General features: G+C 35.1%; 2 protein-coding genes across 5 annotated transcripts in view; both read left to right on the forward strand.

Moving 5' to 3' along the window:
- The first annotated feature begins 26065 nt into the window (after positions 1-26065).
- Positions 26066-45471, forward strand: LOC145671068 (regulator of G-protein signaling 4-like). 4 transcript variants are annotated; one of them, XM_081739789.1, is made up of 4 exons: positions 26309-26521; positions 33286-33391; positions 38154-38497; positions 39021-45471. In XM_081739789.1, exons 3-4 carry the CDS (start codon positions 38162-38164, stop codon positions 39075-39077), a joined length of 393 nt encoding a protein of 130 aa, XP_081595915.1. In that variant the 5' UTR covers positions 26309-26521; positions 33286-33391; positions 38154-38161; the 3' UTR covers positions 39078-45471. The 4 variants fall into 4 exon arrangements, with proteins under 4 accessions (XP_081595916.1, XP_081595915.1, XP_081595914.1 ...); XM_081739790.1 differs by lacking the exon at positions 26309-26521 and adding an exon at positions 26066-26301 and having other exon boundaries at positions 38154-45471; XM_081739787.1 differs by having other exon boundaries at positions 26311-26521; positions 38154-45471.
- Positions 45472-69470: 23999 nt separating this feature from the next.
- The window catches only part of LOC145671861 (regulator of G-protein signaling 5-like), a 7208-nt gene continuing 4589 nt past the window's right edge, over positions 69471-72089 (forward strand). Inside the window, exon 1 of the mRNA XM_081741087.1 lies at positions 69471-69525. The gene's annotated coding sequence lies outside the window, so the exon portion shown is untranslated. The remainder of the gene's footprint in view (positions 69526-72089) is intronic.

Raw genomic sequence — 72089 nt, forward strand, 5'->3', positions numbered from 1 at the left:
GTATAGCGTAAATCTTTTAACCAAATATTCATGCACTCTTTTTTATTTAAGCGGTTAGCGTACATGCTTCTAACGTGGAAGGTCCTGGTTCAATCCTCGGTGGGTTTGCTTTCCACGTCGGGGGCATGTCAAGCCTATTCTGTAATTTAATATTCTCACGCGTTATCATACATTCTTTTCAAAACTAAGCTAAATGGTTGACGTGCACCCCTCATAATACATAAACGTACATAAATCGTCTATAATGACGAGTGATTTCATTGCGAACAGTAAAACCCGATTGGACCATGATTAAAAATGAAAACAAACAAACAGGTACGGTAAAACAAATATGTAATGGGAAAAAAGGAATTGAGCAGCGTGAATTTGAGTTGATTTTTTTGATTTTTTAGTTTAGCGTCCCTTTCAGCAGCGAGGCTATATGAGACGTGGACCTACTGATTAACGTGGAATCCGAACCACATGAGCTCCCCGCCGGGAATCGAACCCTGGTCTCCCACGCCAAAGGTACGTATGCTAACCGCTTAGTTCGGGAAATCATAACATTCATGATAAATTCTTAACTAAGCAATTCATGTAAAGGTCCTGAGTTTGATTCCTGGCGGTGACGTTCAGAATCTCATTATGAAAGCACGCGTACTAAAAATCAAAGTTTTTTAAATAATTATGTTACTGAAATGAGTGTTTTATTGCTGTCAAACTCGAGAGCATTACATCAGCATGTAACTGACCTACCATTCTATAGTGATAAAAAGAATGCATGAATGAATGTTTCAACAGTACTGAGATGTGATAAAGCACTCGTAAGCATTTTTTTTTTCCACTCACAACGACCTTTAAATGATGCGTTTGCAAGTTGAAGAGACTCATCGAACATTAACGATACACATACGTAATTGTCGAAACAAAATCTGTATAGCGTATTTTTTTATTATTATTGTGACTAAGCGGTTAGCGTACATGGTTCGGACGTGGAAGGTCCTGGTTCAAGCCTCGGTGGGTTTGCTTTCCACATCGGAGCGCTGTCAAGTCTTTTCTGAAATTTAATATTCTCATGCGTTATCATACATTCTTTTCAAAACTAAGCTAAATGGTTGACGTACACGCCTCTGGCCTTGGTTCAATCCCGGGCGGTTGCTCGAATATCACGTTAAGCTGAAGGGGCCGCTAATGCTTTCAAAGGGAATCGAACCATATTATTCTCAGACATAGTTTCTGAAATTTTGTAATGCATTCTTTTCAAAACTAAGCGCACACATTTTTCTGGCCATGGTTCAATTCCCGACGGGTGCTCGCTGAAGGGACGCTAAACCATATCATTTATCGTGCTTAGTTTTAATGTGTGGGGATTCCTGATTCGTACTCCCACTTTCCCATTCCACTAATTTCTTCATAGTCTAAATATTTCGTACTAAAAGTAAAACAGTGTATTCGTGATCCGCCCACAAATATAAAATAAAAATGATTTTGGAATCTTGGGTGACAAATAAAATCTCACTGAACTTACCTCAAATTCAATGAACAAAAAGTCGGTGTAGTAAAGCTTCTTAAATGAAGACACTTTTCAAGAACAGATCTTCTTCACACGATAGTTGAGAGCGATGTAGGATTTGAAAAATGAAATTTAGATTTTTATTTAGGTCGCTGTGAAAACGACGTCACCGTCAGCCAATCAGAAACGAGGAAATTTATAAAATGACATCACAACGAACCAATCAAAACGCTCGCTGCTTTTCGTCATGAATCACGAACCAAAACGATGTGTAACAATCGATCGTGACGTCATTCAAGTTTCTCAATAGTTACAACATCTAGTATCACAGTTCTGATCCCAAAATGCTTTCTGTCAGGATCATGTCACTACTTGTCGTAACTGTGACGACATTTCATTTTCCTCATATTCCATACGAGAATGTCAATGTTTGCTTTTTTTTTCATGAATCATGCTGACACGTTCGTAGTAAAACAAAAAGTAATGCGATCCGCTGACGTTTGCATTTTTTCAATCATATGTGCTTCTATGTCGTCACACAAAGAAGTCTATCAGCATTTTATTTTAATCCACGTTACACTGTCAGATTTATTTTCTTAAAGTATATGTGTATCCTTTTCAAGAACCATGGTTCGAAACCCACCAAGCACGATTAAATCCGAATTCATTCATAGCTAAGCGGTTAGGATACACGTCTTTGGTTTGAAAGACCTGAGTTCGATTCCTGGAGAAACATTTCTTAGGATTTTTCAAAAACTTGGTTTCAATTTCTAGTTCGAAAATTTTAAAAGTTTAGTTCGATAAAAAGTTTGATTTGAGAAGCGTTACACTGTCAGATTTATTTTCTTAAAGTATATGTGTATCCTTTTCAAGAACCATGGTTCGAAACCCACCAAGCACGATTAAAACCGAATTCATTCATAGCTAAGCGGTTAGGATACACGTCTTTGGTTTGAAAGACCTGAGTTCGATTCCTGGAGAAACATTTCTTAGGATTTTTCTAAAACTTGGTTTAAATTTCTAGTTCGAAAATTTTAAAAGTTTAGTTCGATAAAAAGTTTGATTTGAGAAGTGTTACACTGTCAGATTTATTTTCTTAAAGTATATGTGTATCCTTTTCAAGGACCATGGTTCGAAACCCACCAAGATCGATTAAAACCGAATTCATTTAAGCGGTTAGCATACACATCTTTGGTTTGAAAGACCTGAGTTCGATTCCTGGAGAAACATTTCTTAGGATTTTTCTAAAACTTGGTTTCAATTTCTAGTTCGAAAATTTTAAAAGTTTAGTTCGATAAAAAGTTTGATTTGAGAAGCGTTACACTGTCAGATTTATTTTCTTAAAGTATATGTGTATCCTTTTCAAGGACCATGGTTCGAAACCCACCAAGATCGATTAAAACCGAATTCATTTAAGCGGTTAGCATACACATCTTTGGTTTGAAAGACCTGAGTTCGATTCCTGAAAAAAACATTTCTTAGGATTTTTTCTTAAACTTGGTTTAAATTTCTAGTTCGAAAATTTTAAAAGTTTAGTTCGATAAAAAGTTTGATTTGAAAATTTTTAGATGTGATTTACATCTTTAGTTCGAAACTTTTGTTTTTAAAAATGTTTTAGTTCGACAAAATTTTGTTTCAATTTTTTAGTTCGAAATTTTTTTTTGGGTTCGAAAATTTTTTGTTTGAAACTTTTTTTTGTTTCAAAATTTTTTTAGTTCGAAATTTTTTTTGGGTTCGAAAATTTTTTGTTTGAAAACTTTTTGTTTCAAAATTTTTTGTTTGAAAATTTTTGTTTAAAATTTTTTTTAGTTACAAAATTTTTTAGTTCGAAAAATTTTTTAGTTTAAAATTTCTTGTACTTTGCGGAACCGTTTCGAAAAGAATCGGAGCAGTTTAGGTTAAAAAAAAATCTGGCAACGCTGTTTCCATTAATGAAGCGCTTACTGAGCAATAAATCGCTTAAACTCACAACAATGTGTTATAAGAAATCTACAAGCGACACCTCTCTTTCACCATTGTTACTTCCAGAGACATAGGCTACTAATTCAAGGACAGGATCTCCATCAAGGTAAAAAAAAGCTGGTAATCATCTTATCTGTCAAAGAGAGAACGATAATATTTAATGTAAACTTCAGTACAATATCATACCATAAAAGGGTTATTTAAGGATGGGTTGAGCCCTCCATGGGAACTTTAAGGATAACCATAAAAGGGAACAAAATTCTAAAATCCAGGATCACCGACATATCGCTCTATATTTCACTCATGGGGTGTGTGGCGGGTCTAAGATCACGTGACCTCTGTCGGCCAATCAGCATCGAGGTACCAAAGGACTCATCTTACCCATAAAAAGGGAACGAATTTTAAAAATCCCAGGGCTTAAAATCACGTGACCTCTAGCATCGTGGTACCAAAGAATTCATCTTACCCGTAAAAGGGAACGAATTTTCAAATATCGCAGGGTCTAAGATCATGTGACATTTGTCAACCAATCAGAATCACACATCTTACCCGTAAAAGGGAACAAATTTCAAAAATCCCGGTCATAAAAGAGAATGAGGGATTTCCCCGCAGGGTGACTCATGACGTCATACCACGTGACCTGAAAATTTGAATTTCCCGCGTGGGCGGGGCCTAACGTCACGTGACCTCTCTCAGCCAATCAGAATCGAGGAATTTTTGCTGACTCGACTAGATATACGTCGACCAGTACTACTTGCTCTTAAACGCTTCATACTTAACACGTTATCTTTCACCCAGTGCTTCTTCCGGACAAGCTCTGACAGTGGACCCCGTAATACTGACAAGGAGAAGGCAGAGTTTGGTAAGTAAACTTCGGAGCCTTTTTTTTGTGGGGGGGAGGTTGTAGTGCACATTTAAAGAGTTAATATTACAAACTGAAGAGCGCCATGGCCAAAAATAACGAAGAAAAACCGTCTTAAAGTTTTCTACTCGCGAATTGACGGTGTGGCAGAGGAGTAAAATCTATAACTCTTGTGTAAAGTGTCCCGGGTTCGATTCCTGTTCGAATCACACATCTCTTTTTTTTCAACCAATAAAGTAGGCATTTGTAACTATAAGTAAAATATTAATTCATCGTATGTTTATAATGAATAAAACAATAGAAATTTTCAAATCACTTGTAAAATCTTTCAATGTTCCATGTTAACTGGCAAACAAAATTTAATCTGTTCCGTAAACATGCTGATATCATGAGCTATATTATGGTTACGACCAGGGTGTATTTGCGATTTTATTTCAGGGGGGGGGCTTTGCTAACTTTAGTCCTGGAAATGTGAAAATTCTCGAAGATATTTCATTTACTTTAATATAGTAAATAATATTTCGGGGGGGCTTAAGCCCGGAAGCGACCCCAATAAATACGCCACTGGTTACGACAGTCGTTGTGTATTAAATGTTGTTGACGCTTCGTGTCTACATCTGTTGACAATGTACGAATTACAAAGGAGTTGAGAGGGAAATCCCCTTTGCTAATACTGGATGTTGCTATAACCAAAGGAGATTTCCTCCTCATTTCCCTTGTAATTTGCACACTGTCTACAGATGTAAACACGAAGCGTCAAGAACATTTTTTACACAACGACTGCGGTAACAATAATATTTACGGAATAGATTCAATTTTGTTTCTACCGTAGTTAAAATGGAACATTGAAAGATTTTACAAGTGATTTGAAAATTTCTATTGTTTTATTCATTATAAACATATAATGAATTAATATTTTACTTATAGTTACAAATGGCTACTTTATTGGTTGAAGCAAAAAAAAAAAAAAGGTTTATGACTCGAATAGGAATTGAACCCGGAACCCTTTACGCATGAGTCAAAGATTTTTTTTCACTTTGCCACGCCGACACTTGGTAAATGTGTGTGTCGTACAATTCATGCAGCGAGTAAAAAACTTGAACACGGGTTTTCTCCGTTATTTTTGGCCATTGCGCTCTCCCAGTTTGCAATATTAATTCTTTAAATGTGCACTAACAACTCGCAAAAAGTAGCCCAAGGTTTACTTACCAAAGTCTGCCTTCTTCTTGTGAATTCGCACACTGTTTACAGATACGACACGAAGCGTCAAGAGCATGTTTTACACAACGACTCTGCTAAAAATAATATAACTCCGGGCCGCGGTGACTCAATGGTTGAGCGTTCAACTTTGGAGCATGGGGTTTCGGGTTCAAACCCTGCTCCCGCCAAGTGAACTTTGTGCTGGACAAACACCATATGCATGGGTTTCGTCGGAGTTCTCCCGTTTCCTACCACTTTCTTCATTCCACCATTTCATTAATTTCTCATCTTCACCATCTCCCTTAGCCTAGCCGGCATAAACGTGGGACGTAAAACTAAAAAATTGCATGTTTTTTTTTTATAATACAACCCGTGGCATCAATATACTACGCGGAATAGGTTACATTCTATTGCTAGTTAACATAGAATATTCAAAGATTTTGCAACTGATTTGAACAATTCTATTGTTTTATGTATTATAAACATATGATGAATTAATATTTTATTTGTAGTTAAAAAATGGATACTTTATTGGTTAAAGCAAAAAACAAAAAAAATCACTCGAGCAGGAATCGAACCCAAGACTCTTTGCACGGGAGCCGTGGATCATCCTAGCTCTGCCACGCCGTCACTTGAGAACTTTATACGTCGTGTCATACATGCGCTGAGTTAGAATCTTTAGGACGCCTTTTCTCCACTATTTCTGACTTTTGCGCTCCTCCAGTTTGTTATATTAACATTTAAAATGTGCACTACTGCCTCGCGAAGGATGGCCCCGACGTTCATTTATCAAACTCTGATTTTCCCATGTTAGTTAACTCTGGCCGGGCTTTTCTCATGTTACTTTCATACAATACATGTTCAAAGGAAGGAGAGCAAATATTAAAAATATACTTCAAAAAAACTTTCTGACGAATGACTCATCATAGGGAGATGAAACTCGGCATTTAAACTCCTCCTTACAAATCTGTGACCACGTGATCCATCGTTTTTGGAAATTCCAACTCTAGCAAAGAAAGTAAGCTAACTGCTACACTATTTTAATTTCCCATTTTGTGTCCATAAACTGACCAAAGTGAGTAAGCATTTTAAATGTTTAAATTAAATCTAGAAGATAGCAGTTGGATTCACTTGGATCTTTTTCATTTCACTTCGGTTGATATGCTATTCTATTGAGGAACAGGTTTGAATATTTCCATAAACATATTCTTTTCGTTCGATAAATGGCTATTTCACTAGTTGGTACCTGACCATTAAAGACTGCTCCAGCCTACATTTTTAAACGAATTGTGAATTATATTTTTGAGTTTTAGAATACACTAGCATCAATTATCTGCTTCGCTGGGGTAAATTAAGAAAACATAGTTCCGCTAGTCAGTCACTTTTTACTATTACTAAAGCGCTCTTTTATATTGGTCATTTTCGATGGTTTTTATATATCCCCCTTCTCTCCCCATGTTGCGGGGCACGGGATCGGAAGTAACACCGTTCATCTCACCAACCTGGAAATCTATAGATTCGCCACTAATATCGGTCATTTTCTATCGTATTTATATATCTCCCCCTCCTCCCTCTCTCAAACTGTGGGGCTGAATTTGGATTTAAACAGCATCGGAAGTGTCACTGTTAATCTCAGCTAGCTCAAAAGTTATAGATGACTAATATCGGTCATTTTCGATCATTTTAAATGTCTCCCCTCCTCCTCCCTGAAGTTACACCGTCAAAGTGATATGACAAAAACCATCTCAGGTTCGAACTTCATCTAGGTTGGAAACTTGATTGAGGTCGGTCCGGTGGTTCAAGTGTCATTAAGTTTTATTTACTTTAGGTATCCCCTCTCCTCCCATAAGTTCTACTGTCAAAGTGAAATGATAAAAAAATCTCTGACCCTAACTTCATCTATGTTTAAAAATTCGACCGAGATTGATCGTTTGGTTCAAGAGTTAAGTTTCACTTACTTTTTAACTCCTTCTTCCCTTCCCCTAATTTTTATCGTCAAAGTAAATAGATACCAGTAAATACCATCCCAGGCGCAAATCGCATCTATGTTGAAAATTTGATCGATATTGGTTGGGTGGTTCAAGAGTAATAAAGTCACAAAGACAGCCAGCTTTATTTTTATTTTTTTTACATATCTCCCCCCTCCCCACCTTGCACCGTCAAAATTAGATTATAAAAATTATCGAAGGACCGAACGTCATCTATATTGAAAATTTGATAGAGATCAGTTGGGTGGTTCAAGAGTTGTTTTATTCATTTTCATACATCTCTCCCCTCCCCTCCCCCTAACTCTTTGTTCTACCGTTAAATTGATATGATAAAACTATCCCAGGTCTGAACCTCATCTATGTTGAAAATTTGATTAAAATCGGTAGGGTGTTTAAGTGTGATGAAGTCACAAAGACAGTCACTTTTATTTTCATTTTTTAACATATATCTACCCCTGCCCATCCCTTACGTTGCATCGTAAACGTGAAATGGCAATAACATTCCAGGCCCGAACCTAATCTATGTTGAAAGTTTGATCGAGATCTCTCGGGTAGTTCAAGAGTTACTAAGTTTTATTCATTTCCATATATTTCCCCTCCTGCTCTCCCCCTTCCCTAAGATCTACCGTCAAAGCAAAATGATAAAAAAAAAACTACAGGGTGCAATTCTCAGATATGCTCTCAATAGAGTTTTCAGATAAACGCTGATTTCAAGGAGGGTCTAAAGTAGGCAGAATATAAGCCTTAACAATAATGGACATCCACTGCTTCGGAGGGAAGTCGGAAGTGTTAAGAACCGGCAGCTCCATTTTTTTTTTTTTTTTTTTTTTTTTTTTGTGTGTGTGTGTGTGTGTGTGTGTGTGTGTTCGCAATAATGTGTGATTCAATGGATTTCCTCACTGTATATTTCACGTTCTCTTCACTTATAAGCGTGAAAGAAAACATTACAACATGCGTTTTCCCGATACGAGAAACCGTGTTGCTGACGATCCTTAACACTTTCGACATCGCGCTAAAGGTTTCTGTGTTCACTGCTATTAGGGCTTATCTTTGCCTACGTTGGACCAATCATAAAGTCAGTCAAATCTCAAAATTCGGTTGATTGTATGTCTGGGAATTTTGCCCTGTATGGAATACTTTGTACACCCACTGAAAATTAATGAAATATGCATTTCTGGATTGCGTATGTGTGACTTCTTTTACCTGATAAGGACCACCATCCACAATTTCTGGAATTCGAAATAGGACATATTGAAGTTTTGCTTTTTCGCGATTTTGGACAGCCCTAGCTCTGAAACTATGCACTTTTCCCCACAGGTCCATATGAACTTTTTCTCTTATTTTGATGTAAGGAATCACCTCTTAGAGTTTGTTGGTATAGTTCATTAACACCCTATATAAAACTCTAATACTACAAGTAATGGCTGTTCCTTTGACGAAAAGAAAAAAAGTAAATATTACAAGTAATGGCTGTTTCTTCGGCGAGAAAAAACAAAACACACTTGACCACTGGCGTCTCTGGCATGTAAAATTTGGGGGAGACATCAAGGAAAGTGATTTAAATGGTACTACCAAGCCCAACCTGTTTATTATCTTCGATTCCATTTGTTAGCTTTCTGATTACCTTCACGGACCCCTGAGGTATATCAAGTCTGTTATAATCCTTTCATAGCCAGAACATTATATTCCAAATAGTGTAATTATTATTTATATGTTATTCTGTCGTTAGTAAATAAATTAGAATAAAATATTGAATATTTTGTACTTCAAAATATTGAGGTGGACGCGTCCCCCTCAACCCCCCGCCAAAGACGCCCATGCACTTGACGAAGACTCGAACATGGATCAACTGATTGGTAGATTAGAACGCCAATACGCCAACGTGTAGATTAGATCGGTGCGCCACATACTCAGGTGCTTTTTTTTTTTTTTTTTTATACACTTTAAATATCCAGTTTGTGATTTTTGTTTCTGTTGTCTTACCATATAACAGTTTCTCTGCTTTCCCTGCTTCTCACACTATTCGTGTTATTTGTTGTGTAAATTGCATCTGCAAACGTAATATATTTTGTTAATTTACCAGCATCCACAGCTTTTAAAAGTTTTAATGGTCAATTACATTAACTGAATCGATTTTCCCGTATTTTCCATCGCGTCAAGAAGCAACAGATACTATCCTGCGAAGAACATGCATTTTCTTATGTGACAGGCAATACCTATCCCGCCCTGAGTGCCATTACACCCTTTCCCTTGGTTCGGATCAACTTCGTGTCCCTTCATGTGCTACGAAGAAAACCGAAGGGTCGCGGCCGACAGTATCTCTCAAGCTATCGAGTAAGAGTGATTGAATTATATAATTGTATTTTATTTATTAATTTACTAAACACATTTCCGATAAAGCAAAAATACCATTATTTTTATAAAATGTTTATTATTTTCAGAAGCAGAGAGAATTTTCTACTTGGCTTTAGAACTATCCCTACTAATTTTTAATCGACATCTAATATTTTACGTTCATTATTTCTGTCTATTACCTGAATATTACTTGCAGAAACTATGTTTTATTTAATTACTGTTTTATGAAAGTTTAGTCATATGTTAATTGAAATTCCACTATTTGTAAGTTTCTCATTTCGGTTATGAAAATGATTACAAATGAAGCTTCCGCTTTTTAAAAAATTCTTGACAGTTTTAATGTTTTAAAGACATAATTCTAAATTATTTGGAAATATTCAAATAAACTAGAATGAAGAGAATAATACTAAAAAGCATTATTAGAAAAAAAAAACATTGTTCCTTAAGGAAGTCACAGAATCAAGTTTCTCTAAAAAAAAAAACTTACTATAGGGTATGGGATTCGAAGTGATGATCGTGGAAAAATAAAGTATGTAAAGAAGAAGCTTTAACCGACTACTCTACAAAGGCACGGTACGGATGGCACCTTGGTAGATGTATGTACCGAAACCACTAACACAAAATGCCTGATCGCTTCGCACATTTTGTAGCTTATTTCTATTTAGTCGTTTGTTTAAATGTAAAATGCTTAATAGCAATGATTGTTAGAGCTGTGCCACATGTATAGTAACTAACCTTATGACAGATTTACGTTGTATTTCTAACAAATCATAAAATTCCCTCCCTCATTGTAAATTTCACTGCGCGTTTGCCACGTTTACGAAAATGGAACTTAGAATTTTTCGATGAAAGTTTTGGAGATTTCTTTTTTTAATTATAACTTGCTTATTTCTTAATTTTTTATTGAAATATTTTTTGGAAATGTGTGTTTTGTTTTTCTGCTTATTTCAAAGAAGAAATGTGACATTTTCTATCACAAGAAAGAGAGTTATTTCAATTTATGTAATTTCTAAAGACATGCGACAACAATTTTGGACACAAGTGTACACCTTGTCTCAAAAAGGTTGAGCGCATTCTTTATTGGTGTTTTGAGGCAAAAATTTTCTAAGTCCAGCTTCGGGTATCTTCGGGAAAAAGTAAGCCAGGTTCGAACCTCCAAGCCAGCCTTTGCAATCGGGAAAAAGTTTGCAGATGTGTTTTTCTTCTTTTAAATATAATAAGACTTGTTACCAAGTGTTTAGAAAAGCAACATTAATTGAAATACTTAATGATACAATATTTCGAAACCTTGCACATGCTTGTTTGTCATTTAGCTTTCTATACGTAATGGAACATTTAAATACGTTAAAGAATCTTTCCATATGTAAAAGAATGCTCAAAGTTAAGAAATAGAACATAATTATCGCCTGAGTACTAAAATAAAAGTCAAAGTAGAACAGAAACAGCGTTTGTAATGGATATGAATGTCATAATTATCTTGAGATCTGTTATACATCGCTAGAAGCTTAGTTCTAGAAGTCCTTGTGTTAGCTCATTGGTAAGCTGTCGGATTTCAAATCATAAGGTTATGAGTTCGAATCCCATCTGTGTCAATATTTTTTTTTAAAATTATATTTTCCGCAATGCATGAGAAATTATATAAAATAATTACATTAAAATACATAAGTTGTTTATATATAACATAATAATTGCAGAGCATAGTAATTATTATGTTTAAAATATAACATCTGAGATAATTTTCGCAGTAGGTCGGTATTATATATGAGGATGTAAATACAAGTTAAGAAACTCGTTCAATAGCAATAAATAAATCATGTAGTGTATTTATTTGCAGCTGTTTGTCATATAGAGAGTAATTCTCAACATTCATAATATAGAATGTCATTTATGTTCTTGAAAAGTTATTCGATGCATAAACAGAGGGTATAAACAGAGAATCCAAAGTCGGAACGCTCGCAAAAAAATTCATGAACCCCAAAGGTCACGTGAGCAGACTGGAATTGTCCTTATGAAGCATGCCACAGCAGAAAGTTTTTACATAGATTTTCAATTCTATTCCTGATATATGCTTTTGCAATGTGGAAGTAGTGATGCCTTGAGTCGCCCTCTCTCGCTCGCTCGCTCGCTCACTCTCTCTCTATTTATACAGAATATAAAAGTGGATTTATGTGTGTGTTTCAACTTAATCCTGATATATCTAGAGCAATTTTAACTATATTTCTTACAGTCTGGAAAAAGAGTACTGTCGGGATACATATCAAAAATGCTAGAAACGGGTCGATATTATTATTGAATCCATAGTTTCGTGGTCGCTTAGGTGAATAACTCTACTTTCAATTCAAGTCCAATTAAGCTCCCATTAGCACCCAGGGTGGTTACGTAGCGACATAAAGATATCGAAATCAACCGATATTAGAATCGAATCATAAGTTTTCAGCGCCGCTAACAGTGCAGCATTTCCCATTAGTCCACATTAGTCCCATTGCCTAGAGGGCAACATATTTGCAGAGTGCAAATTTTAAAACTTGAATAATATTTTAATTTTTTCCGTATGAAAAGTTAAAAATCATGAGCAAATATACTATTTCACGAGCAATCCTCTTTTACTATTCTAATATGTTTAATAATAGCGTAAGAAATGTAATAGTAATTCAGAACATGTTTCACAGTTGTTATTTTTTCTTACATAGTTGTAGCTGTAGCATGTAGTGAGTGGAATTTAACTGTAATAAATTCACTAATTAACCATATTCGAATTAAGTTTTATTTTTAAGTTCGGAATGAAGGGGCGGAGAAATATGGAGTTATTGGGGGCACCGAGCTTTTCTACATTTTACTTTCAAGATCTCCATTTTTCTTTTGTCATTTGTTCCTAATAAAAAAAGTTCAGTCACTTTTGGATTGTCATAGGATAGTAGGAGTTGGATTTTGGGATGCAGCCTGTGAGATTCTAGAGGAGCTAACTGCTTGAAAAAATATTTTTGAATCATCTGTAACATATGAAATAAGGATATGTATCATAAAAAAATGAAAGTAACTATGTCTGCGTAATCATCACGGTCAAATTGCAAAGTCATATGAATTGACGTTTGGTATATAATCAGGCTCCAATCCCAACTGGGAAGTTATCATACGCGTGTCACTTTCATTATAATACATATCCTTAGGGGGAGTAGAAGTCCGAATTTTTGCGAAAAATTTAGTATCTCACAAGCCGTTCAACTGAGAGCTGAAATTCAGCATATAACTCTTTATTAAAAATAAAGAGAATATGCCCTGGTATTTTTTAAAATTGTCTTTTATGAGCGGGGGAACGGGGGTGCATTTTCTATATATTGGAAATTGGTAGTGGGTTGATTTGTAAAAATAATCGAAAACGATTGATATTAGTTGCGAAAAAAATTGAATAATGCAAACTAAAGTTCTTTTTGAATTTTATACCCACTGCTTTCTATTTGTAATTGCTGAAGCTGGTGTTTAATATATGGAGCGTTCCGAGCATAAGGCAATCAAGCCATAAAGTTAGAGAAAAATGGCCATAAAATTTGTATTCTAAACTTAATTACATGGGCATTTCCAATTAGTACGGCATGCTTAATTATATAGAAAATTAGTTTCTCTCTCTGTCTCTCTCTCTCTCTCTCTCTTTTTTAACGTTGGTCTACTTTTCCTTGATTCGAAACTTTTAAATTTCACCCTATTTTCTACTGAAATGTGTCTGTAAGGCAACAAAGAAATAATTACATATGATAAATTTAAATTCATTTTAATTCGGAAGATGAGAAACACTTTGCCATTATATATCGTAAAGGTCAGACCCACCAGTATTGTAACAAAGAGGTGCTTGAGCCAATGACGGTAGAAATTCAAACTCCGATAAGTGATAATTTCACAGTCTTGTTTTATTACAAGTGTAATCTCTTTAGTCAATGGAGAGGAGGACGTGGGTCATCGGTCAGAGTTGATGTCGATGGGTTTTGGTGGGTCGGAGTGGTTCATAGTTGGTGGTGGGTTAGAGTGGATCACGATGGTTGATGGGTCAGAGTGGGCCAATGGGTCATTTGGGTGGTGGGTCATAGTGGGTCATGGTGGGTCGTGGATCAAATTTTCATTGACCCACACCATCTCTGGTTAAAATTGTACTAAAGATAAGAGGCACCGAAGATGCATGTCGGCTATTATGCTCAAATTTTGCGCATGGATAGTACTCCACCAGAAAGCAATAAATCTGAAACGGTTCACGGTATGACCTCCTAGAACTCGAGATGTAGGGGTTTGTCTGATTGGTTAAATTAAGACGTCAATGATTTATCCTTCAACAACCAAGCTTTTTATGATCGTTTCCGTGGGGAAGTCAGAAGAACACGTGCCTAGTAATCGTAATATTGATAGTTCGCGTCCACCCCGGGGTATTTGTTTTGTTTCACCTAACTATAAACAAATCACACATATAGGCATTTTAACATATTTTGGGAGAGTAATTTTGTGGTTCGTTGGCGTTTCATCGCGTCTCTGCCGCTGGTAGTAAAGTTTTCAATATGGAATTTGGGCCATCACGGATCGTCGCTGCGGGGCCACCAATTTCTGGCGAGAGGTTAATAGTTGACAATCTGTAGTCCACCGACGCTTACAGCTTAGGGTAATGAACGATGTCCTTGCCTTGTAGACTTCATGACTACCGACGTCGGCAGTCAACTAGCTTTTAGTATTTCTTTACTAACCATCTATCGTTCATGTTTGTACACGGTGTAGTCATAATAATAATAATAATAATAATAATAATAATAATAATAATAATAATAATAATAATAATAATAATAATAATAATAATAATAATAATAATAATAATAATAATAATAATAATAATAATAATTATTATTATTATTATTATTATTATTATTATTATTATTATTATTATTATTATTATTATTATTATTATTATTATTATTATTTGTAGTAACAGTAGTATAATTGATGATAGAATAATTATTGTCTATGTATTGTCTAGGTAGGACTACACACAGGATTTGGCTCGTTTTGGTTCGACTTGACTCTAATTCGAGTCGAGTTGGAAGATATTTTTCGCGCCGAGTCCAAGAGTAGACCTCAAAGATGTCTGTTTCGAGTCGAGTCGAGTTTCAAAGAAAAGTCGTTCGTGCCCATCCCTACTAATGAGAGCTTAATCGGAGTTAAGCGAAATTGAAAGTCTCACTATTTATCTAAGCGACCCCGAAAACTATGAATCTAATATCGATCATTTTCTAGCAATCTTTTATATATATCCCCCTCCCATTCACCATAGGTAACCCGACAGCACTCTTTTTGAAACTATAAGAAATGTGGTTAAAATTACTCTAGGCCAGTGGTTCTCAATCTAATTCCTATCACGATCCCCTTTTATCACACGCTCTTGCCAGCGACCCTTTTATAATTTGTTTTATAATAAGCTTGTGTGGGATTTTTAACATACCTATTTCTATAATAATAGAATCCATTTTTTTGTTTATACTGAACAGTGCCATGGAAAATCATTGCCCGGGGCGAGAGTATAGTACGATGTCACCGTATATATGAGTGACGTCGACAGACTAGCTACGAAGCGCCACCATGGTTGGCACGAAGCTCAATAACATTTTCAAAATAAACCCTACCTTTCCTTAATTTTGAGCACATTTTATTACGTTTTTCCTTCTATTTTACACATGTGCACATGCACTTTCCTAACTTGAGTAACACACTTCCTCCGAAATGTGTGGCCCCTCTTTTCGGCGCCCGGCACTGACAGTGGATACAGTAACTGTAATATCTATATTCCCAACGACGAAGGTGCTGGTTCAAGATGGATGTTAAACTCCTTCATTGAAGAGGCCATTAACGTATCCGATCTAAGCCCACAACTTCTTGACCAAATAATAGAATGATCACGCGACAAGTCTTTGCAACTGGTTTTCTGTAACGAAGACTTGGACAAGTTCTGCCTGATGAGGAGAGAAGAATATCCTGGTCTGGTGATTGCTGCTTTAAAAGTAATAATTCCATTTGCTATATCGTACTTGTGCGAAAGTGTTTTTTTTTATGGTAAACATTAAAACAAAGATAAGAAATCGCTTATCAGTTGAAAACGGCTTGATAATATTCGTCATGAAGATTGAACCGGGCATTGCCGCACTAGTGAAATTACACCATGCTTAGGTATCTCATTAGGTTTTAATTTTAATTGTATTTCAATGTGCAGGTTTTGTTTCATGTGTATTTTTCTAGTATTTCTATATACAGTTCTCATTAGTTTTATATCATACCTCTTTGATTTAAATTCATTTTTAAACAACTCTACTAACTAACTAACTCTATGGCCTATGGAACCCGGAGGTTCAATGCCGCGTTCACAAAAGCTCTACACTGACTTCTATCCTTACCCAATTGGATCCAGTTTCTACTTTGTATTCTTATCTCAGCGAGATCCATCTTAATATTGTCCTCCCATCTGCCCCTAGGTCTTCCTAATGGTCGTCTTCCGTTTTGTCTTCCAGTCAAGACTTTCAAAGCGTTTCTACTTTCTTCCATTCTAGCTACCTGACCTGCCTACCTAAGCCTCCTAGACTTGACGACCCTAACAATGTTGGGTAACCGTATAAATTATGTAGTTCCTCGTTATGAAGTTTCCGCCATTCCCCATTCCCGTTCCTCTTGGGTCCGAATATTCGTCTAAAGATCTTGTTCTCAAATACTTTCAGTCTATGTTCTTCCCTCAGAGTAAGCGACCATGTTTCGCAACCATACAGAACAACAGGCATGATTATCGTTTTGTATATTTTAAGCTTCAAATTTCTCGACAGAATTCGCGACGACAAGAGACTTTGAACCGAATAGTAACACGAATTCTACACCCTTTGAAAATGTTCAGTAGACTTATTTTTTATTGTTCTTTACAGTGTGTATAAAAAATAAAAGTATGCCTATCAGAACAAAATTAAAAATAATATTTAAAAATAATTTCTGGTATAGATTCTAACTATATAGATTCTAGATTCTAACTATATTTATCTCTTCCGCCTATCTTCGCGATCCCCTAGGGGCCGCGACTCCCAGGTTGAGAAACCCTGCTCTAGGCATACATGAGTTATGATGGAACATACATACATACACTTTTATATGTATAAATGCAGATAAGAGAGAGTTGAGAGAGAGCGATTAAGGAATTACCGCTCTCAATCTCTTCACTTTACTTTTGCGATTCGTGAATTTCTTACGTGACAGTTTGGGGCTAGCTAGTTTTTTGTCTTGAACCACGATCCGATTTTCGATATGCTCTACCTAAATGCTGTAATGCGAATATTGAGAAGTTATCTGCGATGAAAGTAGCTGCAAATAAATATATTACATAACTTATTTATTGCTATTACACGATTTTTTAAAATTTGTATTCAATATTCACACATAACACACCGACGTTCTGTGAATACCTCAGATGTTATATTTTAAAGATTAGAATTAGGCCTACTTATGTCGTGAAATGATATGAATATATATATTCAACTGATATATACAACTGATGATATGAAAATATATATACAACTGATGAATTGTAATGTAACTATTTTACATAATTTTCATGCATTGAGGAAAGTAGAATATCATAAAGGAATCTCACCTGAACGGGTATCGAACTCACGATTTAAACGCTCGGTGGTGTACCACTGAGCTAACATGACCGCTTTTCGGAAGCTGCTTCTGAAATATAACTGAGCTCATACGTAAATGCTCTTTTCCGTATGGAAATCACAATGACGAAACGAGAGTGTGAATACACAGTCTCGAAATATTGTATCATTAAGTATTTCAATCAATGTTACTTTTTTCTACACTTAATACCATTTCAACATGTCTTATTATATTTAACAGAAGGAAAAACATATCTGTACATCTTTTCCCGATTACTAAGGTTGGCTGTGGAGGTTCGAACCAGCAGCTTTAGTTTACTGTTTTCCGAAGACACCCGAAGTTGGACTTCGAAAGTGTTCGTCTCAAAACAGCTATAATCATATCGCTCAATCTGTTTGGTATATGGTATATGTTTTTATACGTGTAAAGTCAGTATAACAATTCATTCTTTAAACAGCTTTTCGTATGTATTAATATTCCTTTATAAAAACTGTTTTTATTATTATTATTACGGCGCACCATTTTCAGATTTCTTTCGCGAGTCGTTGACCAAGTCGTTCGCCACCAGCGTTGCCAGACTCACAGCTCGGAATTATTCCAAAACCTGATCGAACTTATGCTAGATTCGGTCAAATTATGCTAGATCCTCATAATTACTAATTCAGGAGAAAAAAAAAAACAAAGTTGAGATACGATAACGTAACTTAAAATACACAGACAGCAAGAATGCATGGATAGAACTCAATACTTCACGCACCAAAATTTTAACTCAACTAAATTACTGCAGTCGTTGCCAAACTCAATGGCGTATATATCGTATAAATGAATGCAAAGTTTTTGTTTATATATTTTGAAAGAAAATTACTTCGCAGCATAAGCGGAGTTGGGAATCGTCTGCTGGGGGAGGGGGCAGATTTTTGGTCGGTCTCGGAGCTGTCATTTCAGGAATAAATATGATCATGAAGTCAGAAGTAAAGATGGTGAAGTTGTCAAAAAGTTGGGGGGAGAATGGCCCCCATAGCTCCGCCCATGCCTCGGAGTTAAAGGATTAGAAAACCCTGGGTGGAGCCACACAAAAAAAAGCCCAAAGCCGTTCCGAACTTACTTAGACTGCCTGTATGGTTTACCGAGTGTATGAATCAATGGAAGAGGATACATTTCTGCCGTTCTTTTTCTTCCCACGACCAACTTCTCCAGGTTTTACGGCTTTTTGATAACTTGCTGAAATTGTGCTAGATTTGGGCAGGATGCTAAAAGCAAGATGCTAGGTGCTAGAGACATGCAAATTATGCTAGATCTAGCATCATTATGCTAGATCTGGCAACGCTGTTCCCCACAATAGGCTTGTCGTGCAAGTACTACACGTCAGGTACTAGCTTTTACCTATTGCTTTCTTCTCACAGCTCAGAACATTGGTAACTATGGATAGACGTACAGCAGTAATTACTTTATGGGAGTTGGAAGGTTATTCTGCAACTGCAGCTAGCAGGCGAGTAGGTGTCCCGGCCTCTACAGGAAGGCAATGGATTCGGAAATATGGCGCTACAGGTCAGACTGGTAATTTACGATCTCCTGGTCGTCCGCATGTGTCAACCGAAGCCCGGTTAGACCCACTAAGGACGTCTAGACAGATAAGGGAAGCTTCTCTCTTTCCTGGTAGTAAGCATACAGCTCTGCGAAGGCTTCGTCATGCTGGGTTACGTGGCCGTGTTGCTGCCGTGAAGGAAAAACTCTCAGACGACCACAAAATTTACCGTCTCGCGTTTGCACAGGCGAATGTGGGTCTCAATTGGGAAAACGTAGTTTTCTCAGATGAATCCATATTCACAACATCAAAGGAGGGACGCCGTTTTGTGTATCGTCCGAGAGGCACCCGATATGACCATGGATATGTGGCTGCTTGCAATCGCAGTGGCCATGTATCTATTTTATGTTGGGGTTGGATTTCCAGTCGCGGAGCAGGACAGCTTCATAGAATTGAAGGACATCTGGACAATGCTCAGTACTTAGACATTATCAGTAATATCATGGTGCCATCTGTACGAGTATTTCAGCCTGATGGTGTAATTCAGTTCCAGCAATACCAGTCGCCAATACATAATTCCCGTGTGGTTCAGGAATGGTTCGCAGGGCACCCTGAGATTGATTTAATCGACTGGCCGCCTCATGGAGCAGACCTCAATCTCATGGAAAATATGCGAGCAGAAGTGAAGCGTACTCTAAGGGAAAGTTGGCCTGAGGCAGATCCACCAAGAACTCAGGATGACCTGTGGCATCTTGTTTCCGAAGCATGGCTGGAGGTAGGGGAAGGAGATAGATTTGTCACCCATGTAATAGATTCCATGCCCAGAAGAATGGAGCGTGTAATAAATTCAGAAGGGTCTTGGACACAATATTAATGACCCCGCCTTAACTCCCGAAAACAGCCCTTTTCAGGGCTACCTAAACGCTTCTGAAAATATTTCTAGAAGTAAACCACTCCTTGTATCCGATTTCTGTGCAATCCTACTAACAAAAGAATGATAATTAGCTGTAGGCTTTGAACTCAAGACCTCTTCAGTGGCAAGTCCGTACTATACGAGTGAGCTAACATGAACACGCAAACCTAACCTGAAGAAACACGACTTTCAATTTCTGGTATTCGATGACAATGATGCTCATATACTTTGCAAATGTTGTATTCAACTTGGGATATTCTGCAACACACACACACACATAAACAAAGCGAAAGAGAGAGAGAGAGAGAGAGATGAATACACAAAAGCATATTCAACGTATTCGAATGAGACTCTAAGTAACGACATTCCGTTCTAAAGAGAATTTGTGTTTCTTCCCGTGACGTTAAGGGGATCGGGAAAAGCTATGTGTCTTGAAGCAGGATACGACTTTGGATACTCTGTTTATACACTTTCTATATCCGTAGGAATATACTGTATTTCACGAATATAAATAACATACTGTAATGAGAATATTGAGAAGTTAAATCTGTATGACAAATAGCTGCAAATAAATACACTACATAACTTATTTATTGCTATTAAACGATTTTCCTAACTTGTATTTAACATTCTCATATAAAATAACGACCTACTGTGAAAATTATTTCAGTTGTTATATTTTAAACATAATAATTACTATGTTCTGCAATTATTATGTTATATATAAACAACTTATGTATTTTAATGTAATTATTTTATATAATTTTTCATGCATTGCGGAAAATATAATTTAAAAAAATGTATTGACACAGATGGGATTCGAACTCATAACCTTATGATTTGAAATCCGACAGCTTACCAATGAGCTAACACAAGGACTTCTAGAACTAAGCTTCTAGCGATGTATAACGGATCTCAAGATAATTATGACATTCATATCCATTACAAACGCTGTTTCTGTTCTACTTTGACTTTTATTTTAGTACTCAGGCGATAATTATGTTCTATTTCTTAACTTTGAGCATTCTTTTACATATGGAAAGATTCTTTAACGTATTTAAATGCTCCATTACGTATAGAGAGCTAAATGACAAACAAGCATGTGCAAGGTTTCGAAATATTGTATCATTAAGTATTTCCATCAATGTTACTTTTTTAAACACTTGGTAACAAGTCTTATTATATTTAAAAGAAGAAAAACACATCTGCAAACTTTTTCCCGATTGCAAAGGCTGGCTTGGAGGTTCGAACCTGGCTTACTTTTTCCCGAAGATACCCGAAGCTGGACTTAGAAAATTTTTGCCTCAAAACACCAATAAAGAATGCGCTCAACCTTTTTGAGACAAGGTGTACATAATTATTCTTCGGGTTATTAAAATTATATGTGTTAATTCCATTAATAACTGTATAATGTGGCAGATATTTTCTAGTTCATTTTGTTTTGATTTCTTCATACGACATTAAAATAAAATGTATGTACAAAAATTATTCTTAAAATTTGTGAGCACATAACAAATATAATACATTTTTGTGGTTAGAGTAAGTTTGATTAAAGTACTTAAAAGTCGATATAACTGGTTTCATTAAGAATGTTATTTACAGTTGCAATCCATAAGTAAGTGATACTTTTCGACCAAACCTGAAAGGGGGGTGGACATAATTGTGTGTTTGTCCCGGGTGGCAGAAACCCTATAGTTGCAGGCTTGAGAGGAAAAAGACTAGGAGGGAAAGATCGAGAGAGGGAGAATGGGAGAAAATGCTAGAAGTAGGAATGGAAAAAGGATAACAACTGAAGTAGAGGAAGAAAACTAACAGGAAGGGAGCAATTTATCTTCTTGAATGGAGTATTGAGCTGGAATTGTCGATAAATGAAATAAATAAAATCGCGGTTATGCCTGCTAGGCTAAAGGAGGCGGTGATGATGAGAAATTAATGAAATAGTGAAATGAAGAAAGTGGGGGAAGCGGAAGAACCCAGAGAAAAAACACTCACAAGGTGTTTGTCCACCACAAAGCGGAGCTGAGATCGAACCAAGGACCTCATGTACCAGAGGTGAACGCTCTACCACTGAGCCAATTGTCAATAAGTAAAGACGTTTGGCTTTTGTGTATGAAAGGTGTTTAGTGGCCATAAAATTATTAACTTGAATATGACGTAAGCGTTCCAGCCACTTAGCATACGTTGCTGCATGTGTATGGCACTTGGGAGGAGTAGAACAATAAAAAGGAAGAGTAAACCAGTTGACCGTAGGTAGCGCAAGATTGGTTCCCTTTACAGAGCTGTCTAAAATAATTATAATATAGGTAGTTCGTACATTAAGGCTCATGGTATAGGATAAGGAGAAGAAAATAGTAGGCCTACGAACAAAGTACAGTGTGAAGATAAGATGTTAACTCAAAAGTGGCGATAAGGATGCCGGTGGGTACATGAAGTAATAAGGAATGCGTAATAGAAGGGTTAGGATGAGTTTATGAAAAAGACTGAAATAGGGCCAACAGGAGACGCATCAGAAAATTCGTTTATGAGAAATGCGTCTAATATGCAAAACGTAAGCACTAATGCGCAAAGTAGTGAGTAGTTCGTCATCGGTAAAAGATGGATCAACACCAAGCATAATAGCCTAACATGATACGACATAGTTTGGAACGTAGGCACGCCAATTAATTTCTGCCGTAAGGGAGGGTAAGGAAGTAATTGTTCGTTTATTTATAGAAAAACTCCTTCAAAGCACTAATGCCGTGAAAGAGAATATCAGTAACATAGATTAGATTATTTGTATATAGAAGCCTTCCGAGTTTTATAGGGTGCTGTTTGTCTATAGAAAAAGCAGAGGCAATATGAACGACGTATATGCCTAAATGGTGGTCTTTATAGGAATTGGTATCAGTATGTACATTAGGCTCAGATTTAGGCGAAACAGTAAAAGCAGTTGAGAGCTTTGAAATGTCCATTGTTTCAAACCAAATCAAGTGTCCGTTAGAATTCGCTGCCATATTGGCAAGCGAAATGTACGGAAAAGATATATGTAGAAATCATGTAACAGTCACTGCATTAAGAAAAAATACATTATAAAAGCACCAAACAATTGAAACGTACAAAACGAATGCTACACAAACACTACACAGCATTTGAAAGACAAGTCCTAACTCTGTCGAATCTCGAACTAAAGATTTGACTGATTTAATTATCATATCTTTACCAGTCTCCAGCATATTTTTAATCACGCTCGAACCTATCCTAGGTGCTAAATATGTTGTTCTGATTGTTTGAAGTTATCCGTTTCTCGCTACGTAGCATACGTATAGCAGAAATCAAAGACTAGCTGCTGTCGGTTCTCGTATCCGAGCGTACTACCGCAACGGGATATCAATGGTAATCGCTTTTCGCATGGGTTCAAACCCAGCCCAAGGAAAGTTTTTTATTTTTTTAAAAAAAATTCATAATACTTTTTTCATTAAAATAAGGTGAAAATAATACTCAAAAAAGTAATTTATTTACGCGTGCAGTTTTGCTATACGATCCATAGTATAAGTAGTAGTAGTAGGAGGAGGAGGAGGAGCAGGAGTACGAGTAGTAGTAGTAGTAGTAGTATTTGTAGTAGTAGTAGTAAAAGTAGTAGCAGTAGGGGAGTAGTAGTATTAGTAGTCAGTGTTTCTTTCAGAAACAATGTTCCGGGGGGCACACTTAGTATTCTGGGGGGGCACTGCTAGTGCTATTCTATTCATTATTATATTATAGAAGTATCATTTTGATCTCCGGGGGTGCACTCTCAGAGCTCCGAAGAGGCAGTGCCCCCAAAAAGCATGTCTTGAAGGAACACTGGTAGTAGTAGTAGTAGGAGGAGGAGGAGGAGCAGGAGCAGGAGGAAAAGTAGTAGTAGTAGTAGTAGTAGTAGTAGGAACGGGTAAGAAGCCCCGTAGGGCTCGTTTTGTTCCATCTTGAACCCATGCAACCGATTATTGTGCTGTCAAAATGTCTTGAGCCGTGGCAAAAATGCGAACTAAAGCTCACACCCTCGTGTTGAGCCAATAAGGGTTCAGCTGTTGCTAAGCGAGAGAAAGTGAGTGGAGTTCCTTCAGCCGATAGCAGCGCTTGCAACGGAAGACTAGGGATCAAGTCAATGTGGTACAGTAGAGCGTCGATTATCCGAACGTCGGTCAACCGAACGACCGCTTAACCGAACTGTGTATTCGCTCGCACCTGTTACTCTCCCACCCTACCGTCCATCATCCCCCTCACTTCCAAACCAAGTTTCGCACAGTAGTCGCCGCACTGAGCCACCGCTGGCGGAACATTGCTTCTAATGGGGCCTTCATAAGGCGCTGCTGACCGGCCAAGCCGCCAGTCGCTGTGTTTCAACAACCACACTTCTGTCGGTTCATGCAAAATGCGTATGGAATATGTACATATTTTTGTTTAATAAACTGTACCACATACTATATATTCCTACTAAAGTTGCCTTTTTACGTTACTTTGTAATACTTAAAGAGATGCCTGTTTTTATGAATAAATTTACTGTACAATACTTCTTTTTGGCAAATAAACATGTAGGGCCTTATGCAGAGTTGTTTTGACGTCTGATTAACACCATACTACGGGGTTGACTAACGGATGGTTATCAAAATTGTATTCACAGTCTCTGATTTGAACGTAGTATTGGACGAAGTTAATCACATGTGACTAATTAATCTAGGGCAGAGACTAATCTTTTACCCACGGTTTAGTGTGCGATACAACATTTCGTATTTCGTAATTCATGCATTTTCATTTTTACAGACTACGCATGCGCTCATCTACTTTTCCGTAGTTGCCACATTTATTTTACTCGCCGATGCATTGGGGTTCTATAAGTTAATCATACCCAAATCATCATTTTAGTTGTACTCAAAGTAGACTCTGAATACCATAAGTGTACTTTCCTTAGTGAGAGTTAGTATTCCTACTAACTAGTCTGACACTAAACGTCGATTAACGAATTCTCTCTGAATACCGCCTCTACAGTTCGATTATCCGAACAAACCAGTTTTCCGAACACCCATGTCCCCCAATTACTTCGGATAATCGACACTCTACTGTATATGTATAGAAACGTGTATTTGGTTCCTATGGCTAGGGTCGAGCGTGATAAATGTGTCTTTGCAGGGATGCCAGACATTTACGTTTGACACATAAGACTTCTTTCATTAGAAAATACTTCAGTTGGGGGTGGAATTGGATTTTCGAGTGCAGATTCACTTTAGAAGAGCTTAACTGTTCTAAGAATAAATACAGCGTCACAAGATATGCCATAAATAATACAGTACAAAAAAAAAATCGGTACTAGGTGGCGGCTAAAAATACAAATGTTATTAAAGAAAGCCAGGGTAGAACGAGGATGGTGAGCTCAAGCGACCGGGGAGTAGGCGCATAAGCAAGTATAGTGTAAATACATGTTCCTCATACTATTAGATGCCAAACCTCTGAGACAGTGTTCTCGTTACGGAGTATGACTTTGCGTTAATACACTGCACTGACAGAAATTTAAAATTAAATCTTTGGGCCTTATACTTGTTCTCATTCGTGATTTGTGCCTTACTAAAGAGTTCTACTAATATGTTTCCTGTAGTAGTCAGGCCTTTAGTGTAACTCTAATCATACTTCAAAACGACTCTGCATAAGGGCCTATTAAGTTTTACGTCCTGCGGTTATGCTAGCTAGGCTAAAGAAGACGGTGACGAGGAATGAATGAAATGGTGGGATGTGAAATTGCAAAGAACGGGAGAACCCCGAGAAAACCCACACACGGTGTTCGTCCACCACAAAAATATAGAAATTTAGAACATTAAAGGCCTTATGCAAAGTTGTTTTAGGTATGACTAAAGCCATACTAAAAATCTGACTACTACAGGAAACATATATTAGTCGAATTCTATAGTATAACACTAATCACTTGTTAGAACGTCTCTGCTTAAGGCCCTATAACTTCCTATGGATTAATTGGTGCTTAGAAGTGTACATTTTGGATTACGTTTCTTAACATTATTATGGATACCAGAGATATTTTGATTACTTATATATACCCTTTTGAAATAACTTTAGATGTTTCTTTTATTAATTTTTAAATGTATGTTTTCGTAAACTGGGATAGCACCACAATTGATGAAATTTTAAGTGCTTGTGACTCCAAATTGAGATCTTTTAGTTGCTGAATTGTGTACTTAGTTAAATATGTAAGGAGTATAATAAGTACCTAAATAAATAAATAGCATAAAAAGCCACAATTCAGAGTAGAACGATTTGGATTGACAATCTACACCTCATGAAAATGCCTGGAAGGAGACAGCAGAAATTAGATACTTACTGGTAATAATCTGTGCTTCAGTTGGGTGTAAACATAAATTCTGCAGGTTGACGACACACCTCAAAATAGCTTACAGCCTGTCAGTTCTGAATGTGATTTTTGTGGTTCCGAGTAATATGTAAAATGAGCTGAAGTGTTTTCCTGGAACCTGATATGAATTGAATTTTTATTAAGACTATGCAGTTCTATAAAAACGTTTTTGGGCTTAGTGATGAGTTAGAAGTTAGTATTGATATCTATATATTTTATAATTAAATCTAAATGCATGGGATTTCTTGTATAATTTTTAGTTCTTATATCACAGGTGGAAACAGAGATTTTTGAAGTTGATTTCTTGTAAATCTCATTAAATTAGAAGACAAATGCTGAATTTGTCCGTACATATACGTACACGCATTGTTTTCAGATTGTTTTTATGGTTTTTCGCAGACGATAAGGTCGTATCTTCGGGAGGGAGTTTAATTTCAGTAATAAGTGGAATACATGTACGGGCTATGATGTTTTCCAACAACAGTAATAAAGAAGCTCACTTTATTTATACATACATATAGGTGAATTATTATTGTTGTTGTAATCATGGCAAGAGACATAAGGATAAATACACAGAGCCTGAGTAACACAGTTTCCAGAGAATATTAGTTAATTTATCAATTTGTATCGATCTGCATTTTGTTCTGATGATGATCACGGTTCCGGCAGAAGGATGGTTGTCTTCGAAACTTATGCACAAAATCAATGAAGAAAGCAAGAGACTGTTTATAAAGTATTTGGAATCAGTATCTAAGTTGCATTTAGGTGCGCGGTGGAAATCGGGGTATACGTGTTGGATATAGTATACGTAAGACCGTCTGAGTTCCAGAAGAAGCTGGACGCTCATACTTTTAGGGATTATTCATTGAGTATCTACGAACTTAGAAAGGGGGTAACAAACCCACTTTCATTTACTTATCCACTGATACGAAAATAAAAAAGAACGTACCTATTTGCCCTTGTACTTTATATGCTATAGCGCATTACATTATATGCAACAAGGATTTTGGTCTGCATCATGATATAAATTTTAAAATATTTAACATTTTTCGAATCGAAATCAACAAAATTTATTCTAGAAAGTAAAAATAGAATGTTAAGCACATATAATGAAGACAACGCAGTGATTTAATTTGGTAACGTATAAATATATATGAAGTATCCTCGCGCACGGAAGACAGGGGGTTCTCATGTATACTATTACCATAATGGTATCCAGATAAGTTATTTTCATTATCTACCATTGTCTTGGCGTTTAATCATGGGACGTTCAACTCAGATTTCATTTTTTCAAAGTTATTTTCATATAGCGTGAATAAAGATTGTGACTGAAGTTAACCATAGATTTAGTGTTTTTATTAAAAAGGGTTAAAATTATCAAAATGACAAAATTGAGAGAATTATACAAAATTTAAAGTATCAGCTAAACAAAAATAATGAGGGTCATCACTGTACCATGGCTAATTAAGGAGGAAAATGAAGTTTTAATCTTAAACCCTGTGGCCATATAGGTAAACTGATAATAGAGCATAAAGTGTCAGGGTTTCGAACTCATTGTCTTTCTAGTATCTGACCTAGGAAGTGTAAAATGCTCTAATGATAGTGACTAACATCGTATAATAACGTTTTTGGGGTTCCTCTACAGCGAACGGGTTGCATTCGTGCTTTCGACTTTTATTTCGTTAAGCCCTGCCAGCTTTCCAACATCGCAAGAATCGCTTATAAATAGGTTAGATTAGTTTGTTAGGTTATTTTAGGTTAAGTTAGATTTCGAGCCATTCCATGTCAAATCAACACACTTTAACTAAAAATTTTACCTCACCATTTTAGATTTTGTTAAAATTTGGTATAGTTATAGTGGGTGCTGAGACTATGGAAAATACCAAATTTCTTTTTTTTTAATACCTCAAACAATTTCTGAAATACGGGGATGTAAAATTTGCAAATACTAGCCAAAAAAGGGCTTAAGTTTAGAGTTGCCCCTCCAGTCTGAAGGTGCCCTTGGACTTTGCAACATACAAAAAACAGTGCTTAAAGTATTAAAAATTGTTATATTTCACTTAACTTCAGTACTTCGTGTGTTTCACAAAAATTTAAAAGGTTTACTTCATTATTTTTGCGCATCTGTTACACCTGTTCGCCATATTCGCCATATGTTACAACTACCATGCTGCTGAAACCTTCCGCATCCGGCAAATAGTACTAAATTCTACATATCTTTTCTCATATTAAACATAACTCTCCTGCCGAACTTACATTCCTAAACATCAAATAAAATCTTCAAATTATCATTTCTTACCTCATTTCTCCTGTAAATTTTCCTGATTTTTATAAAAAGCAGAGGGGTAACTCTAAACTTAACCCCAAAAAAGCGTTAACAGACTTTCTTTACTCTAGGAACTGCAATAGTTGAGCTAGAGAGCTGGAAAAGGTGTCGTTTTGCAGCATTTTGTATGCTTTTTCCAGTGATATACAAGGCACTAATAATTATTTTTTCAAAATACGAATTAAAATTTTGATTTAAGTTTTTTTTTTTTTTTTCAAAATGTACATAATTGAAAATTTTCAAAATATTTCCATAAATACTTGGTACTATTGTAAATCAAATGGCAAAGTATAAACATGGGATGATGATGGATTCACTGTTAAAAAAATATTTCTGACACTTGTTTCCACTAATAGCCTCATTTGGACCAAACATACCTTCAACAAATAAGAATTTAATTAAAACATACAGACAGGTAACTAAAAATATATCAAAATATAATCATCTTAAAATGAAAACAATCAGCACATGCTATAATTAAATTAAGTTGATCAAGTTTACTTTAATTTTATACTAATAGTCTATAAATTGCTAAAACAGAATATATTGAACATTGTACCTATAACTACAAATCGAAATAAGGTATGAAAAAAGTTTAAGTATTAAAAGTAAGGTTAAGTATTGATGTAATAGTTCTAGTCCAAACAGATTATTCGAAATGTACATTGCTATGTCAGCTCATTTGCGAAGTTAATCATTTTAGCATTTGGAAATTGATTGTTAAACCAAGTGCATTGACATTTCGCATAATGCTTATTGCTTAAACTTATGGCTGTCTTTTATTACTATATCAACCTTACTGGCTTTCTCATTTGAAATATTAAATGTTTATTCCCTTTCTTCAGTAACTTGAGCCAATGAGTGTCAGTTGACCGTTGTAACCTGGAAATCGTACAGAAAACGTCCGAAGAATTTATACATTTATCCTGGAGTCAAATGTCCTCTTTGATTCGACATGACTTCATTGCCAAAGAACAAAGAGCATTTCTAAACTCCACAAAAGAAAATCTTAATGGATCGGAATTTGTTGTTACATGTCATTTTTCAGAAAATTATAGTATAGTTCTACAGGACGAAGCTCAGAGTTACCACTGGACAAGCCAATAGGTTACTATACATCCCTTTGTTATATATTACAAAGAGGAAGACAAAATTGAACATGTGAGCTTTGTCATTGTTTCTGATTGCCTAGAGCACAATACTATTGCTGTGTACACCTTTTAAAAGAAGCTAATTTCATATCTAACAAATAAATTTCATACACTTCCAAAAAAGATTTACTATTTTTCAGACGGTTCTGCCGCTCAATACAAAAATAAATAAAAAAAAAAAAAAAAAACTTTCTGAACTTTTGCCTTCATGTGGCACTTTTCAGCCACAGCACATGGGAAGGGGCCTTGCGACGGAGTAAAGGGTTCCGTGAAGAGACTGGCAGCTCATGCTTGTCTGCAAAGACCATATCACAACCAGATCCAAAGTCTACGAGATCTATTTGAGTGGGCAGTAGATAACATAACAAACATAGATTTTGCCTATTCCACTCAAGAAAATTATGTTGCTTCAGAAATGTTCGTAAAATGCCGGCTTGAAGCAGCGTTAACAATCAAAGGAACAGCAATTTCATGCATTCATTCCCAAAACTACATCAAAATTATTAGTGAAACACTTTTCAGATGATGTGCAAGATTGAGAGAGGGACATCGCCGGACAAACTGAAGCTACAAGATATATCAGGCTACGTTACCACTGTGTATGACAACAACTGGTGGCTTGGGTACATTTCAGACAAAAATGAAGAACTTGATGAAGTGAGAATAATGTTTCTTCATCCGTGTGGACCAGCTATATCATTCTCCTATCCAACACATGCGGACGTCCTGTGAGTGTCAGTTTGTGGATATTCTCACAAATGCAAATCCGTTTACTCCGACTGGGAGAACATACACTCTTGTTGAAAGTGATGTAAGCCAAACCCAATTGGTTTTTTCAAAATATAATCTGTGAAGGTCCAAGATAATTTTTTTGAGAAACTGCTTGCAACTCAAAACTTCCTCAGGTTAGTTAGTGTTACTTTATATTTTATAGATAGTTGTTTAAAAATTAGCGTTAGTACCTATTGTGTTAAATTCTTATTTGTTGAAGGTATGTTTGGTCCATGTGAGGTTATTAGTGGAAAACAAGTGTCAGTTTTTTTTTTTTTTTTTTTTTTTTTTTTTTTTTAACAATGAACTCATCACCATCCCATATTTATACTTTGTCATTTGATTCACAACATTACCAAGTATTTATGGAAATATTTTGAAAATTTTCAATTGTGTACTTTTTGGAAAAAAAAAAATTAATTCGTATTTTGAAAAATTTTTATAATTAGAACCTATGTTGTGCTGTATATCACTGGAAAGAGCATATGAAATGCTGCAAAACGACACCTTTTCCAGCTCTCTAGCTCAACTATTGCAGTTTCTAGAGCGATTTAAAGAAAGTCTGTTAATGCTTTTTTGGCTAATATTTGCAAATTTTACATCTCCATATTTCAGAAACTGTTTGAGATAAAAAATTGAAATTTGGTATTTTCCTTAGTCCCAGCATCCACTATAACTATACCAAATTTTAACAAAATCTAAAATGGTGAGGTAAATTGGGTGTGTTGATATGACATGGAATGGCTCTTTCATTCATTTACCTAGTAGCTACATTGGTTTGGCACGGTGAAGCGTATCGAAATCTAACCCATGCTTTTTTAGTGGCAACCTAGCCAAATTGTTTTTTTTTTCACAGTAGTACGTTCGGAGTTTTCAACACTGAACAGCTGAAAGGTACCGTAGTAGTCCAATATAGGTACATATTTATTTCAAATGAAGAATAAAAAAAATAATCAATTAACTAATATTTTGGAATAATACAACTGACGTAAGAACTTGAAACAAAGAGAAATTGTGAGTCTTAAGATATATTAACAAAACCATAGGCAAGTAGGAAAATAACATTGCAAACAGGTTCATGTTCCGCTGATGAGATCAGGGGGAGCCATCAGCGGAACTTTAGACAAATTTATCATAATTCCTTTACAACTGGCATTGTATTAGCGACTTCACATTTGTACTCCAACTTACATCTTGGATCCCCAACAAAATGGAAGGGCCATAGATATTAATATATAGCAGGCATGTCAAACTTAACTATCTTAAATGGATAAATAATCGTCAGTGTACAAAGCGCGGGCCGCAGTTAGAAGAAATTCATTTTCATATTTAATGTTCTATTATAAAAGTAAGTAAAGGAGCCATTCCATGTCAAATCAAAATAAGGTTTCAGATCGACCCTTACAGATTGCAATGAGATTTTATATTCTAACCGCTATCACCAGTATGTAAAACAAATTGAAAGCTCAAATTGATTTGTAAACTAGTTTTGAAAATACAGGCCCGAAAAGTTCTCAAACTTTACCAAAAATTGTGTAAGTGACATTTTTTTGATTGGCATTTGTGGCTGACTTAAAGGACATATGAAATTGGGTAAGGTTTCATTTTAAAGCTTATGGAAAGAGCTTTCAGTTATATATAAGATCAAAAAATTAAAAAAAAAAAAAAAAAAAAAAATTTAAATTAAATTAATAACATACCACTATCAAAAACAGTTGACCAGATTTTTCTCTATGTTTGGAAGTCTTCTCTGAATACTGCTTACTACTTACTTTGGAGTGAACTTGAAACTCTTTACTTTTGGTTGTGACTACATCTTTTTCAAGCAAGGTATATAGTCAGCCTGTTGAGGTCAAAGAGTTCAGCTTACATAATACATCCAATGGCTAGTTCTGAAAACATCTGGCTTCCCAGACTATGCAAAAGATGGAAATGAACTAGCTAGTTAAAAAAAAAAAAGTCACTTTCACTTCATCTGTCCTCAAAATATATGTCAGCCAGCGGCCACCTGTTGTTATAGACTTAAGGTATGTATCCACTTATGTCTGTCATTGCCAGCTTGTTCAGTTTAGTGAATGTCTTCTTCCAGTGAATTTTGCAAAGCGATAATACATTGGGGGGGGGGGGGGGAAAGTATGCTGCTGCACGAATGAACACATGCAATTTGTGTCCTAGGAATTGTTTGGCCTTGTTGAAACTATCTTGTAGGAATGTTGCTGAACATTTAAAATGAGATAACTTGATAAATTGGTTGTTTATGTAGCATTTTTTAAAGGACGATTTCATTATGAACTGATATTTAGCTGTTTTTCTGTATATTCTAAAACTGTGAAAGTCGTGATGACACTAACGTGAGAGTCTAACGCGAAAATGAATTATAACTAATAGTACATATTAAGTTTGTAATCTTTATCATGTGCTAAAACTCAAATGCTTTGACATTTAATGTTAACACATTATCAGCGGCCACATACCACGTATTAACGTTAAATGTCAAAAAATCTTAGTTCTAGAACTTAAGACTCTGGAGCAGGCATCTTTCCCCATCCTGGCGGATGGTACTGAGTACTTCACTATAGGGGTAAATAGTACACATTTATTTGAAAATTACTCATGACTCATATCCATTCCATTCATGGCGAATTAGAGCTGTTCTGTAGTCCCACATTGTAATAATCAAGTAAGTTGGATCTTTTTATTTTTTTCAGTGTTCAAAGAGTTGCTCCGCAGTGCTTTATGGCAAAGAGATACATACGTAGAAACACATCAGAGCAATGCAAGCTGAAAATGGTTTATTTTAGCTGGAAAACACAGGTCAGTCCTATACATTTTTGCGAACACTCGGAAGTCAAAATTGGTGATCAATAAATTGTCTGTACACCTTATTCTAAAAAGGTTGAGGGCGTCTATTATGACTGTTTTGAGGGGGAAAAATCTAAGTCCAAGTTCGGGTATTTTCGAAAACAATAAACTAAGATGCCAGGTTCGAGTCCCCAAGCCAACCTTCTCAAAAGGGGAGGATTGTGCAGATGTGTTTTTTCTTCTTTTAAGTGTAATAAGACATGTTGAAATGTTATTAAGTGTAGAAAAAAAAAGTAACATTAAAATACTAATGATACAATGTTTCGAAATGATGTATAGGTGTGAGCTCATACTTTTTTCGTTTATGTTTTCATACGTAAAAGAACATTATCAATGAAAGGAAAGAAAGCGAACCTAGTTCTCGCATTCATATTACAATAAGAAAGACAAAGGAAAAAAAAAAACAGCATTTACAACACACGTGAGTGTCATTGCCTTGGAAATTCAGTTACATTCTTTCAGAAGGAGCTCAACAGAAGTGTTCATGTTAGCTTAGCGGTAAACCGTGATACTTCTGATAAGGTTGTGAGTTCGATTTCCGTTTAGTTCAAATTTTTAATATGTAATGCTATTTTCCTCAATGCATGAATATTTATATAAAATAAATCATTTGTATAACTAACTAACTAACTCTATGGAATCCAGAGGTTCAATGCCGCGTTCACAAAAGCTCTCCACTGACTTCTGTCCTTAGCTAACTGCATCCAGTTTCTACTTTGTATTCCAATCTCTGCGAGATCCATCTTAATATTGTCCTCCCATCTGCGCCTAGGTCTTCCTAATGGTCATTTTCCGATTGGTCTTCCAGTCAAGACTTTGAAAACGTTTCTACTTTCTTCCATTCTAGCTACATGACCTGCCCATCTAAGCCTCCTAGACTTGATGACCCTAACAGTGTTGGGTAAATCGTATAAATTATGTAGTTCCTCGTTATGAAGTTTCCGCCATTCCCCATTCCCGTTCCTCTTGGGTCCGAATATTCGTCTCAGGATCTTGTTCTCAAATACTTTCAGTCTATGTTCTTCCCGCAGAGTAAGCGACCATGTTTCGCAACCATACAGAACAACATGCATGATTATCGTTTTGTATATTTTAAGCTTCAAATTCTTCCACAGAATTTGCGAGGACAAGAGATTTTGAACCGAATAGTAACACGAATTCCCTGCTTTTATTCGACATTTAATTTCTTCGTGAATATGATTTTCGTCTGTTAATATTGATCCTAGATATTTGAAACTATCCACTTTATCAAAAGTATTATTTAATATTTTAAAACATTCATAATTTGCTGTATTACGGTCCCGACGCACTTCCATGTATTTAGTTTTCTCTGCATTTACTTCTAAACCCATGTCTCTGCAAGCGTTTAATAAGATCTCTTTATTTCTTTCTATTGTTCTCCTATCATCTCCTATTAGATTTACATCATCAGCATATGCCATAACCTGGTGAATACCGTTCAACTCTAGGCCCTGGTTGCTATCCTTGATTTTCCTTCAGAGTTGGCAAAAACCATGGTTTTTATTAAAAAAAACAAAAAAAAAAAAAACGGTTTTTTTGGTTTAAACTTTTTTTTTGTTTGTTTAAACCAGGTTTTTATGGTTTAAATAATTTGCTCTATATATTCATATCATATATGGACAGAAATAAGTTTGTTTCGCCTTAATGTTATTATGCAACAACCGGGTTATGCTGGTTATGCTGGAAGGGGTCACATAAGCTTAAAGCGGAATAAAAACCGCTTCTCGAGTTACATCCGAGAGAAATTGTCCTCCATTTGAACTCGGAACCAGGACTAATTGGCCACAAATGCGATACGTCTGCCGACTCACTCACGAAGGAATCCTGATTTAAAAAAAAAAAAAAAAAAAAAAAAAAAAAAAAAAAAAAAAAAAAAACGTTGTACTGATCTTTACATGCTTCTTAATATAACTGTCAAGAGTCATTTCAGAAGGACAAAAAGATAAACAGTTGCACAAGTGAAACCTTTACACAGAATTACATATGAACAATTTCAAAGTACTACGGAGTACAGAAGAACTAATTTAGTTCAAGTTAGTTAACAACGACTTTTATTGGTCCAAATTAAAGAAATACACACTTAATCTGCATATCAATAAGAAAAGTGAATAAAGATACGAATTATTTAAGTCCACTTTGGCTCAGACTCATTTTATATATAAATAGGTACCAAAGATACTTATTTCACTAAATGCCTCTCGTGGGGTCTGTATGACTTTCCCCCCCACACACACACACAAAAAGTACGGCATTTTCGATGTATTTTATCAATAGTAAACATTGAAACGAAACAATATTTAGAAATTTTCGATTGCAATTACATAACAATAATAACAACTACAAAAAATCACAAAATAAACATTTATAAACTTATTAAAAAAAGTGGCTTTTGTAGTATAATCTTTTTGAGTAATGAATGGGGAATTTAGGTCTGAATATAATACGAATAATATACGGGAGTGAAACGTGATAACCCACAAATGTTCCACTCCGCACTCCGCGTAGGTGTGCTAGGGGGTTCTATCCCGACAGCACTATTTTCCAGCTTGTAAGTAATATGAGTAGGAAGTTTGGTTATAAGAGAGAGAGAAAGGGGGGAGGGACTAAAGCCTCACCACTTCCATATACAAAAGCATTTCTGCTCGCACCAAGTGAACTTTGTGGTGGACAAGTGCGTGGATTTTCTCGGGGTTATTCCGTTTTCTCTCACCTTCTTCATTCCACCATTTAATTTATTCCTCATCTTCACAGCCTCCTTTAGCCTAGTCGGCATAATCGTGGGACGTAAAACTTAAAGCTTTTATTTCATTTCATTACAAAAGTATTTCAGATTATTGAAATGAAAACCTAAGGAAAGAAGTTGTGTTCTGCCTTTCTTACTAAAGCACAAAGCAATCTCTTAGAAGTGACTTGTGATGTTCGCGAACTTCTCATGAATAATTTTGAAAGTCGTGAGTTTTCTGTCTGGAACCACGATTCGATTTTGGATATTCTCGGTTTTTACCCATGTGTTATCTTTACACCTCTGACTATATTTCAAGAACGTAAATCACATGCTGGAATGAGAATATTGAGAAGGTAGCATCCGTGTGACAAATACCTGCACACAAAAACATTTCACACACTCATTTATTGTTATTACACGATTTTCTTAATTTATATTTATCATTTACATATTATATACTGACGTTCTGTTAACACCTACCGCATATCAGATGTTTATTTTAAATATAATAATTACTTATGTCCCGAAATGATTATATGAATATGTATACACAAATGATTTATTTTATATAAATATTCATGCAGTAAGGAAAATAGCATTACATATTTTAAAAAAAATGTAAACGATAATCGAACTCATAGCCTTACGATCAGAAGTCACAGCTGAGATGGCATGAATACTCCCGATGAGCTCCTTCTGAAGGAAAAAATGAAATGAAATCTTTAAGGTTTACGTCCCACGGTTATGCTGGCTAAGCTAAAGGAGACGGTGATGATGAGAAATAAATAACATGGTGAAATGAAGAAAGTGGGAGGAAACGGGAGAACCCCGAGGAAACCCACGCACACGGTGTTTGTCCACCACAAAGTTCACTTGGCGGGGGTTGATATTGAACCCGGGACCCCAAGCACCAGAGGTGAACGCTCTACCACTGAGCCACCGCGGCCTCTACCTTCTGAGGGAATATAACTGAATATCCAAGACAGTGACATTCATATCCGTTGCAAATGCTGCTATTTTTTTTCTCCTTTGTCTTTTTTTGTTGAACTGTGGATGCGAGAACTAGGTTCGCTTTCTTTCCTTGCATTGGAAATGTTTTTTTACGTATGAAAACATAAACGAAAAAAGTATAAGCTCACACCTATACAATTATTTGGAAATATTGTATCATTAAGTATTTCAATCAATGTTACTTGTTTTTTCTACTTGATAACATTTCAACATGTCTTATTACACTTAAAAGAAGAAGAAGAAAAAAACATATCTGCACAATCTTCTCCTTTTGCGAAGGTTGGCTTGGAGACTCGAACCTGGTATCTTTGATACCCGAAATTGGATTTAGAAAATTTCTGTTACAATCTTTCTGCCGCAAAACAGCCATAATTAATGCGCTACAACTTTTTGAAACATGGTGTGCCTTGTAAGTGATAGCGTCCTTCAGTAGTTTAATAGTTGTAGGGCGATCCTGATACTGTCCAACAACTAGTGTTGAACCATTTTTCATTGAATGTTTCATATGTTCACTATATTTGTCATCTACACGAAACATGTGTTTAACCAAATAAACTCGTTGCTCCATTGTTGACATTGTGACACACACCTGTATTACACGATCCTCAACAGAACTCTGACCGACCTTTAAGCACAACAAGTTACAATATAATCCGAAGAGTCTTTATTGTGCAGTATACATCTCTGTTTAGTTAAAAGTTAGTCTAGCTTCGTTTCTGTCTCCAGGATATTTGCATAACATAACATACACATACAGTAGGAGAAAAGTGATATATCAATCCTTTTCTCACAATCACAACTACATACATCTACAGCAGACACTTTTGGAACGCATTGTATAATATACATGAACATGCATTTTATTCCGAGACTTCTTAAGAAATTTGATGTAGGTTAAATGGTTATTTTGTACCTTATCATACGATTTACTGATGCTTATTATTATTTTTGCTTAAGGTTGTGCAATGGCCAGTGGATTATGCTCTACAAGAGCAGACATTAGAAGATGGACATCCAGTATATCAGAATTACTTGCAAGCGAGCAGGGCCAGAGAGAATATAAAGAATTTCTCGATATAGTTGGATTTGAACAAGACAGAATCCACTTGGATTTCTATAATGAGTGTCAGTTAGTGGTTAATTCTCCTGAACCTTTGCCTAAAGCGCAAGAAGTGAAGAGAGAGTATATTGATATGTTTTTGGTAAATTTAGATGTTGGAGTCCAGGAGACTATGAACAGAGCTATTCGTGAGAGGAAGATAAATGATGTGAGAGAAATATTCACAATAGCACAAAGTAAAGTAAGAGACCTTCTGTTGGATAGTTATAATTTATTCGTAAATCATCTGCTTCAGCGTCAGCAAACTTGTTAATCATTTGTTTTGAGAAAATGTAGCTGTGCTACGATATTTATTTTTTTGCTTTATTTTGTACTTTTATATGTTAGTTTCAAGACATCATGCTGTGGTAATGACTGGCATAATGCCTTTAAATATAGGGTTGAAGTAGTACGTGTAATGTCAATCATTTTTGTTATACATTATACATTAACTTATATAAGGACATCCTTTAGAAAATTAGTAAGTCATTATTGTTGTTTAATAACATAATACACAAAGGTTATTTTCTTTGTTCTGTGGTAGATATGCTTTATGTTGATGAGTGAGAATCTCTCTTGGAAGATCATTGTTAGTCATATTGTTGGTTGTGGTACTTATTTGAAGTTTCTTTCTCTTACTCTATACCGTATAAAATGTATTTCCTTTAGTCATTAATGAGTCACTTATAATAATTGGGATGAATAATGAATTATGTGCCTTACAGGTGTCTGTGTGCGATGCTGTGATACTAAGATTTCTCTGTATTAAGAAACTGAACTAACTTCAAATTGAATTGAACGAACTTCAATTTTCACGTGTTTCAAACTCTGTACAGGATACAAAACGACAATATTTGAAAATCTGGTGTTCCTTTTGAACAAAATTCAAATTATCCAATCTTGGTCTTGAATAAATCTCAAAACGTGTGTGGCGTGAGTTCCGCTTACTTTGGAGGACCATAGTCACTGATAATTGAATCATCTGTCTATGAGATGAACAAATATACCCGTGAATGCGTAGATTTTCCACTTAGTTGTCCTTGTGTTGAGGAACACGAATGAATGGAAAGAATACCAGCTAGCTAGTCTCCTAGTCACTAGCCTTGGCAGAGAGCTACTAGGAGGCTCAGAGCCAAAGGAGCCTACGTGCTTACGTGCTAGAGTAAGGAAGCCTCGCTAGTGTTTTTTTCAGCTATATAGCCGATCGGCGTCAGAAAGTCCCGCGGACATCCAGATTATATGATGGAAGTTCAGCAGGCCATTCAGGTGCTCTCATGGTAGAGCATTTGAGATAAGTATCCAGATAAAACGAGTGCTGCGCAGTGCATCTGACGACTTCTACGCCCTTAGAGACGGCGTAACCTCAGTATATGAGAACTAGAGGAATGTGGCATAACTCGTAGCAGGTATGATTCAAATTTCATGAAATGATTCAAGGCCTGTCTTCAATCTAAATTTCAGTTGATTAATGAAGAATAATTTAGTTAGCAGTACACAACACACAACAGTAGCGACTGTGCATATGAGTCTCGTCTGATCTAAGTTACTATCAAAAGCCTTGTTATTCAGTTAGCTGTAACAACAAACTCGTAGAAGACGACTACGTTCAGATAACTTGTCTCAAGATGTAAGGTTTAATCACGTTGTTACATTGCAAGTGGTACGGAATATCATCACTCAACTGTCATGACACAATGAGCATTAGCTGAAGTAGTGTAAGATTCTTGTAATATCAAACGTGTAATATGAGCGGTGTGTAAAGGATTAAGTTGCGTTAGATGTAGCAACATCCATTGAGTTTCATTAAAGTTCCGTTAAATAAATGCAAATTCTGCACTAAGTCAATAAAACTGAGAAGTAATTCTAAAATGTTCCGAAAATCGTTAAAGAGGAAGAAAATCGTCCAATTAGTAAAATAATTTTGTATTTCGTAAAAGTTCAGAATGGCTTTATTGGCGTCTTGTAGCCAGTTGACTTCACCATTGCTAAGCGGACTGGTGTTAACAAAGATGTCGTGAAGACTAGCTGATCGGGTCGCTCTCCGGTTCCTCGGTGAACTATATCGTTTCAGTCCTCTAGCCTTACCATCTTCAGATCGAGCGACGTCCGCAGGGAATGCCATGAAGACTTGCAATAGGATTGCTCTAAGAAGCCTCGGTAATCTGTCATGCTGTCTGTACTGGAAAATTCTAAGTTTAAATCCGCAACGAACTACATCTCACTGCACTTTCAAAGTTTGTTCTCGCGCATACCATGCGCACACCTAACTAACTACTGCATTATAGCAGATATTCGTCATACATGCAAACCCCATACACTGGATTGTACACTCACATCGATTCCGTAGACAAGAACAGACAACTCGGGCAGAATCTTTCTCTTTTATACACAAACACGAAGCCACACTCGTGAGTGAATGATTGAAACGGTTCGCTTACACGCGAGTGTGACTCTCTCACGCATGAACTGAATGAAATTATGGTAAGGAAAATGGAGAACTTCTGCGCTTGAGCCAGGCTAGCAAGCATTATGCAATCGTTTTCAATATGTATGACTAGCTTTAGTAAACAACAGGAACAAAACGATTTTTCCTTTTTAATTTTAGCCAAACTAATATAAGGTCTATTAAGGTCTGTAATTTTGACCACAGATCATCAATGTGTCTGCTACCACTAATTGGACTCATAAGTGCCCAGTTAGAAGGCCTGAAATCTAGAGATTTTTTTTTGTTTTCGTAATATTGATTGCTTGCAGGAGAGTGTGAGAACTCTACTTTGCCGGCAGAAACATAACACATAATGAGAGATCCCTTCGCATGGTGAGGCACCATCTTGGACCTTTGCAAGATGGCGGTTCTCATAGGATTTAAAGTGATTTCATTCACTCGTAGCGCGTTTGGTTAGTATCTTTCTATATTTTGGTTTTTGACCAGTGACACGCTAGAGTGTCACCCATTTTCATGATAATCCATCAGGGTATCTAATTCCTTGCGGATTAGCATGCATCGTCCACATCACTCAACTTCAATCAGAGTCAGTATTGTGTCCTCACAATGGTTAAATCTTCAGCCAAGAAAAGTCCCACTCTCGTTTTTTGTTTATAATTTGTATTCTCAATTCTGCATGGAAAGAAGAACTTTTGTGGTTTTATTAGTCCTGTTTACTGGCCAGTCTGTGCATGATATGACTTCCGTTAGGCTATTTCAGCTTCCTCTCTCTTTAGTATTTAAAACTTTGCGTTTCAGAATTAACTTGATTTGAAGGACATACTTCTAACCCGATTTCAAGTTATTCATTCACGGATTCTGGGGCATAGGGAAACCGGAATACCTGTTAAACACTGATATGGTGTTTGTATCACTATATAAAATATGCATGGACATGCATTTTATCTTGAGACTCCTCAAGAGATCTGAGGGTAGATGGTTGCTTTATTGAGGAAAGTGGAGGGCGGTTGGAGTTAGTTGGATACATAGGAATGAGAGAAGAAATACTTAACGTAATATATATATATATATATATATATATTTTGAATATTTCAAATGCATGATGAAGGCAGTGATAGATTCCTTAAATGATAACATAAATTAGTAATAATAAGTGTCTGCTTTGGTTAGATTTTGTTTTTATTTAAGTTATACGACATTTTCTCCAACATTTATACGAAAATGTTGGAAAAAGCTAGAATGAGCAGCATTCTGTTAGGAAAGGGTAAGCACAATAAGAAAAGTGTTTACCTTACTGCGTCATTGTCCTTATTGGCCGCCAATAATGACGCAGAAGGTAAGGATTCTTCTTCTTTTAACAGTATGCATCAGTTGCGTATTCTGACTTATGGTAGGAATCAATAATAATAATAAATAACCTTCAGAATATGAATTTATCAGTTACAATATTGTCACTCCGTACGAAATGAAATAACTTAAAGAGTATTATATCTCCATATATTTTTTCTTCCTTAATTTGTAGGCTATACTATGAAACCTATGTTAGTTGTCCATCTTTGGTTCCACTGGCAATTTTACATATTTTAAAATTATATATATGTATATATATATATATATATATATATAGAGAGAGAGAGAGAGAGAGAGAGAGAAAGAAAGAAAACAGAGTTTATATTCTTATCCAGTAGCTACATAGAATTTTATAAAGAATGCATAATAATGAAAAACAGCCCTTATTATAGAAACAATATAGTTTATCTTACATCCGCAATGTGCTGGTATAAATTCAGCAATCCAACACATACTTTTTTATCTCTTATGCCGAGGCTAATTTGGAATCTGTTCCGTACGGCACGTTTTCTCCAGAGACAAAAATGCCTTGAAAACAATGCGTTAACATGAAGAAAGAGAAAGAAAAGTTCATGATTTTATTAATTCTTAAAGCCACCTGTATTGCTATTTTATTAACGTGAAATTTTGAAACTTAAAAACTTAATATTAAGCAGGACCACCTTCATAACAGAACAAATTGTTTTGGGTTTTCATTAGCAAAGTATTTCCTCGTGTTTTCCTGGCCAGTGACCATTTGAGAGTTTTTATTTTAAATTGAGAGCGTATTCCAGTACACGTGTGTTTTACAGTGCCCGAGATTTAAAGGTCAATTTAACATTAAGAACTTAAGAATAAGGTTGCTAGAATACAGGTAAACAGGTAGCCAGCTTAATAGAACAATTAATAATATTCATACATATCTTACTCCGAAATTATTACTACAAGATGATGTATTAGTGGTAAAAGGATTTACGAGCAGTCAGTCTGTATGCTCTAAGATCATTTAACTAATTCAACGCAAACACTAAATATCAGTTATGTAAAGGAAATAGATAAAGTTGTCAAGAAAAGAACTAGAGCATAAGAGTAAGACATTTTAGAAACTGTTATGTTGATGTCAATTATTGTGCATAAAGATTTCTGAAGAGCTGATATATTTGGACATAACTGTGCGTGAAAATTCATATATATCGAACTTCTTTTGTTGAAATATTTCTGTATTAAAAAGTACTTCACTTCGAGGAAAAATGAAATCGTTGAAAACCGAATAAAGAGATGGAAGTTCCTATAACTTATTGCATTATTATTATTATTATTATTATTATTATTATTATTATTATTATTATTATTATTATTGAATGTATATGTTACAGTGGATGGGTTAAGGATTACGTATTTCTGCTAGTACTTTCGGCGTCATTTGTTTCCGGTAGATACCTAAGATTTGAGCTATATATGGAATTAGCAATGGTTATGGTTTTCGTTTACTTATAAATATTATATAAAATAGAGAATTATAAATTTTGTTTAAAATTTCGAAAGACGGCACATTTAAAGAGCAAATAGATCAAAGGTAAGGAAACGTATTTATGTGAAAATAGTGAAACACACACCGGTCTATGCCTTCTTTACGTAGCAGACGCATTGTTTAGAACCGAAAATGTGACTTGTGAAATCTACCGCAAGTGACGAAATTACTTGACCCATCCATGTCATTACTTTGAATCTCAGTGTAGTGCATTGCGTATAAATAATTTAACGTATTCATTCAAAGTTTGTACGAGGTAATGATACGATATTTTGTTGTTTACAATTTAAGGTCAGTAAAGATGCAATAGTTTTGTATATAGAAGTTGATCCGTTTGCATCGGAACAATTTTTTTTTTTCAATAACAATATATTAATGAAAACGTAAAACTATGTATATCGGAGAGCCTTGTCCCCCCTCCCCCTGCAGTAAAACCTGAAATAACTACTGCAGGCAAGGGAAATCATTATGTAAGAAAATAAATGATCGCTTCATTTCATCAATACTACCAAAAGTGTCCTAAACAAAACCTTACATACGGCAAAGGAATGAACGAGAAATCTGGATACAGAAATAACTCTCTTAGGAGCGAAAAATTTTGAAACGCTGAAACATATTTCACTAAACCTATATGGCAAATTCAATACCTCCAACTTAAGTGAAATTTTACATTCGGCACTTTATGAATAAAGAAAGAAAAACTTAAATATTAGAGCAACGATTCTCCTTTCTTCCTTTAAAGCGAATTTCCGAGAACGCTGAAACACGTACTTCTTTATTTTTTAATGAAGAGTCTCTCGTTTCGGAGACATTGAATGGCCTTCACGCTTCCCTGATTGTATCACCATGCTATTATTTTTCGTAACTGCGTATCTAAAATATTCCACTCCACCACCATTGATAATGTTCAATATAATGGATGCTGGTATAGGTCATTGCACGACATCACAGTTTCCATTGCAGAATACTTCGTTGCAGCTGTACCAGGGATATATTGTCCCACTCCTGTTTGCAGGCTTTCCAGAAGCTATTTACCGTGAGAACCTTACGTGATGAAAGGCGTCGTTTGAGAATTGCATCTAAACTCATCATGGAAATATCTTCGAACGGAGTAGCATGGATACAAGTTGTAGCTGCTATGCGTCGGTCGGTAGAAGCAAGCATTGTTTTGGAATGTGACTTGAGGTTTTGTTCTGATGCAATTCCCCGCGATGGGTGTCGTTGTCATACAGTGTTGTTATTTCATCGGCGTAAAATTAGGATAAGTACATATTCTTGTAATAAGTAGCATTGATTTTGACCGTGTTTTCGACCGTACGAATCTTGAGCGTCCCTCTATAGCAAAAAGCCAGTAACAGCTGTTCAGGAAATTTTCTTTGTATTCACGCACAAATTACATAGGTCTTTTCACGAACCTCTGTAGATGATGGACCTAACTTTTTCACAGCCACTTAGGTAGATCCATGCTTCGTCCATTGTTACCACTAATTTCCAGCGGTCATCTGGTAGGTGGTGTTCTTATATCCTTCTAATTTTGCTCTTTCGCTCCGCCATATGCCGTGGTGTTAACTCATTCACGCTGGCCTTGCGGACATTTTACATCCTCAATTGTGATACATTGAGTCACACAATCTTTCGGCTATAACACGTTGTAATAATGGATTCTCACAGGTCGCCATATTCCGAATGCTCTGTAGCTAAGTTTCCCTGACGCTTTCGTTGGATGCGACTTTGTTGGTGATATGAGTTGTGTGGAAGATGCTTTTCAGAACGTTTAAACAGTGGCCTGTCCTACCACAGAGTCGTTGTTCTGACACTGTTTTTTACTATGCGGAAAATACTACAGATTGCATGGAAAATGTAGGGTAAACTATCCAATATTCGACCGAATTTGATTACGAAAAACGTAAGTCGTTATTTTGTGTTATTTCTTTAATGGAAAATGTCCAAAAAATGTGTATAGTACTCCGTGCACTCTCTAGAATCATGGGATTAGATTAGTTTTCAAAAATGTTATTACATTAATTTATTACAATTTTTTAAATTATAAATGTGACAAATTTTGCTGTAGTCGACCACCCAAAATCTAAGTTCGACCACTACGTATACCAGTAGTCGACCAGAACTTCCGTTATAAAATTATCCAGCTAATCTCAGAAATTGATATAAAAACACATTTATAATTCACAATATTCTAAATAAAAATTGTGGCTATCATTGGCTCTAAACCACAAGTTTTTCATTTTTTTTAATAAATACAGGCCTATTCGACAAATTTGTGCAAATTATAGGTGAATGTGCGAAGATAGGCTATTTTTAAAGTTGAACAAGAAGCTAACATAACGTATTATAAATATAGTTTATAACAGCAACTAATGACTTCTCCTCTATAGAATAGTTATAGCCTAAATTAATAATAGAAATAGGTATAAATAGTCATTTCGAAGGACAACATTGACTCAGAAAAAAATCCTCATCGCTGGTGTCGCTACTATCTTCGCATTGATAGAAACAGCTTGAGCATTGGAAATCTTCATACTCTTCTGCAGTATGTGCTTCCAAATCAGAGAAGAACGCTCTGTGAATTTTGGGAATGCATGGAAGATGGGTTTTGCACAAACAGTCTGCACAAATTACACATTTGGGCTGTAATTTATTGCTTTCGTCGATATTTCCTTTGCATTGACTGCAAATTTCCTGTTTAATTGTAGCACGTTCCACATATTCAGGAATACAAAAATAATTCTCAGAGGTACCAAAAGCAGTTTTCGCATGGGTTGGATGTTTCTTGCTCTTGATTGCCACTATCAGGAATGCTTTTCCGGTTCTCAGAACTTGGTATCTCTTTGTGTACTTTCTTTCTATTGCCAGAACGCTTGTTGTTTTCTTTCGTTGAAAACTTCTCAAGGCGAGCCCTTTTCCGATTTTCTTCTTCCTTCCTTCGTTTCATTTCTTCCTTTCCCTCATAATAATTTTTCCATTCTGCTGAAGATATGGCAAATGGAATTTTGTTCGAAGATCTCGATCTACTTCCCCGGCAACGTGTTTTCTCAGAGTCTACCTTTGTTGGCCACCACAAATGCTGCTTAAAATTTTCCAATGAAGCTTGATTACTTCCACATTCGGGAGGAACATCTTGCCCGCTGCTGAGAGGAGAATCATTAAATGACAATGGACTAGTGCTTGTATGCCTAACATCAACTGTTAAAGCCTCAGGAGTTGAGAGTAAGGAGCCTTCTTGTTCATTCGAAGTTTCACTATTGTGTTCAGTTTCTTTCTTTGCTTTCTGTTGTACTTTCAGCCAAAACTGAAATAACATTGTTTCTTCATCACGTACACTTGATTCGCCCTGCGATTCTCTCACCATCTCAAATTTGTCCAATGTTTCCAATCCTCATTCATACTTCATCACTTCAAGAGTATTTCTATATGCCGCAACTGTTGGCTCACAAGCTGATGGGGTTTCACTCGTAGATTGAGGTGGTGAGATTTCACACACATTTACCGCGTGACTGAATTGTGAGGCGTTTGGTGGGACAATGCATTTTGTGTAATCAGCGGCATTTGGGTCAAATGGAAAGAATCCACACTTTCGAAAGGCATTCCTTATGATTTCAAGGCTGGCACGATTTTGTATAACTTTAGCTAGAAGTGGACAAAAATCTAACTTGATGAGGACCTTATACGAATTTTCGGCCCGCCAAGCACCCTTTAAACTTCTAAATACACCTACATCTGCCGGTTGTAATATGTGGGTCGCGTTGGGGTACAAGGCATACAGAATAATGCCATTTTCAGAGCACAAGTTACTAGTGTTCAAGTTTAAATGAGTTCTATGTCCGTCAACGAGGAAAAGCACGGGAAACTTTGTATTTCTTCTTTTCAACCAAGGGAGCAAAACGTTAGCAACGTATTCATAGAATGTTTCAGATTTCATTCACTCACTATCAGATAATCCTAATCCCCATTCTTTTGGTACAGTATTTACCAAATCTTTGGGTGGCTGCACATAGGGGAACACTACCATAGTTGGCAAAATGCTTCCTACAGCATTGAATCCAGCTAGAACTTTGATTGTATCCTTTTCTGTTCCAGGAGCCACTTCATATAAGTTTTTCCAACCTTCGGGTCCCAAAATTACCCCAGTTCGAGGACACAGTTGAAAGTTTGTCTCATCAGCATTTAGAATTCTTTCTGAATCTTCCAGCAAATCATGACAATTAACGCTAGTTAGGTACTCCTTCAGTTCCTGAAACTAAGATCTGATTGCTGTCTCTGTAACACACGCACGTGCTTTAGATACTGTTTTCGCTGTCTTAGTCACTTCTGGGTGCCTTCTCAAAAATGAATGATACCAGGCAGGACCAGGTCTTCCATTCCTGAACGGCGTCGTTCTGTTATTGTGCTGAACAGTGAGTTGAACGGCATTTAATAAATCGTCCTTCTTCCTTGGAAAGCCCAATTTCGCCACGGATATTAACCACTCAGCAAGCTTATTCTCCTCTGTGGACCTTCTGGATGTCGGCCACTCGGCTTATCGAGTAGCGTTGTTTTCGGCATACCGTATGATGCTGAAGCTTTACGCACACTCATGTTCCTTGATCGTACAGCGTGTAGAGCATTTTGCAATGCTTCCTCACTATATTTGAACAGTTGTCGTTTTTTTGAATGGAGCCATCACGTAAGCTTCTTGTAGGTTAAGTTATCTGTAATGAAAAAAGAAAGAAAAACATAAGTGGACCCACACCATCTCACATAAGAATATAGCTACAACTAATTCCGTCGGCTTTCATGAATTACACTTATCAGACCTGCAAAGGAAGAAAACTAACAAGACTGGATATGACTTCAGCTTCTTGGCAAAAAATAAACAAATTAATGAATTAATCGAACAAGTAGCTCCATAGTGTGAATGAATCTCTTTCTCCCTCTTAGCAAGTCAAACAATGGATCAATATTCTGCAAGGAGAGAACACTCAACATTCTTCAGCACCTAAATCAAAGGCATGAGATCCAAGTCTGAATAGAATATTTAAAACTACAATATCAAATATTGGCACGCAATAGGTATTTACAGACATCCGATACTAATCTCTCTCTCTCTCTCTCTCTCTGTCTGTTTCTAGTTCAATTTTCTTCATGTGCCTTTTCAAAGTTCTTCAAATTCATTTTATTTCATTTTCTTATCACAAATATTACTCTTCTCTAAAGTCGACCACTTTGTTTCCAGTACTCGACCTCCCCGGTCGCCTACTGCTTCCGTTGCTTTAAATTTATTCTTTTGTGATCTAAAGAGCATATTAACTTCAAACCTTTCAAGCCATATACTTTGTTAATTAATTTCTTACGAATTTTCAAAATGGTATTAGTCGCCCACCCTGGTCGACTATAGAAATTGACCGTTTGAATGAATGTAGTAGTTGACCTCCCTCATTCTTTGTCTCAAAAGAAACAAATTTTATTATATTCAAGTATTAAACTAAAGAACTAACCCAACACAAGCTATTTGAATATTAAAACCTGAATTAGTAACGACCATGATTGTATAAACACATTTTCCCTACCTGTTGTCAGTATTCCAAAAAAAATATGATTCTTCTGTGTTTCTTCCGTCTCCTCCTATAGTCAGGCTAACCGTGTCAAACAAAACAATACAAGTTTGCAGTGATACCAGACAATGTTTAAAGTTTTCAATACGACATTCATTGGAATTCACAATGGAATAGATTTAATCTTAACAATGTATTTTTTCCAAGTAGTCGACTACTAATCTAGGTCGACTATAGCCGGTTCCACTTTTTTTTCTTCTTCTTCGACATTTTGCCCACTACAATACCTTCACTCTGTTGCACCTCGGCTGAGGAACTAGTACACTTGGGCTTACAGTTTTGTTGTTCTGTTGAAAGCAAGTTCGACATGTGTCGCTGTCTGAAAACTGTTGCGATGCAAACGGATCAGCCTACTTTTTTCAGGTTGTGAGAGTCAAGAAGGACTAATGTAAAGAGCTTAATTGTTGCACTTTGTGTATAATCTTTTGACTATTATGCCAAATTCTAGTCTATTACATTTTGGCATGCTGACTTAATATATAGTAAAGTTTAAACATACCGGTTACCGCGTTTGAAACAAACTATTTAAAAAAATGTTGTATGTTTAATGTGGCATATATAATTTAACATTTCCGTTGGTTTTACGAAGACACCTGTATTCTCAAATCAAAATATTACATTTTCATAGGGAACAAATTTCATAGAATGTTATTCAATAGTCAGTATGTCAAGCCACATAGTCCGTCCGATTAACTTAATTTTCTGTTTGCGTGTGAAGAAGATGATAAATTTCGAAGACAGACAAAAGTTGTCTCGTAGCAAGTACCAAACCTAAGCATAAGTATAATTTAAAATATTGTTATCGTGTATCAAAGTTAAAATGTACACAAAAACTGTCTGTTATTTTGACATTTGAAGGCAAAAAGGTGCAGAATCTTGTATATTTTGGTTGGGTGGTTGACTTGAAGCGTAACGTTCCTTTCGGCATCAAGGTTACATGAAGCGTAAACTAAAATGAAACCAAATTCCTTGATTTACATCCCACAGTATGCCATGTGAGCTAAAGAAGACGCATGATTGATGAAAATGAATGATTATGAAGGAATAGGTATAATACGAATATGTGAAGAAACAGAAGCCCGAGAAAAGCCATGAACACAATGTCATCCTCAAAAATTCATATGGCCTGAAATTGAACCTGGGATTCCTCGAAGTAGAGGTGAACGCTCCACTGCTTAGCCACCGTGCACTTTTTTTGTGCAGAGCGATTAAAACAGGGTGTCTATTAAAATTTCAAAATGAAATTTCGTGACCTTTTCTTTACCAAACCATAAACTTTCGTAACATTCTCAGGTACGAATTTGGGTACGAATTAAACCGAATTTTCATACATGCGATAGAAGCATACTTTGGTTGCGATTTGGTAGCGTCTAAAGTCGCCCATAGACACTTTTGGTAGTGAATTTTGACGTTTTATAGAACAAAATTTTCAGGTCTGCACTTATATTTGTATAGATTTAAAAAAAAAAAAAAAAAAAAAGTGACCCAAAAGCTGTGACTTTTTTTTTATTTTCATGACTGTTTTCTGATTTCGTGACTTTTTCATGACTTTCGTGACCAATAGACACCCTGTAAAAGCAGTAAATTTTCTTGAATGAAAAATATATGTTGCAATATTTCATTGTAGTTTGCAGTACCAATGAGTAGTGAAAGAGAAGAATACCATTGAAAATAAATTTGTTTAGGATAATTCTTTCTGAAATTTCTTAATGGATACTATTGATGTTATTTACGAGGGTGGGCTGATAAGTTCTGGGCCCGACCCAGAAGGACTTGAGCTGCAGGTATGAAAGTGTGAGGCTATTCAACATAGTCCCCTCGAAGGTCAACACACTTGGCACTTCAATGCTGCAACTTCTCCAACCCCTCCGAAAAAAAAAAAAAAAAAAAAGATTTCTCAAGGTCTGCAAAAAACTTACGCAGCTGTTATCACCTCTTCATCACTGTGAAATTTCTGTCCTTTCATTGCTGTTTTGAGTTTTGAAAACAGATAATAATCAGAAGGGGCAAGATCTGGAGAGTAATGTGGGTGGTCAATGCACTGAAACCCTAGGTCCCTCAGAAAATCCATTGTTCTGCCAGCCTTGTGGACGGGAGCATTGTCCTGCAAGAACAAGACACCTCGCGTCAACCTTCCCCAGCGTTTTTCTTTAATAGCGTCCTTTACCTTAGCCAGCAGACTGCAGTAATACTCTGCAGTTATGGTTTGGTCCTTTGGAAGGTAGTCTGAGAGCAAAACACCATCGTTATCCCAGAATATTGAGGCAAGCACCTTCCCTGCGGACTTGTGTGCTTTGAATTTTTTGGGCCTTGTAGATCCTGAGTGGCGTCACTCGCATGACTGCTGTTTGGTTTCCGGATCAAAGTAATGCAACCACGTTTTCATCCTGGGTAACAAGCCGATTCAAAAAATCGTCCTTGGAGTTCGCAAAATGTCGTAAAATCACCTGCGATGATCTCACACGTTCGCGTTTCTGATCCGCGTTCAAACATTTCGGAATACATTTCGCAGAAAGCTTGCGCATGTCCAACTGATCATGGATTACTGACCCAGCACTTTTTTTTTTTTTTTTTTTTTTTTTTTTTGATATGTGCACTTTGTCAGCTATCTCCTGAAGCGAAATCCGTCTGTTGCTCAAAATCAGGTCATGAATCTGGTCCACTTTTTCCGGAGTTGACACTGGCCTGCCACACCTGTCACCATCTTCTGTTGAAAATTCACCACGCTTGAAGTTCGCATACCATTTCTTCACAGTGGAGTATGAAGGGCACTGTCCACCCAATGTGTCTAGCATGCAACAATGGATTTCCTTGGGCGACTTCTGTTGCAGGAAGAAGAACTTCATTACACCTCGCAACTCCTCTTTGATGAATTTGACATCTGGCTCCGCCATGGTTCATTCAATTACCTGTAAAATAAAAACCGTTCATGGTAGAATCGTGAAATTTGGTACTTAAACATATAAAAGATCAACATTTCACATGACATCAATTACATCAGGGTAGTACATTCGGAAGGGGGTCGAGCCGAGAACTTATCAGCCGACCCTCGTAATTTTATCAGGATGCAATTATCGTAGGCGCTAGACTACATAGATGTGGGATTTCGAGTTCCTTTTGAACTACTTCGTCTCGTGGTTTAATATCATTATTATTATTCGCTACAATAACAATTCTAAAATGAAGAATACAATACAGTACGAATAATTTGAATCTGATTTGCATGATGATTGTTTTTATAATGCATGAGTAGTGTTACCACATTCTGAAATGCCAAAATGCGGACACATTTCCATCTGGTAGCTCATTATATAAACATTAACACACAAGAATGATAAGTTTTATATTTTACATTCAGGATTTGTTTTTAAAACATTATGAAAAATATATTGATAAGTATAAAAAAAATATAATTAAACAAGAGTACTTAGCACCATGTTGACTTTTTCTGTTCTTATTTTTCAGTAGATCTGATCTCTTTTTGAGAATTTCTTCTTTGTGTACAAATAGGTGAACATATTTTTACATGTGAAATGCTTGAAATTGAATTTACAATACACTCGAGCTTAGAAAATGTGTACAAATAAGGAAGTTCGGAAAATGTAAGCGGACGGAAATATTTTACTCTTAAAATGTGGACAAATCTGGCATAAATGCTGACATATGGTAACCTTATGTATGAAGCCAGTTTAACACAAATTCATACTATGGCTATGTTTTGTATTTAGTATATTTTGTTTTGAAATATATTTCAACATTTTCACTTGTAATTATAAGTTATTATGAAATCTTTTATTATAAAATGTAATACTGACTGTACACAAAAGCCCTTGTTTTTTAAGATTTGTTAAAAGTTATGTATATGTAATGGATAACTTTTTTTATTTTAAGGGCTTTCTACCTCTTCTCTTTTCTTTTTTCTTGGTGAAACGACAATAAAAGTTACCTTGCTAGTTACCGCACTTATGTTTTTGATTGTTTTAATCTATTTCTTTCCTATTTTTAGTACTTTTAAATTGTCAAGAGAGTACAGTTTTCCTCATTGTAAGATAACGATGGAAATTCATCAAAAAGCTTTTTACTTATAACCAGAGTGAGTCTGCAAGGTGGGTTTAAAGGACTAGTTGATTTCCAAAACGAAGGGCGACAGTTGTGAGAGCTCATTATGAGACGATTTTCTGTTGGGTCTACACTTACGGAGACAGCAACAATCCTACAAGCTTGAAATAGACCTCGCTTTCATCATTTTATCGAATTACTTGTCGCTACCTTCCCTTAAGAGGAGAGCTGTACAGTACAAAGATTCAGATAAAATCGAACAATTAGCATACTTGAGAAAGACTCGACTTAAGACATTAATCATCTATGGAGGAAGATCCATGGGGAAAAACGTAGTTCTCCCTTTTTCTCCTGAGCTTCCCAATGATAGTATAACTTTAATCCTTATCAGGGCAAAATATTTTTGTAACGTAGACGGGCAACAGAAACCTGCCAGCCCAGTGTAATTTTAAGTACAGTAATACTCACATAGTCTTAATATGCTATGGGCTATGGTTGTTGCACTTCACACACACCCACAGAGAGAGAGAGAGATCCCTCGTGGCTATGTGGATAGCGTACGCGCCTTTGGCGTGGAAGATCCAGGTTGGATTCATGTGGTTAGGATTCCACTTAAGCTGTACGCCCATGTACCATATAACTCACTGCTAAACGAGACGTTAAACTGAAATATCACACAGACACACAGTAATTGAAGGTGTTTCATTTACAGTTTAACATTAAGATAGGTTGTTATATTTGTGTTATTTACTTTTTTTTATATAATTATGTTTGTAATTACGTGTAAGTAAAGCACTTACACGTATGATACATATACACATTTAGAGTCATGATTTACTTCTATCTTTACATGTTTATGTGAGCAACTTACAAATGCTAGTAAGTTTAACTGTGTGTTGCAAAACTGATTTACTGCAAATATTATGAACTTGCTTTTCTCTTCAGCTTTCATACTTGTACAAAGGTAGCATAATTTCTCTTCTCCGCTTTCGTTGTGGATCGTGTTCTTTTGTCTTGGAAGTATTTGTGATAAAAGCCAGGTAAGTTTTTATTTTGAAGGCCCTTGAGGGAGCTCCTATAAAAATGAACTTGTACGAGATTTTCATATATATCAACAAAGAAAAGCCTTCTTCTATAGTACTCGCGCCGAGTCGTGAAGCTTGACCTAGATCTACTGATTTCATCACCCAATAGAACGCGAGGGCGCGTTCCGGTCGTCAACCCCCACCCATCAAATTTTGTCAGTGTCTTCTCTCGCGCTACACGGAAAACATCTGAGAGTACAGTGTTGTCGGATTGGCGTCAAATTCCGTTTTGTTAATTCTTTTTTGTTGCGTTATGTTTTCGTTGTTACTATTTGTGCTATTGTTACCATTTCAGACTAGTTGTTACAGTAGTTATTGTTGTGCAGTGTTATTATTGGTAATTTTAAATGCTTTTTTTTATATACTCGCTTACTGTGTCTTCAAAGTTTAGCAACATATTTAATGAATTTCAGCTGTCTGACGTTCCCCCCCCCCCCCAAGTGTGCGTTCGGGAAGCGGCTCCACGAATTGTACCGAAGTTTTCCGATGTGTTGGAGCTCAAGCAAAATATTTCTATGATTGGTTTAGAGCCCAAGCTTCACGACTCGGCGCGAGTACTATAGTATGATCAGCAACACTGCATTGTGGACGAGTAGTTATCCGCACAAAATAAGCAGCCACGCCACGAATATCTAAATAATTGAAAAAAAAAAAATCATCAATTGGTTCGTCTTGTGGTCATATATGTTTGGGCCACCTTTCTTGATACTGTTGGAATGGGAAGTTATTTCTGGTTTATTGCCGTTTTCCTTTATAACTGTTGTTATGATCCATATTGGACAGTTTGTCTTTGGGACGTGACTTATAAGAGTGGACGTCGAACAGAGAACAATTATCCGGACGATTGCGATGAAGCTGAAATTCAGGTGAGAGAATATTATTTTCCTCACAGGTTCTACGAAAGTAATTCCATTACTTTACAAATTTTGAGCTAGATTATAATCGGAAAACTAGTTGTCATAGGTCACGTTTCTGTTCAACTTTTGATAAGGTTATGTAAGAGTTTAAACCATTGTATGGTTTATGCTGGAAGTGTTCTTTGATTCATTTTTTCCGATGTAAGGCAAGCCGTTTAGAGAATACAAAGTAGGTTGTGTCTCACACAATGTACTTTTGGCCGACTTTGGTTATCAATATATATGTTTCATCGGGAAACAAAGCAACATTATTTCCGTTAAACTCGTTGTTAATAGATTTATAGTTTCAGGAGGACCAAATTCACGGAAATATTTTCCTAGATTACTGTATTTCACATATAAGTTGAAAATATAATTGATTTTATCTGGATTCAAATTTAAATAGACAACACCCGAAATTATTTTTAACTCATAAAAATTGCTCTGGAACTGTTCAAACTACAAATTATATTTTTCTTTCATAACTTAAAAAACTCTAATTGTACTTTATCAATATAAATTCGCAGACTCATTATCGACATAGGTTTTTCTTTTTTTTAGATTTAACGTCCATGTTTATGCTCCGATGCTAAGGGAGTCAGTGATGATAATGAATAAAATGGTGGAATGAAGAAAGTGGGAGGAAACGAGACAAGTTCGAAAAAAACCCACGGACATTTTGTTCGTCCACCGCAAAGACCATGTGGTGCGAGTTGGGATCAAAACGGGATCTCGTGCACCAGAAATAAACATTCTACCACTGAGCCACTACAGTCCCACATAGCTCAAATGTATTGTAACAAAATATAGGTGTAGTGTATTTCATTGCTTCCTAAACATACAATTCCATATATTGAGCCGAAAAAATTATAATACCGTAATAACACAATGATAAATATAATGTTCCTACAATAGCGGACTGTTAAAATATTTAATTATATCAGGTGAGCAAAAATTTCACTAGAACTGCATTAATGTCAGACGGGGCCTGCTAAGCCCCGGTTACGCGTGTAAAATATTAAAAATAATCTATAATCTAAAAACATATTCATTATGAATTTCACATGTTCAGTGTTTTATCTCCTATTAAGGATAGAAAGAATCATAATTTAACGTCAGTCAAATATGTGGCTTATTGAGAAATTCATAAGAAATACAGCTACAGCACCTTAGAGACTCCGGTTTCCTGGATAATGGTTAAATTCATCGCTGGCTTTAAAAGTCTCTTCATAAGTAGAACTGCTGTTAATATTTCTTTGAAAGAACAGGTTCGTACGTATTGTTTCTTTCTTTTTAGTTGAACATCTCATTCTTAAGCTCAGAGTCTAAGGGAGACAATGGTTATGATAATGAATGATATGGCGTAATGAATAAAGTAGCAGGAAAACTTCGAGCAAACGCACGCACACGGTGTTTGTCCACCACATAGCCCACTCGGCGTAAACTAGGATCAAATCAAAGGCAAGCGTTTTCCCCGCAACTCCCCTCCCATATATTCTCCAGAACGTTGCATATTTCCCTTATGTGGATTCATCCAGAAGGTTCACCTCTGTCAAGGATATGACTTCTTACGTTAATGAAGGCAGAGTACTTATTATTGGAGGAAAATTAATTGACGTACGTAAGCTAATATATATGTAGTGAAGCTGGTATTTCATTCCTGTGTACGTGGTAAACCTAATTTTCTATTAATTCATTCACTCGAGTTCTCTATACATAGAGGAAAATAATTGAGCACATTCTTATGGGTATTTCACATTCGGTGACGCATTTAAATGCCATTTTATAGGTACAAGAAAACCAGCTTGCAAAGCTACTTTAAGTAACGGAAGAGAGATAATCATAGAAAGCTTTAGTAATAGACAGTGATTTTGCACAATATTTACAATGATAGTTATTTTATCAGAAAAATAAACAAATAATACCTTGAGTTGACTCTTTCTAAAACATATCTTGTCGATTTTAAAGCTTTAGAAAAAACATTTTTTGTTCTTCTTTTATCATCTTAATTTCTACTCCTAACAAACAAACAAACAAACAAACAGACAAAAAAAAAAAAAACGACAAGAAACGTTTTCATATTGGGCATCTCAGTTCCTGTTTTACATGTATAGCTATTCAACATACCGTAAACACTAATAAAATATAATTAACAGACACAAATATGGTAAAGTGGTAAGAAATATTGAATTACAAGATCTACGTTTGCTGTGGGCTTAAGTATAAATTTTTGAAGACATCATAAGTTAGGAGCATTCAATTTATTAATCTTTACATTCAATAAAACATTCCGCAAAGTGAACTCTGTGGTGGACAAACACCATGTGCGTGGGTTTCCTTGGGGTTCTCCCGTTTCCTCCCACTTTCTTCATTCCACCATTTCATTCATTACTCGTCATCACCGTCTCCTTTAGCCTAACCGGCATAACCGTGGGACGTAAAACTTCAAGATTCCATTTCATTTCATTTTCAATAAAACATTCAATTTTCTACTCCAAACTTTCAAAATACTCTGAAGAAGACGGCAGACGATAGAAGTCTATTTCCTCCTGATTTCTTTCTACTCAGCTAATTTTATTTTATTTATTTATTTATTTTTTCCTATTTTCATAGGAGAAAAATAGGAGGGGTAAGAGTTTTATTTTAATTTAATTTGCGAATGGCTTCCATGCGCAGTCATTATCATTGTTTGGGATGGTATTATAATTTATGGTAAATGTGTTTAATTCTTCACAGTGTAAAAGAATATACGGCTGTAGTATTTCGCAGTGTATCAAATTGCAATTGACTTGGTTACAGATAGGACGCACAAAACACATTTCTAAGATATGGAGTATTTGTTGTTCTTAAAAATATTTTCTTGTCATGTTCATAAGCGATAAAAAATATGTTTCTTCACTGTATATACAGGAAGGATCATTTATCTGGATACTTCCTTGTAACTTTTAAAATAATTGTCAAAAACGCTGAAATTTTGTACCATGGAATTATCAACAGAAGAACATTGTGTGGTATACCCTTGTAACATCACATACCTAACAGTGTGGCCAACCGAACACAAAATTGTATTTTTTTATTTTATTTATTTATTTATTTTTAAATGGCACTACGTCAGGTTATCACATATTTTAAATTTATATATAAAATGAAAACATACAATACCATAATTTAGGGTGATCAGACGTACTGATTTTCGCAGTACAGTACTGTTTTTCAAAGAGTTGTCCTGCGTGTTGCGAAGACACCCAGAAAATTGAAAAATGTCCTTCTTTTTTACAATGTCCTGCGAAATGTCCTGATTTAACTTATGTGCAATACTTTAATGGTTTATTCTTTATTCACAATATTTCTAATCACGTGCACTCTTTTTCTAGATGATAAACCACTGTGATTTTCAACACACCTAAAAAGTTATTCTTAGGAAAGGTAAACAATCAACAAACCATTGTTTTGCAATACATTGTTTTTAAGGTTGAGATGTCTGTAAGGCTAGGGAAAAGGTTTCTTATTTCAAGTTACGACAGTGATGTCAACCAAGTTATTTAGAAGTTCCCTTATACCGGTCGAAATTTTCCCTCATTCCTCAAAATAATCCTACGCTTCCAAAATTGATAAAAAAAAGTAAGTCACGAAGTTGCACTGATGGCTGTACGTTCATAAAAATAAACCGCAAACGCAAATATTAATTACGTGTGTAATTAATTATAATACAAATGAATTGATTAGTCCATTTGTAACTTGCGGTGCGGAGCATTTTCGCTTCTTTCAGTAGTGTTATTTGTCAAAGTACATTGATGTGAAGAGACAGAATATGAGATACAGCCTGTGAGAATTCTTTATAGTTTAATTGTGACTTTTTTTCTCTTTTTCGAGATATCTCCAAGACGGAAATTTGTTCTAAATTCGTAACTACAATCAGAGAGGGAAGACAGATAGTGAAGTACATTGTGGAAAATGTTCACCTCAGTTTTCCATTATCAACAGTGGAAAATATGAAATAGAAAATCTGAATGAATCTAAAACTAAAAAAACATAAAATGAATCTAAAACAAAAAGTTTTTTTCTTTTCATTAAATTGACTGTTTCGTGTTACTCTATCAACTTGTTTTAAATTGTTTCATCAATCTTGTATTTGTCATTCATGAAAGTATTTGGAACTTTTATTAATAGCAAAAATGAATGAATAAGTTCAGGTTAACGTTAAATGAAATACAGACATGCATATTGTCGATGTAGTAGGCTATCATTTACTATTATACTTGTGTCCTACTTTTTGCTTGTCAGAATCTGGTCACCCTACCAGAATTGTTATTCAGTTTTGCAAACCAAGAATTCTACAGTATTACAAACATCGAAAAACAACTAAATATTGGAGGCTTCTACAACAGTAATTTTGCATCTTCCAGTTTAACGTTTCACTATTATGCCCTTTAGGCTAAAAGAGACAATGATTAAGGCAAGTGAATGATGATGGAAGAATTGGTGGAATGAGAAACATGAGGGAGGAAAAACAAGAGTACTCCAGAAAACCCAAGGACACGATGTTCTCCATTACAAACTTATTTGGCCGGGGATCGAACCAGGAACCCCACGCACCAGAAGTAATCGCTCTACCACTGAGCCACCGTGCCTCCCTACAACGGTAATAACGTAAGCAAGACAGACAGGGTGATGCACATTCAAAGCACCTTATAATGTCGAATACTACGGTCATCATATGACTTATTTAGAACAAGCAGAAACAATGTTATAAGAACTGAAAATTTGACTTTTTTTTTCAAAGGAGGATGTTTTACAAAAGTGTTTAGATAAGTATAATATCAAATAACATCCGTGGTTTTCAATAGACATAAAGATTATAATAACATTTACATCACTTTGATATCTCAAACCATTCGGGAGATATGAAAAGTGGTGAAATTTAATATATTGCCTAAAATGGTGTGTGTATAATTTCGCATTTAATACATTTTTAAAACCACTTTTGATTTATTTTGCTTCTATTACATTACAATACTTTTTGGTAGGTATTAATTACAAGTTCTTGGAATTACATATTTTTAAGCAGCAATGCAAACCTTAACAATATATATCATATCGTTAGAACAATTTGAGATATCGAATTGGTGTAAAGGGCATTGTGATATTTACGTCTATTGAAAACTATCTATGAAACTTGATGCGCTACTTATCTTAGCAGTTTTTCGAAATTAAGGCTTTTGAAAAGAGAGAATTTTTAAATTTCTTTTAACTTTGTTCTTATTCATTCAAAATCCATCATATCATGATCATAGTATAAGACCCAAAGTACTTCGAATGTGCATTGCTTCGTCTGTCTCACTTGTATTATTACTGCTGTAGGCAATACCAAAATTTGGATGTTTGTGATATTGTAGCGTCTTTAGTTTGCAACACTGAATAATAAAGAACATTGTAAGTTTTCTCTTAACATAAAGATTTGAAGTGTGTAATAATTTGATGTTATGCCATTTGAAAAAGTATAACTTTAAGTTGGGTTGGCAACGCTGTTACTCGTGTGATATCACAGAATATGCCAAACAGTGTTCCCCTGCCGATATTTGCATGGTACAAAATTTCAGCGTTTTTTGTCCATTACTTTAAAAGTTATAAAGACGTATCAAGATAAATGGTCCACCATTTATCTTTAAATATATATCCTTTCAGGAAATATGGGGGGCCGCGGTGGCTCAGTGGTGGAGCGTTCACCTCTGGTGCATGGAGTCCCTAGTTCGATCCCAGCTCGCACCAAATGAACTTTGTGATGGACAAACACCGTGTGCGTGGGTTTCCAGGGGTTCTTCTGTTTCCTCCCACTTTCTTCATCCCACCATTTCATTCATTTCTCATCATCACCGTCTCCTTTAGCCTAGCCGGCATAATCGTGGGACATAAAACTCAAAGATTTCATTTCCTTTAAGGAAATACCTTTAAATATGACGGTAATGTTTACACAAACTTCATCTCTCAACGTATATGTTTAATACTTATTTAGTGTAAATATCATGTATACTAATTTCATTCATTACCAATGTTTGTCTATCATAAGGAACTTTTAATACTAACAGATTTAGCACCAGCATTTTCAATTGGTAATAAGATATTTTTCACAAACTATAAAAGTAAATCACATAAGGAGTGTTTTCTAATTTCTACAACACTCTTTGATATTCTAATGGTGGACAGCATAATAAGTGCTTTATTTTTCAAGAAATTAAAGAATAATTCTACTATATACTTTGTGGTTTAAACAGTGGAGTCCTCAAGATTTCGGAATATAGACAGTAAAAAAAAAAAAAAAATAAATAAATAAAAATAAAAAAAATAAAATAAAAAAATTTGCACTTCGGAAAGTATCAGTAAGTACTCCACTGACTTAATTTTCAGTATTGTTTCAGGTTCCTTGGTCACTATATTACGAAGATACCACAGCAGAAAACAACACATACTTTTTTACTTTCTTTTCTGTAGCACGTTTCTGGATTTAGCATTACAGGCATGGTTAAAAGCATCAACTACAAGATGTTCCTCTACTCAACGATACAACTACTTTGAATTAACTGCTAAATGTGAAAATGTGAAAATTCAACGTGGCCACTTATCATTATTGAAATATTTTTATATAAGTAATGGAATATCACGCATAGTAGTTGTTTTATATAATGTCCAGTACCACTATTCAACTTAGACTTTAGCCTCTAATTCGTGTGTGATAAGTTTCAGAAAATTTCTTTACTCAACTTTTATCAAGTTTCTAAAGCTTTTAGCTTTAATCTTTGCTGTTAATTTCAACATTTACAAGTGTTTTCTTCAGAGGAGATGATGAGGGAGAACAGTTAATTTTTTCCATTGAAAAGTTAGAAATGTTCTCTATGCATTATGCCGGGTTAATCAAAAACAAGAAGCAGATTTAAAATGTTCACTTTTAATGAACGGCAATATATAGAAACACATATGATACATCACCGGACAGAGGAAAGTTCAACGTTTTAAACCGCACATATTAATTCAATTTAATGCCTACAGCGATGCGAAGGTTGGTTTATAAGAAAATGGCGAAGTCGTTTTGTGTGCTGCAATATGCAAAGAGTGAATTCATTGTTGTAGTGCAGCGTGCATATTGTTGTAAATTGTAAGGCAGCGTTTACTACCTATTGCCTGCTAATCTTTAAGATATACGAAATCGAATTGTTAAAGCAGTGAGTTCAATAACTTGGGACCAGATAATTCGTGTGGGCAAGAAGTTGACTACCGATTTGATGCTTGCCGCATAATAAATGGTGTTCATGTTGAATGCATAAAATAAAACTTTTAAATTTCCTCTATCCAGTGATGTATCATAAGTGTCTTTGTCTATTGTTGTTCATTAGAAATAAATATTTCAAATCTGCTTGTTCTTTTTGAGTAACCCTGTATGTATTAAATTAACCCTTACTTTTCTATCTGATGTTTTGCAATCTTTTAAATATCGAGATAAGATTATGTGGATGCTTCACTGCTGCAGAAATTACGAGATTGTGTCAAAGCCAAGAGGCGTGGAATGCTGACCAAAAGTAGCCGTATCCTTCAGGGCAACGCTCCAGTTCACAGTTTGCATATTGCCCAGACAGAAACACGATCCTGTGGGTATAAAATTCCGCTCCCCCCATCTCATTGCCATATGACTTTCATCTTCCTAACTACGAAGTCATTTCTGAATGGAAAGCATTTCAAAGATGATGAAACGTTGAAGTCACCATGGCTTCTGGAAAGTCTTTGAACTTCTACAAACAAGGTCTCCGTAAGGACGTAAAGCGATGTGAAAAATGTGTGGCCATTACAGATTTCTATGTACGAAATTTCCGCTTATCAAGTCAACGGTAAGTGGGTCAGGAGAAATCTTTAATGAACATCCGATGTATATTAGTATTTGCCGATAGATGAAAACATATCAGAGATGTCCAGGTTATCAATCACTGAAACAATCAAAAGTGCTGGTAGAAAACTTATCAAAGAAAGTTGTAAAAGGTGTTCGTTATTTTATAGATGACTGAACTATTTAGCTCTGGATATCTGAAGTTTGGACGGCTAGTCACTAGAAACCCGACTCTAGAGCGACATAAGCAGTTTTCTGTGCTTGTTGTCTTGAAGCAGATAACTTCTGTTTTCTTTCTTTCTTTCTTTCTTTCTTTCTTTCTTCGAGAAAAATACCCCTCTTCACATAAATGTTTTGCTTTGATGTGCAGCATGCATAAAATTTCAAATTATTTTGTTTCCATACAATACCTATACATTGCCTATGGAACCATCTGATTTTGGCTAATTAGATAGTTTATTATCGTTATTTACTTATTTATTTCTCTCATATTGCTTCATATACAGTGGTATTATCTCATTTGAATATTCCATTGTGAACAAAATAGTGTTACAGAAACAGAAAAATCCAATTTCTTCCAGAAGTCTATCCCTAGACACGCGTTAACTATTTGACTTCATTGTAATAATAATAATAATAATAATAATAATTATAATAATAATAATAATAATAACTTAAAAAGTCGAAGAAACTTGACGGTGAAGATATTCTTATGAAAGGATACTGAGAATTATGCAGGTTTTCTGGAGGCATAACTTCAAATAAAATCACAGGATGTATCGCTATATAGCTATGGTCACTGAAAACATGTAAGTGAAGCAGTAATCCTCATAAAGAACATTTCCTTCTTTAGATATGTGATTTATCTACGAGCAGTATTATTTACATGATACTACAGATGACGAACCTAAGCATTTTGAAGCATTTAGAAAATTGAAAATTGATTTGAGTGCCATGTATTAGTTAGAACCCTTAACAATCTCATTATTCTTGCGATGTGCAATTTGCCCTCCGAAGACAAAGAATAAGCAAATAGTGAAAAATTGGTCGTATAAATTTCATTTGCTTCGTATAAATTTCATTTGCTTCATAAATTTACTAATTAAGTACGATCTAATTTTGTAGAAATATTTATTATATAGAAAGGAAACCAAACTATAAAATGACGCTATTAATATACTGTCTCTAAAATTAAAGAATTAATACTAATTAAGATTGAAAGCTCTTTTCGGTGTCCATGATGTTGTTGTAGATTTAGAATATTTTGTAAGTAAATATTCTAGAAACCGATTTAGGCATTCAAAAGAATAAGTCGAGCCCTGTTTTAACTCTTCATAGTAAATAATTAAATTGATAGGTTTTCTCTGATGTTCAAAGATTTAAAAATCTTAGCATGAATTTGAAATATACGAAATTGTTGATTTTTGTTATGATTAACAATAATATCTATAGTAACAGCTTGTTGCAAATTGATGCTTAGGTCTCCAAGATTAGCTGGTAAAGATTATAGTTCGCTTGCCTTCAATTTACTCACCAGCATTATTCTGTAAACTTATTACAGGGTATCAAATTGTCACTGTACTCATTTTATTTTTCAGTTATGTGACATTTTTCTACGGCATTATTTTGTTAAAAGTTTTGAACTAATCATTTTGGACTCTACTATGTATTAAAGTTAAGAAAAATATTTGGCTAAGTTGTCAGTTTATCGATTCAAATGAATTTAAATTTCTATATCAATTCTACACCGATATTGGAACTGTAAGTCTGATATATTATAGTTGATCATTAATGTATTATTATTTTCTTTATTGCAAGCCCACTAATTTTGTTTTGCTTTTTTGTTGCATAAATTGTTTTTCATGATTATTAATTTTTATTTTTAACATTTTTACTGCGAACTAAAAAGCAAGCTCATTTATCAAATTGTTTCTTGTTTAATAATTTCTTACAAATTCATATAGGTTTCATTTTCATTATATATTCTAAATTCTTTAATTTCGTAGTAATTTTGTTTGTAAATTAGACATTGTTAAATATTTTGAAAGAATCACATGGATTAAATATTAAATTAGAGTTATTTTAAAAGAGTAACGAAATACTGCAGAATAAATAAGTTATATTGATCTTAACTGTTTTGTGTGATTATAACATTAATAAAATACAGTGTGATTTCCATTATTTACTTTTAAAATAAACAAATTAAATGATCATTTTTCAGAGACAATATACAGAATATTTCTTTTTAAACAATATTATCAGAAATTTCGCAAAATGAACTCAAAAGCTTCGTTCATTTCTTGTCGAGTTTTAGAAGTTACAGATTATTTCATTGTTAATAAATCAAATGATTATTTTTGTTATTATTGCTCTTAAAAATAGCTAGTTTTCTATTGTGATGTTTTTCGATTGATTGAAGTTTAAATTAGATATCTTCATTGACTCTAAAGCTCAATAAAATGCTCTATGCAATAAAATCTATAAAACATGTTTTAAATCTAGATACGCTTCGTAATTTATATTTTGGACTCGTTCAGTCTTTACTACCATACGGCATAATCTTCTGGGGAAGTTCCCAAAAAAGTAATATGTTGTTCGTGATTCAAAAAAGGGTTTTAAGAACTATAACAGGGGTCAAAATAAACGACTCGTGTAGACCTATATTCAAGGAACTTAAAATATTGCCTTTACCCTCTATCGCATGTTGCTCTTTATTAAAACTTCTATTAAAACTAACATTGAATTACTTAACACAGCATCAACCCATAAATACGGTACCAGGCGTAAGGATAAAATCCCCCAACAAACAGCATCGCACAGAGTCATACGAAAGGAATCCAACATTTATGGGTACCATATTATATAATAAACTTCCTCAATATATTCGAATGACAGAACAAAGAATAGAATTCAAGAGATTATTGAAAACCTATCTGTTACGGCACTGCATTTACTCCGTGAATGAATTCCTAGATGTGTAAATGAATTTGATCACTGATAGTATTAAAAATGTATATTTTTTGTGTTCTTTCGTATCGTAGATGTAGCCTAGTATTTTAATGTAATCTGTATCTTGACGAGTCTTATTCACACGCACGAATTCGTGCAATATGTATGATTAGAAAGACGAAATAATATGAAATATGTACCTCTTCGGCACCGAGGTAGTATAAAACAGGACCTACTACTTGGATTAGGATCAAAGTGACTACTAGGATTTGTATTCGAGGCAAGCTTTTCTGCCAGGAATTGAACTCAGGACGATGTAAACGTTGGTCACAAACTGACATTCGAGTTAAACTTTTGTATTTTACATTCGTATGCAGAACCGAGATCACGAATCACAGAGCCTACTATTAATGTGGACTTCGAGCCACGACCGGGCCTTAAATCCTATCGAGTTGGTAGGTACGTAGACAATCATGCAAGATCAACCCGTATAGTAAGGCCATTCCCCATCACACTATATAGCTTTCAAAACTGTATCATAGAACTATGTATATTTTTCGAATATGTTTAATTATTAACAGTGCAAAGAAGTAAATTATATATTTGACGCACGCAAAACATGCTCGTTGATTTCCTGGCTATAAGTGGGAATTTTATATTTTTCGAAGTAGTTGAATTTACTTTTTAACAGTGCAAAGAGGTTAATTACATATTTGAGCTATTATATCTTAAGTATTTTTTATCTTGAGTACCATTTAATGAGTTCTGCAGAAATAACTACTTCATCTATTTCCAAAGTATAAACATAAGCTGCTGATAGCGTCTTTGCATAAGAGAGTGTCTATAACTGATAGATTGTGTTGAAATGTTTATTTGAATTATGCCTTTTTCTTTAATGTTATATGTTTACTTACGGAAGAGTGATAAATAATTCTGTTTGTAAACTTTATTTTTCTGATAACAGTATCAGGTGAGAAACAAATATTTTGTTTTCACTGCAGCTTGCCCCCACTCTTTCCTATGCTGCATTACTTGTATTCTACTTGTATTAAGTTCAAATTAATCCTAGGTAAACGTTGGTTCCAAGTAACGATTGTCCAACATTCTTGTTAAATTTGCATGTATTGGTTGATTGTAAATCTATCTTATATGTAACATCAATGAAATGGTTAAGTAAACCAGAAATAATCCTTTCTTAAGATCTGAAACCCGAAATTTAATAAATAAATATTGTATCTGTATATTTAAGATATTTTTATACTTCAGTATATTCAAATAATTAATATTTAACTTATATGAAATTCGAATTAAGATATTGAAGGAACATTTAATTATTTTCTTTTTAAACATGGATGTATTACTGCAAATTCATTTTGTTTGGAAAAAGCCGCCATATATCATATTTGATGCCTGTGTCTCTGGCAGTTCAAAGAAAGCTCTCCGTCTGTCTGTAGCAAGCGTATGAGTACCATACTCTTATTCTATGAATCAGAAACAATCCTACCTCCAGCAATTCAAATGACTTTGCGTTTCCCTGCTCCAAGCATGTTGAATTTGTGGAAGTGAACACTATATTCGTGTTCTGTGTACTAAAAAGAACCCTACACCAAATTTCGCACCTTTTATAGCCAGCAGTTTAGAGAAAGTACCTTTTCCTGCATCAAGTATATAAAATTCATGCAAATGAATACCATACCCGTATTCTGAGAGTCGAAAACAATCCTACATCAAATTCTATGCCTTTACCTTCTGTAGTTCGAAAGAATCATCCTCTTTCCCTGCGTCAAGCATATTGAATTCGTGCTAATGAATGACATACTCGTATTGTGACTATCCAAATTTCGTACTTTCACGTCCAGAAAAGGACAAAATGGAAAGTTTTGCCCTTCTCCTCTCCTAGGGTTGATTTTTTTAAAAGTTATTATATCTACCTTACACAAAGGGGATGACCAGTCATTACACTAAAAATAACCCCGATCTACAAAGTAGTTTTTATAATACATCAAAATTAATAGTTAAATTTACAATGAAATTAAATCAGCTATTGCTTAAAATCAATCCGCTGCATTAATTTTAACTGAAATTTCTACTCCCAGTAAATCTGCTGAAATTTCTACTTGCAGTAAAGTGTGGATGATAAGGAGTTCAAAAAGTAACACTATATGCTTAGTACTTTGAACAGAAAATATTAATGAAAGACAGAAGTGGAATATTTTGAGAGTACGTTTAACAGAGTATTTAGTGATGACATAAGAGGAAGCACAAAATTAAACATACAGATTTAGTTTAATAGAAAATCTGTCTAAAATTGGTCCGAGGTGGTTAATCTAGTTTTATGTTTTTGGATGGATAAGATTTGATTCACAAAGAAATAGACAGACTGATTCATTAGCATTTACATTTTTATTTTCCCATTTTTATATTATCAGTTACGAGAAACAGAAACGAAATTGTCTAAGCAAAATAGCTAAAGAAACAGGAAACAACATGAAATGTATGCTCGATAAAGTGTAAGATAATAGTTAAAATATAGTTTTAGTTGTAGTTGTAACTACCCTAATTGAGTTATTCGGTAGCAGTTATTTTGATAGATTAACAATATAAAATTTTTAATTTTCTTTGAATTAGATATGACGATTACAATCCTTTAAAATCACATGATGAGAATTTTATACTTAAACGAGTATATATTTGTAATAATAATAATAATAATAATAATAATACAAAAGAAAATAATTCATTAATTGAAACCTACCTACCTCTTTCTCTCTCGCCATTTACGCAATTAGTTTAATGCTTTGTTCTTAGGAACAAGAACCTACTTATGTTAATAATTTACCGTGTTTTTTCACATTGTTCATAATAGTGATAGAAGTAACGCAACTGTTTTTTCAAAATACATTAAAAAGTACATGTCTAATTATTCCACGAAGAAAGTGGCTTACATGATTATAAGTTTTAAAAAAAATGAATTTGAAAGAATGATGACTTGTGCATGCATTCTTAATTAAGGGACTATCGCTATTAGGTTTTCAAAATTCATAGTAGCATTTTGTCGGTAGCATGGTATCTCTTCCTTTTTCTTTTAAAGAAGCTGAAACCCTTTCAATTAGAAAATTATTATTTGTAGATACTGTTCAAGATATGGCCACAAAAAAGCCAGCTACTCGATTCCAGTACTATGATAATGGCTAGCGGGTGACTTAGATACTTGTATTGGTGATAAGCCGTAGTGGTACTTCAGGGCGATTCTCTTCCTTTCCATTTTATTTGCCTATTCTTATCTTTTTCTGAGAACACTCAATAAAGTTTATATAAGATGAACGAAATGGTGTCAGGCTGTGTGTTGGGTCTATATAAAAGTGAGTATTACAGAGAAATATAATACAAAATTTTATCCATCATTCAAGAAATAACATTTTAGAGGTCAGCATCAGAGGGAAGAATTTTAAGGTATACGATATGTTCTACAGTTCTAAAATTTATTAGTTAATCAATTTTGAATATTTATTCTGGATATTAAGTATATTTGTAGTTTTAGTAAATTTGTTTTGTACATGGGCCATAACTTGAAACATATCAGTTTTTGCATCTCTAGTCTCTCCATGAGACTAAACTTGAAAGTATCTGTAAAATTAATTTTAAATTGACACGTAATATTGGAGAAATATATAGCAACGGAAAGTTATGTATATTTTTGCCAGTGATGTAAAACGGAAACTTATTCACTATTTTCCCGGAAAATGTTCCGTTCTTAATGAACGATGGTTGAATATGAATTAATATTGTTATGTGACCGTGCAGTGCGACCTATTTAACTCGTTCAATCCTGAAGGTTAATGCTTATTACAATAAAGTGCATATTTAAAGTGTAGCGAAAAATAAAGCATCTTATTTGTTGAATTCATGTCCAGAAAGTTTATTTCCTTACAAATAAGAGATAAAATTTATAGAAATGGAGGAGAATTCGATGACAAATGTCTTATGAAACGATGTATGAAACAGAAGTATAAAACTTTTTCTTGGAAAATATTGTTATTTTCTCAAAAAACAAAAAATACTTAAAAATTTAAAATTTTTTAGAAAGAAGAATTCTAAAGAAGAACGAATACAAGATCTTTTTTTTGTTGTTGTTGTTTGTTTAAGAAATCGCTTTGTTTACTGATGAAAAGTGAAATGTTCATTTTACAGAATAAAAAACTAAGTTTGAAACTTTAAAAAAAGTACTCATGCATGTTTACCTCAGATGCATTTTTTTTTTTTTTTTTAACCAATTTTGCGAATGTTGCAGAGGTTTTGAAATATCTTGTATATATACAAATGGAAGTGAACGCTTGCTTTAAACACGCTCCATATTATAAGGTATCACATTGCCAAAAAAAAAAAAAAAAAAAAAAAAAAAAAAGGTGTTGATCTGTTCAGTAGTTTTTGAGTCTATAATCCTCAAAGATGAGTATAGGAGCCGATTTAAATAGCTTCGCTCGCTCAGCTCAATAATTTATGAAAATTGATATAGAGATAATGGAAAATGTTTTGGAAAGATACTTTTGACAGATGATTGAAAATAACTTAGCATAGAGTTATGTTAGTACACACAATTTGATCAGTAAAAAGGAACGTTTTCAGTGGTATGATGGTTCCAATATGGAAATGCTGGCAGGAATAATCGGGTTTGCAATGAAGGCAGCTTAAGCTTTTCGCCTGCAGAATACTTTCATCTGATTTCCTCCACACTATTTGGTGAACCTTCATTGTTCCTTTTAAAGTAGGCAAATCATCAGGAATCATTCTACCAAAGTAGGCGAATTTAGTCTCATCTATTTCCATAATTTTTACCACCTCTCCGTGAGGATTCTTATGAAATCTTTGCAGGTTGTTATATCATCTGAAAGTCTGACAACATTGTTAGCTATTCGTTTCAGGCATCCACCAACTCCATCTGGGTCACCTTTACCGAGACGAGATATCGACAAAAGTTCGAGACGCGAAAGCGTTATTTCTCGTCTCGCCTCGTCTGGTGTTGTAACACTAATGAACAATTTTGGAAATTTAAGAAATTTTTAAGACTTAGAAACTAAAATTAAGAATGAAACAAAAATAAATTTATTAAGAAATAAATTCGTTTCTACAACCACATCAGACTGTTACAGCGACATTAACTTCTGCGAAATTCTGCGTAGTGTAGTTTACAGTTGAAATGAAAATTACTTAATTAGTAATGGAAACTTGAAAATGAAATTCAACATCAACGTTTTTTTCTTCTTTTTGGTACCCTATTCGATAAAGCAAAGAAATATATGAACCTAAAAATATTATGAGTCTGTAAAAGGAATTTCCAGTTGAGATTTTCCTTCCGAAAATCAAATTCAAGGATAAATTGATCATCTGTAAAAATGGGCTACCGTCTGCATTAAAGGTTGAAGGCACTGAAATATCTTTCAGAAGGTCGAAGTCCCAATGATGATATGTGAGTAAGGTTAAATAAAGGTGAGGTTGAGTGAGCGCGATGTCGGATTATTGTCAGGTGAGTTCTAGTGAGCGTGATGTCATACTAGGGATGTCAACGTGAGGTTTAGTGAGTGTGATATCGGAAAGACGTCAGTGCGAGGATGAGTGAGCGGAATGTTGGATTGATGATATAAGCGTAAAGTCTAGTAAGATGATGTCGAAATGAAGATGTGAGTGTCAGGTCGAATGGGTGTGATATTGGGGTCGGTGATGTGAGTGTGAGGTCAAGTAAGTGTGATGTCGAAGTGATATGAGTATGAGGCCGAGTGAGCGTGATGTCGAAAAGTTGTTGTGAGTATGAGGTGGAAACTATGTCGTGAGCTTGAGTTTGAATGAGGTTAGCACCTTTGTAGTGGACACCCGTTGCTCTGAACTGTTTCTTTTCTACTGTGAAATATGCAGCCGTTCTTTGACACAATTTTCTGGTATTGCATTACTTACCCGGGTAAAGACGAAAAGAAAAGTCGACTTTTTCGGGCTGATTTTCCCCATTGTTGGCAAGGAAATGA

Source organism: Thermobia domestica, chromosome 15 (genome assembly GCF_964235325.1).
Source record: "Thermobia domestica chromosome 15, izTheDome1.hap1.1, whole genome shotgun sequence".
Classification (NCBI taxonomy): domain Eukaryota; kingdom Metazoa; phylum Arthropoda; class Insecta; order Zygentoma; family Lepismatidae; genus Thermobia; species Thermobia domestica.

Coding starts and splice junctions, on each gene's coding strand:
- LOC145671068 (XM_081739788.1), top strand. CDS start 38,162: ATGGCCAGTGGATTATGCTCTACAAGAGCAGACATTAGAAGATGGACA.